The sequence below is a fragment of the Sapajus apella genome, unplaced genomic scaffold (genome assembly GCF_009761245.1).
Source record: "Sapajus apella isolate SASKATOON/1434 unplaced genomic scaffold, GSC_monkey_1.0 scaffold5, whole genome shotgun sequence".
Classification (NCBI taxonomy): Eukaryota; Metazoa; Chordata; class Mammalia; order Primates; family Cebidae; genus Sapajus; species Sapajus apella.
This window is the reverse complement of record NW_022436945.1, coordinates 22,203,302-22,275,390: the sequence shown is the minus strand read 5'-3', so window position 1 is coordinate 22,275,390 and position 72,089 is coordinate 22,203,302. Positions and strand designations below refer to the sequence as shown.

The following is a 72,089-nucleotide window of genomic DNA, read 5'->3' as shown; positions in this document are numbered from 1 at the left end:
CAGAGAATCCAATGTGACTGAAAATTAACAGAGAATTCGAAGAGCAGTGATGTTCAAGTCAAAAGAATTTTAAGATTGACAGACTGGTCAATTTGGTCAAGTGTTTAAGAGAGATTATCTAACATGTAGAATATGAAGTACATGTTAAATGTAGCAATTAAGATGCGATTGGCAATATTTTAGAGTAAACTATAATGATGAGATGAAGCCACATTGCAGAGCTGTAATAAATAAACAGAAGGTAAACGGAAAATAAACCCAGATTGTATAATTACTGCTGTTTTACCATGTGGTTTGGAAGAGAAGAAAAAGCCGCTACACGTTAAGGAAGAATCAAGAGTAGCCTTTTTCAAACAGGTGAAACAAGTGGGAAGCAAGTGTGCTTATAAATGGAAAAGAATGAATCAAGGAATGCAGATTGATTAGTCCATTCAGGAAGCTTTGAAGAATGTGAGAGGAAATGATGCCTAGGACCCAGGTCAGTAACAAAGGCTCCATCCTTGTGACAGGAAGAAGGTGACAACTGGGGTGGAAACACATGCAACACATTTGTGGATAATAACAGGGATCGGGAATAAACAAATGCATATCAGATTTCTTTTAGAAAATAACTGTGGCCGGGCGCGGTGGCTCACGCCTGTAATCCCAGCACTTTGGGAGGCCAAGTTGGGCAGGTCACGAGGTCAAGAGAGCAAGACCATCCTCGTCAATATGTTGAAACCCCGTCTCTACTAAAAAAAAAAAAAATATATATATATATATATAAAACAGCTAGGCGTGGTGGCGCGCACCTGTAGTCCCAGCTACTCGGGAGGCTGAGGCAGGAGAATTGCTTGAACCCGGGAGGCGGAGGTTGCGGGGAGCCGAGACCGCGCAGCTGCACTCCAGCCTAGCGCCTGGTGACGGAGTGAGACTCTGTTTCAAAAGAAAAAAAAAGAAAATAACTGTAACTCTTTGGCACGTTGGAGACAGACTGAAATGAGATAATTTTTTAAAATGTAAATCCAGTAGGAGACTAATAGCTAGACATCATTCTGACACCTCTAAAAGAATGGACACCTCTTTCATTGCTACTCACCTTTGTAAGAAATACGTATTTATCCTTTCTGTAAGAAAATATATTTTACCTAATTTTGAGGGTATGGTAAACTTCATGTATTGTGTAAATACCTGAGACATTAAGTTAGTAAACAATATTAGCCTTTCTTTATATCAATCGCATACAGGGGGCAAGATGAGTAATTTATTGTAGAAGGTTTATCTCATTATCTATTATTTACTCTTCACATAAAGTCTTGTGTTAGATTTTTCTCCAAAGAATGATCGTGTTTTATAAAGATACTTACATGTCATGTCTTATTATCCCCTTCCTTACTGTAAAATATATAGAATTAACATTTCCTGTATCTCAGAGATGTCTGTATTCTTAAAACAACCTTAAAATATATTGATGTATCTTTCAACAATATTAAAGAGAAAGAAATAAAATAATCCCTAAAGGATTTGATATACTCATACAACATTGATTAAATTCCTGCCAAGACATTGTATTGAGAAATTATCTGCTAGGTATTTGAATTTATATTAAATATAAAAATTTTAATAGAAATGTACTGCTTAGAGAAAAAAATACCTCATTTATTTTTTTTCCCAAGTGGATCCTCACTACAGATAATGAAATAAAAAGTTTGATTTCCTGTTTTTCATAGGTGATAGCAAAGACTTAGCTCCAGAATCAGACTTGAACCCCTTATTTCACTTCCAGAGACATTGCTAGAAAGCAAACTTTGCTCATGGTATTCATTAAGCATTATAGCCTCATTGAATAGACAAGGTTTACAATCAGGAAAATTTTTCTAAAAGTATGTTAATATACATGTTTAGTGTAGAAAATAAGATTTAAAAATTATTTAGAAATACAGAAAAGAAGGAAATCACTATGTCTTCGTCTTTGAATCGGTAAAAAAAAAAAAAGGATTCATAAAGTGTCACGAATGGAACTGAGATTGATAAGAGATTGAAACTCAATTACAAAGAAATTAGGATTGGAAACAGAGGAGACAGATAAGGAAAAAGAAAGAGCATAAGAACAAAAGCAGAAATAGTATAAGGCAACCTAACACATGTATGTGTCATCTTTGTGGATTACATCTGAGGGTGATGCTTAGCTATAGGCAGAATATTTGGCAGATAAAAATCTAGGATACTATGCCTTCCTTCCTGCTTCCCATTTGAGAAAAGCATGACATGCCCTTGTTGCTTTCTATAAGACCATCTCTAAATGGTATCCCTCCAGCTAAAGATCAACCGTTTCCAATAAAAGAGGATTCACAGAGTGCTTTCTCATGAAGAACTGGGCAGCTTCAAATTACTTTAAGCCAGTAATTTACTTGTATAAACCATACAAATAAGCAAATATTTAATTAGTACATATTTTTCTAGAAATGACATATGATAATTTGTGCATTTTAATTAAATCATTTAGGATATCTTATTTTTTCCCCCAGTCTGGTACATTCTGCCTTGAATCTGTATGTGACTAAACAGGGTACGCATAAGGAATGTGGAAGAAAATTTTGTCATTAAAACTATCAATTTCAAAAACTTCAGTCATACTGAAGATTAACTTGGGATGTTGAGTTTTGTCATTTAAACCTGGAACAACTCAAGTGTCCCGGGACATATTCTGTTATGTCTTCATAATTATCATTGTCAATGTTAATTAGAGTGCATATGGTATGTAAATGTGCCTTGGTTATCTATCTATCTATCTTTCTATTTTATAGTTCAATCAATCACTTATCCCTTATCTATCAGAGACAAATAACAACAAAAGAGAATGGAGTGAATAACACTAATAGCTAGTTCTTTCCCTAACCCCCTACTCATTTCTCAGTCTGTGGTCTTGAAAATTCCTTAGATTAGATTGTAAATGTATTTCATTATCTTAGGAAGAATTTTCATAGCTTTTATTTGATTCTCAAAAGTGTTTTCTAACAAGGCTAAAAATCTGTTTTAACGTTATTAAAGGCATAAAATTCAGTTTTGTTAGCTAGGAGCACATATGCAATTTTGTTTCAGATGATCCATCTAAAATGATTAGAAAATATGGTATGTATTCTTGTCATATAAAAGAAATAGATTCAGGGATGTTATTTGTATATTTAAAATGTATTATTCCCCTGAGTTAAAATAACTTATCCAAATAAATAGCATTTCTGTTTCTTAACCAACAGTGCAAATAAGAAGAAAAAGAAAAAGAAAAAAGAAACTAAGTAAACTTTGTCTCTGATAGCAAAATAATTTCAAATTCCTTTTAGATGTTACCTTTGGAATTCTTCTTTGTAGCTGAAACATAAAGAACAGCCTTACTCAACTATTTACAGAAATGAAGCTGCCCTGTGTACACTATTCAGAGTCAGTTTAAAAGAGATAATTTCCACCAGGTTTGGTTCTTCTAAAAAGGTCCCTCTCTATTCTCAAATCAGATTGACTCTCTTCTTAAAAACAAAGCTTTTCAACCTTGCAGATCTCATCCCCGGAGCTAAAGATCAACCACTTCCAATAAAAGAGGATTCACAGGAGTACTTCCCTACAGAGATCCAGGCAGCTTCAAGAGTAGTACTTCAAACAAGTAATTTACTTTTATAAACAGTATAAATAAAACAGAAAATAGGAAGGCGTTTACAGACTTACAGCATTTTGCTTTTTTATAGCACTCCGGATATTTTATTTTATTTTATGCAGGAGGTCTGCAAGCTGTTAGAATTGCTTATCTCTGGGAAGTCTCCAAGCTGTTCAGGTGTAATTCAGATAAGTCAAGTGTTACTCCCCTTTGGAGGGTTTATTTATAATATAGCCTCAAGGTGGTACTTTGCTATCCGAAATGTTATAAATTAGTAGCTCTTTATGAGACATCTATGTAAAAAAGATTAGAATACTAATGATATCTTATTAAATATAACTTAATATTAACAAAAATATTTTATCCTTTGTGTATTTGTCTACATCAGCACTTCTGCAGTGCATTTCAACAATTTATTGAATGACTTCAGTGAGTATTTAATATGCTAACATGTATTTTAAATCTGTGTGGAATAGCACACAGTGTTTTCTAAACTCATTGAGAACAAACATTTTTTTATAGAGCATCTCTCAGGACTCACAATGTGATAAACTTTTAGAAACACTGATCTCAGTCACATTATTTGACAATTCATTCACAACTTTCTTTAAGTACTCTCACTCACCTTTCACTCATATATATATATACATACATACATATTTTTTTTTTTTGAGACAGAGTCATGTTCTGTCACTCAGCCTGGAGTGCAGTGGTGTGATCTCCGCTCACTGCAACATTTGACCCCCAAGTTCCAATGATTCTCCTGCCTCCGCCTCCTGAGTAGCTGGTATTACAGGCATGCTCCACCATGCCAGGCTAATATTTTGCACTTTTAATAGAGATGGGGTTTCAACCATGTTTTCCAGGCCGGTCTTGAACTCCTGACCTCAGATGACCCACCTGCCTTGGCCTCCCAAAGTGCCAAAGTGCCGGGATTACAAGCATGTACCATCTCGCCCAGCCTCACTCATGTAATTTTGATGGATCCCTGACTAGAATTAATATTCAAATTGAGCATTCCTCAAATAATACTTTGTCTTTAAGGAATTATTCTAGCTTCCTGTAATGCTCTCTAGAGTGGAAGATGTAACTAAAATATCCAATCATCACTAAATACCCCAAGCAGCAATGAGTATTGATTTTTATGTCATACCTGAAAAAATTCCAGAGCCTCAAGTCACGTAAAACCAAAATACCTAATTATACTATTTTAAAGGCACAACCACAAGATGTTAAACATTTAAATCCAAACTGGAAAATCCCATAAAATACACAGCTATTTCCAAAAACATATTTTTATACTGAGTAATGAAAATTCTGATAAATTGAGCTTTGCACCATTATTCTTAGTAATGAATAAGCTGTGAAATATGAAATTATTTAGGCGAATTATTTTCAAGAGATCACTGCAATTATAAAGACTGCCAATTTATATTGACCAAGATTAAGCAAAAACCATCTTTAAATATCCAAACAGGATATTTGCCATCACATAGGCATCTTTAAAATCGTATTAAATTTCCATTTCCCTAGTTCCTTTATTCAGCACAAATTACTTGAATACCTTCTGCCTGCTATGTGGCAGGTCCTGTTACACTTCATTCCTGTCCTCAGTCAGTTTTTAGAGCGTAGTATCCAATTGACCTGTCTACTATTTTGGAGCTGTCCAACATAAAATCGACATTTAAAAGTGTGATCTATATACGTGTATTAATATAAAATCCATTTTTAAATGAATCTAAACCTATTTAACTTCCAGTAATGTTTTCTCCCTCTATAAAGACTTCTATAGGATGTATCAAGCCAAAACAGGTCTATGTATTGTCACTAGGCAATTCAAAGAGAACATACAATCACGTATAGGCTGGAAATAAGCTTGCGTCACAGGAGAAAAGCAGCTTATAGGTTGGCCTAAATGAATTAATTTGCACATTGCATTAGCATACAAGATGCACATCTATTGGCTGCCAGCATAAAGAGAAAAAATTTCAATGAGCTAAAGAAAAAAATGGTGATAGATACGGCCCCAATGGCAAACCTCAGTTTTGAATACAAGTTCACATTCAAACTGACTTTAACAAACTTCCTTGAGGACAGACTTAGATTAGTTCTTTGTGACGTAACATACGATTAAATCGTTGTCATAATTTGATAAGCCTTTAATTACCTCCGCAGAAACATTAACTGAAAATATCACCACACCTGGGTAGCTATTCTTCCTTAATATCAAGAAAATAGTTCATGGCATTTAAATCTTTCAGCTGACAACATCAAATGTGTATTGACATGCCTATAATTTTATGATGAATCTAGGTACAGAACACAATTTCATCATGCTTAACAAATCATTTATTTTTGCTTGTTTAAAAATAATAGGTAGTTATATTTTATAAAGAAACTAGTGCCAGGTGCTAAAAACAGGTGTGATGCAGTGGTTTAAATCCAACTTAAGAGATATAAATGCAAAATGCCCATTCCAACAAAATGTTTTTCAATCTTTAAATGCCTTCATTTTATTTAAAACATCAATTTGAAAAATAAAGTATTCTTAATATGTGTTTCTAAATAATATGTGTTAATAATTTGCTATATTTTCATATATATTATTCATTATATTACATATTAATACATGTCAGCATAATATCATATTGAATTTTATGTTTAGAATATATTTTATTTTTATAGAGACATATTCAAACTGTGAATAAAATTAAAATTAAAGTCAACCTGAAAAATGACTGGTTTTTGCTTAATCTTGGTCAATATAAATTGGCAGTCTTTATAGTTGTAGTGATCTCCTGAAAATAATTCACCTAAATAACTCATTTCACAACTTAACAACTTAAGGAAAATACAGTTTCTTACAGAGTCTCAATGTTTTCAGGCTTTTTAAAATTGCTTCTGATTTTTAGGAAAATGATTATATCCTATTGTAATTACATTGTGATAAAAACCATGTTAATTTTATATCCTTCAATATCAATCCAATAAACAATGGAAGCGCTAAAAGTTAATACACAGCAAGAATGAAGTGATAGAGTTAATATTTTACTTTAGCTAAAAATACCATTTATCTCATCCTGTAAGGAGAATGTGGTGAAATGAATTAAGCTAAAGTACAAATTTCTTATAAAATTTCTTTTTTTATATCAGCACATATTTTCTTCAGGAATCTATTTTAATCTGAAGCTATTTTATTTTTTGAATTTACAATATGTATTTAATCTTTTGCCCACTATATGTCACGTATAATAACTTCCCTGTGTAAAACTAGCAGCTTCCTTAACAATATTGTTTAATGAGATTTATCTCTGTTGCCCTGAAGCCAGTATCTTTGGATTCTTTATTCATCAATGTCTATTCAGTTTAGCCAGGAGAAGAGTACAGCCTGAAGTGTAAGAGAAACCTTTTGTAAATAAGAATGACATATATAACATATCTTTATGAAATAGAAGCTTAAATTTAAAATACCTTGTTTTTGATGGGAAAATATTAATATTCAGGGAAGAGAATTATTTCCCTCTAAGACGCACACACAGACAAATGTTTAGGCTTACATTTACAGGTTCTTATATGGTCAAACCTTACAGTCTGCAGTCATAGGAAAATATTCACATGGGAAGGTGTAAAATGGGCTGTTTTTTTTAGTATTACTTTTTGAGATAGGGTCTCAACCTGTTACCCAGGCTGCAGTGTAGTGGCATAATCACAGCTCAATCTAGCCCTTACTTCCCAGGCTTAGGTGATTCTCCCTCCTCAACTTCCTAGTAGCTTAGACCACAAGCATTCGCCACCACACCCAGCTAATTTTTTTTTTTTTTTTTAATAGAAATGCAGTTTTGCCATGTTGCCCAGGCTGGTCTTGAATACCTTTGCTCAAGTGCGCCACATAACTTAGCCTCCCAAAAGTGCTGGGATTATAGGCATGAACAACTGCCCTGAGCCTTTGATTTTTCAGATGATGTAAGCAACAACAGAATATTGACAAATTTGAATAATGTTATCAGGAATGGCATTGTAGTAATTAACTTGAAGCTACACTAATGAGCATTTATCCCTTTTTCTCTTAATGGTAGGCAAGCTGCATAGCTTGTTTCATGTAGACTGATGGAATGACTTTTTAAAAAATTATACTTTGCTTTGAGAAAATGGGATCTTTCTGTAAATATTTTTCATAATTTGTAGAAGTAGAAACATAACATATTAGATATATGTATCATTTTATTTTTCATTTTTTTAATTTATTTTTATTTTGGGATACAGGATTTTTTTTTTTTTTTTGTAATATGGTGGAATTATATAGCAGTGAATCCTGAGATTTTAGTGTACCTATCACCCAAGTATAATACAATGTACAGAATGTGTAATTTAAATTTATAGGCTCTCTCCCACCCTCCCATTTCTGAGTCTCTAAAGGTCTATTACATCATTGCATGCCTTCACATACTCATAGCTTGGCTCCCACTTATAAGTAAGAACATACAGTTTTTGATTTTGTGCTCCTGTGTTACTTTACTTAAAATAATGGCCTCTAGCTCCATCCAAGTTGCTGCAAAAGAAACTATTTTGTTCCTCTTAATGGCTGAGTAGTATTCCATAGTGTATGTATATCACATTTTCTTCAACCACTCATTAGTTGATGGGCACTTAGGTTGGTTCCACATCTTTTCAATTGTGGGTTGTGCTGCTATAAACATAAGTGTGCAAATGTCTTTTTCATACAATGACTTCTTTACTTTTGGATAGATACCAAATAGTAGGATTGCTGGAACAATTGGTAGATCTACTTTTAGCTCTTTAAGGAATCTCCACATTGTTTTCCATATAAGTTGTAATAATTTCTATTCTCATGAGCAACGTATAAGTGTTCCCTTTTCCTCACATCCATTCCAATGTCTATTGTTTTTTGACTTTTTAGTAACAACCATTCTTATATTAGCAAGGTTGTATGTCACTGTAGTTTCAATTTGCATTTCCCTGCTGATTCACGATGTTAAGCACATTTTTCATGTTTGTTGGCCAGTTTTCATGTTCGTTGTATATCTTCTTTTGAGAAATGACTATGTCTTTTGTCCACTTTTTAAAGGGATTATTTGCTTTTTCTTGGTTGAGTTTCTTGTAGATTCTGGATACTAGTCTTTAGTCAGTTGCATAGTTTGCAAATATTTTCTCCCATTCTATGGGTTGTCTGTTGACTCTGCTGATTATTTCTTTTGCCATGCAGAAGACTTTTAGTTTAATTAGGTCTCATCTGTTTAGTTTTTGTTGCATGTGCTTTGGGATCTTAGTCAAATTCTTTGCCAAGACTGATATCTAAAGAGTTTTTCTAATGTTGTCTTCTAGATTTTTTAAAGTTTCATGTCTTATATTTAAGCCTTTGATCCATCTTGAGTTAATTTTTATATAAAGTGAAAGATAGGAATCCAGTTTCATTCTTCTACCTGTGGCTTGCCAGTTTTCTCAGTACTATTTATTAAATAGGATGTCCATTTCCCAATTTTTTTATGCCTTGTCAAAAATCAATTGGCTGTATATATTTAGCTTTATTTCTGGGTTCTCTATTCTGTTCCATGGTCTATGTGTCAACTTTTATGCTGATATCATGCCGTTTTAGTAACTATAATCTTGTAGTATAATTTAAAGTCTGGAAACGTGATGTCTTCAGATTTGAACTTCTTGCTTAGGATTTCTTTGGCCATTTGGGCTCTTTTTTGGTTTCATATGAATTTTAGGATTGTTTTTGTTTAATTCAGTGAAGAACAATGTTGGTATTTTGATAGGGATTGCATTAAATCTGTAGATTTATTTGGAAAGTACGGTCATTTTCATAATTTGATTCTTCCAATCCATGAGCATGGGGTGTGTTTCCATTTGTGTCATCTACGATTTCTTTTCAGCAGTGTTTTCTAGTTATCCTTGTAGAGCATCTTTCATTCCTTGGTTAGATATATTCCTAGGTATTTTATTTTTTGCAGCTGTTATAAAGGGATTGAGTTCTTGATTTGATTCTCTGCTTTGCCATTGTTGGTGTATAACAGTGCTACTGGTTTGTGTACATTGCTTTTGTAACCTGAGACTTTACTGAAATCGTTTATCAAATCTTAAAGTCTTTTGGAGGAATCTTTAGGAGTCTCTATGTATTTGGTTTTATTTCTGGGTTCTCTATTCTGTTCTGTGGTCTATGTGTCAGCTTTTATGCTGATAACATGCTGTTTTAGCAACTACAATCTTGTAGTATAATTTGAAGTCTGGCAACATAACGTCACACATCATATAGCCAGACTTCAAATTATACTACAAGATTGCATACTATGTATGCAATCATATCATTTGCAAACAGGGATAGTTTGGCTTTCTATTTTCCAACTTGGATGCCCTTTATTATTTTCTTGTCTAATTGCTCTGATTAGTACTCCCAGGACTATGTTGAATAGGAGTGGTGAAAGTAGGCATCCTTGTCTTTTTCCTGTTCTCAAAGGGAATCCTTTCAGGGGTACTTCCTCTTTTCCAACTTTGATGCCCTTCATTCTTTCTTTTACCTAATTGCTCGGGATAGTACTTCCAGGACTATGTTGAATAGAAATGGTGAAAGTAGGCCTCCTTGTCTTGTTCCTGGTTTTTGGAGAAAATGTTTTGAGGTAGGCAAACTTCTATGCCTAGTTTGTTAGGAGTTTTTATCAGTTAGGAGGAAGGATTTTGTCAAATACTTTTTCTGCATCTATTGAGATAATCATATAGATTTTGTTTTCAATTCTGTTTATGTGATGTATAGTATTTATTGAGTTGCATTTATTGAGGTTAAGCCATCCCTGCCTCCCTGGATAAAGCCCATTTGATCAGGATGAATTGTAGTTTTGATGTATTATTGGATTCAGTTGACTAATATTTTGTTGAGAATTTTTGCATCTTTCTTTTTTTATTTTTATTTTATTATACTTTAAGTTCTGGGGTACATGAGCAGAATGTTAAGATTTGTCACATAGGTATACATGTGCCATGGTGGTTTACTGCACACTATCAACCTCTACACAAATAAACTAGAAAATCTAGAAGAAGTGGATAAATTCCTGGACACATACACCCTCCCAAGACTGAAACAGGAAGAAGTCAAATCCCTGAATAGACCAATAACATACGAAAAAAATCTCATCATCACTGGTCATTAGAGAAATGCAAATCAAAACCACATTGAGATACCATCTCGTGCCAGTTAGAATGGTGTTTATTAAAAAATCAGGAAACAACAGATGCTGGAGTGGATGTGGAGAAATAGGAACACTTTTACACTGTTGGTGGGAATGTAAATTAGTTCAACCATTGTGAAAGACAGTGTGGCAATTCCTCAAGGATCTAGAAATAGAAATATTGTTTGATCCAGCAATCCAATTACTGGGTATATACCCAAATGATTATTAATCGTTCTATTTTAAAGACACATGCATGTTCATTACATGTGTCCTTAAATAGAACACGTATGTTCATTGCAGCACTGTTTACAATAGCAAAGGCTTGGAACCAACCCAAATGTCCATCAATGATAGACTGGATAAAGAAAATGTGGCACATATACACCATGGAATACTACGCAGCTACATGATGAGTTCATGTCCTTTGCAGACAAATGGTTGAAACTGGAAATCATCATTTTCAGCAAAGTAACACAAGAACAGCAAACCAAACACCACATGCTCTGACTCATAAGTGGGAGTTGAACAATCAGAACACATGGACACAGGGAGGGGAACATCACACACTGAGGCCTGTCAAGGGGTGGGAAGCTAGTGGAGGAACAGCATTAAGAGAAATACCTAATGTGCAGGTTTGTTACATACGTATACATGTGCCGTGGTGGTTTGCTTCACCTCATCAACTTGTCATCTACATTAGGAGTTCCAAGCTATTATTAAAACTTGTCACTGCTTTTTGTAATTCTCTCAATTTCCAGAAGTTCTGATTGATTTGTATTTATATATCTCTCTCTAGAAAGTTTTTAATTCATTTTCTGAACAGCTTTTTAAAATTCCTTTATGATGGTTTTCACCTTTCTCTGATATCTCCTTGAGTAGCTTAATTAATAACCCATCTTCTGGATTCCTTATCTGGTATTTCAAAGGTTTTATGTTGGCATGAGTCCATTGCTGGAGAGCTAGTATGAACTTTTGCAGGTGTTACAGAACTCTATTTCTGTTATATTACCAGAGTCATTTTTCTGGTTCCTTCTCACTTGGGTAGACTGTTTCTTCTAATAAATTATGTTTGATTTGACTGTGTTTTTTTGGTTTATTTTTAAATTTCTTTTTTTCCCCTTAAGGTTGAGACTTTAATGCTTGTAGTTAATTATAGCCTAATTCTGTTATTAGTATTTTCAGGGGTGAAGACTCTGTAAGATTTCTTTGATTATAGAGAGTCATTGTATGATGGCTCTCCCATATGCTAGTTTTAGTAACAACATGCTCAGTATGTGAACAACTTCACTAGCTCCTGTGGTGTCTCTTAAACATTATCTCATTTCCCTGTATCATGCACTTATTTATTTATTTATTTATTCATTCATTTTCCTCCAGTATTTTTTTTTATGGGTTCCATGGTTCAGGCTTCAGGCCAGCAGGGGAGGTATTTCTGGGCAGTAATTATTGTGGCTAAAGCAGGCAGGTAAACAAATTTTCAGCCTTGTGGGAAGTGGCTGGAGGAGCTCTCAGTGAGTTGCACTGAGGTCTTATCAGGGGGAAGGATTGGAGCCACCTCAACTCCTAAGGTATGTCAGTAGGAAAGTTATCCACCTATCAGACACACTCTTGACCAAGTCTGCAACTATTCAGGTTAGAATCAGATTTTGATTCTGACTTTTGTGCAAGCCTGAACCTAGAGGGTATTCTTCCTGTGGGGATGCAGTGACACTGATGTTTTCCAGAAAGTTTTGATGTACATGGTTGGAATTACTTTATCAATAAATTATGCTTTAAGGCAATGGCATCTTTATGTAAATAATTTCCATAATTTGTAGAACCAGAAATGTCACATATTAGATAAACATATTAGCTTAGATTGAAAGAAATTTATCTATCATAAAATTGTATAAGCCTGTGATTGTAATGCAACATCTTTTGTACGACACATGCTCACACTTAATATCTTCTTTGGTGAATGCTATGTTCTTTAGCACAAGTTCTGCACTGCACATAATCTCTTAAATGATTAATTAATTTTTAACTTTAATTAAATTTATTGAGCAATCACTATGTACAGAGTATTAGGACTCCAGGAATAGGATATGAATTTCTCAGCTGCTAATGTGCCTGAACTTCCTAATCTGTTCCTGATACACATGATTTTCCTCCATATAAGCCAGCTTTGGTTGACTTTGGCCTAAAGTGAAAGGTTGCCTTCCTCAGTGTTGAAGGATTCACCAGCTGTCACTAATGTTTACTTTAGCATTTACCAAAGTTCTCTGTGCACTTTGGGGTAGCAGAAAGAGAACATGTCAGTCTGCCGACGAAATTCCAGAATTTTTAATAAAACAAAACAAAGGAGGTTTGTTTACTTCAGGTCATTTATCCATAACTCTGACTATGCCATCCTTATATATAGTTTATATAAACTATATATATAACGTATATATAAACTATATATAAGGATATATGGACAGAATAGTTAGAGTTATGGATAAACATATATATTTATAGCTGTAACTATAAATAATTATATTCATTATGTGTATGTGTGTGTGTGCATGTGTGCCTGCATGCTTATACATTTCCAAAAAACCTGTTGCAATACCTCTTGAATTGCTATGAACATAAATGCTTTTTTTTTTTTCTTTCTGTGAAATGTTGTGACGAACACTATGTTAGGAAATGCTGTCTTAGGTAAAGAATTTTGACAAGGCACAATAGACAGAAAAACTTTCCTGCTTGTTAGTTCATGAAATCCTGCACCTAGAAAGTAGTCATGTGATCCGCACTCCAGACTGGGTAACAGAGCAAGACTCTGTATCAAAAATAAAAGAAAACAGTCATGCGGATTTCACCTGATCCCCAGAGGCAACTTAAAATGAAGTGTTACTGCTGTTATAACTAAGATTCCATGAAGGCAATACAAATAGCTGTCAATTCTGGTGTGATAACTGCTGTTATTGTCACTAAAATATTGTGTTCCCATTGCTTAAATTCCATTGTATTGAGAAAATATAACATTTATTCCTGATATCTGGTTAGTATAAATTTAAATGATTGTACTACCAAATACACATATTCTTTTTTCACAGTGGAGCATTCTCCACAATGAAAATACTAGAAAATTCTTAGTATTGAACATTATTATCCTTTTATTTCTGATGTCATAAAATATGTATTTTGTCCCAGAGTTAATGCTTATAAGAATAATATTTTGCTACTTAATACATATGAAAATATTTAACCAGGGATATAATTTTCTCTGCTGTTTTACATAATGGTTTCACATTTGAATATATTTTGCCTGTTCAAGAAAAGTGAAACAAACCACCCAGAAATTATCTGATTTACTCATTCACTCAAAATTGGAACATAACCTATATAACTGCTATAAAGTAAAATTGATAAATTCAATTAAATAATAAGTTGATTTTGATTATCTAGTGACAGACCTGTTTTTGTCTGTCAAATACAGGACTGTCCCCAAGTATTTTCTTCCACAGTTCCCATAAATATACTTTCTTTTGCTTCTCTGATAATTTTGTTTTTATCTCTATTACTATTTATGCAATAAATTATATTTTGCCTATTCTAACTATTATATTCAGGGAAAAATTGATTGTTAAACTGCAATCTTTTATCAGTACCAATTGCAGTCTTAAAATAATGAATTGATATACCAGATATTAACAATTACTTATTTAACTGCTGGAAATTTCTTTCAAATAACATAGTTATCTAATTATTTATGTTTATAGATTCAGTACTTTAAAAGTGTGATTTTATCTATTTTGTATATGTGTATGACTACATATATGCCTATATATAATCTTCAAGATGTATTTTATTTTTATGGTAAGCTTGTTAAATATGAAATTCTAATTTTACAGATTATGTTTTTTGTAACTAGAGATGAAGTTCTAACTTTGCAATTTTTTCATATATTTTTACATTTTTATAGCCATGATTCTGCAATTTTATACTAATTTCAGATTTGATAATCATCTCTTTGCTTACTTTACAATATTGTTTTGAAAACAGTAGTACATGTTTAAAGGGCAATCAACTGAAGCTCTTCTCCTCTGAGCACTCCTCCAATCCTCAATCCTCTATCCTGCTCCACTTTGCAGAGCTGCTTCATTTGCTATCATGATGTTTCACAGTTTTGGAAGCACAAGTACCCATAGCTACCAAGCAAATCTTATAATAGTTTTTCCTTTGGTTAATCATGTAGCATTTCATCTTCTCTTTGCTGCACATTGCCACTTTTCCAATTTAGATATCAGCTTTGCTATGTGGGTTCAGTCAGGGTGGTAGGAAGAGTTGTAAGAGAATTGCCAAAGGAAGTTATAGAGAATAGTCACAAACCTTCTTGGAAGGCCAGAAGGTTTTGTTAAACCTCAGGATAGAGTTATGGCTGAAAGCAGCCTAATGCCCTTTCCTTGTGCAAATAACATAGAGTAGAAACAAAGGAATCTAAGGGAGTTTATCTAAATAACTTGTTTACTCATGTAGTCTTAAAGCTAACCTTTAATCATTCATGAGTTAGATGGCTGTCTCTGGGGAAGGGCAAACAGGTTTTTTTTTTATTTTTTTTTTTTTTTTTTATTTTTATTTATTTTATTTTATTTTATTTTATTTTATTTTATTTTTACCACAAATGGTGTTGGCTTTAGGTCTTGGAACCTGGCCTTTAAATTTTACCCTCCAATGGTGTTGACTCAAAGCCTTTGTCACTTAATGTGTGCTGAATTAAGGCCAGAAAGTCCAGTAAGTTAGGGTCACTGCTCCTAGCACTTTACAGCACTCTCCTGAAGTGTCTGTGACTGACCATGGACGCCCTAGCCTGCTCTTTCACTGGATATTGGCATTTAAGTGCATTTGTTCATCCATCTGTGGGGCGGACCCTGACACTTGGCCATTCAAATATTCCTGTGGCACAGGAGAGTTCTTCATAATTCCATTTTGTTAAAAAAACTGTATTTTATTTCAATGAAACCAACAGTATTGAAGAAAAAAATAAAGGTAAATCAAAAACGTTTATAAAAAGTTGACAGTTTGAATTGAGAATGAGTAAGCAAGTCAAACACTACAAGATTCACTCTGACCCTAAAATCACTGTTTTTTTCTGAATAGGGAAGTCTGAATTATTATTATTATTTTCATCCTAAGAAACTACTTTCTAAGAATCTCCAATTATGACCAGGCCTTCTAGACCATGGCAATTTTTCCAACATATTGATAAAAATGGCAGTCTAATTACAATTAGACTGCCATTTTTATCAATATGTTGGAAAATATATTAATAAAATTAATAAATTTTTGAACTTGGATTATGTATAATTTTGAACTTGGATTATATTACATTTAGTAGTCAGGAATGACTAAGTAACTATATTAACTATACATGCTTATTTTACATGTTGGAATAAATCTACTAATAGTCTTTTCATCTTCTTTCTCTCCTTCTCTCTCTTGTCTAGTTAGCCATCAAGTTTTATTTACATAGTGTCTGCAACAAACTAATCTTTTAAATTCCATGTATATATATTCTATACGTTCGTAAAACTATATTTAGTGTTTCGTAAAAATATTTACAGACTGTGCACTGATATATCGGCCTATTTGAAGCTATATTTGTAATACAGCAAGAAGATAATATCATTACAATGGATAGTTCAAGTAATTTGACCACATAGCTCATTGACAGACTCTAATCATTGGCCTTTAGATTCAACCTAAGAGTGCTTCGGACAAACAAATTAGTCTCATTAAAATTTATGACACTTTAATATTATGCATATATAATGTTAAAACTTATGCTAAACACATGGTCAACATTATTCAATATGTCACTCTAAACAAAATAATATCTTTATAATTAGCAGTTCTGCCACTTAAAAATAATTTGAGAATATATTAACAAACTAGTTAAAAGTCTTCCAAACCTTTCAAGTAATCTTTACAAACATGATTTAAATATTTTGATATTAAAGTATATTTAAATATTTCCTTATGCTGGACTTACTTTTATCTCCTTTTTTGACATGGTAGATTTAAATTTCATGCATATGCTTTGTTTTATTTTTACTTTTTTATTTATGAAATTTGCCTGCTTAAAGAGTTTTATACTACAGTGGCAGTTCATTTTTCCCTTGTGTTTATCTGTGAAAAGAAAACAAATATCTTACTTCTTTTGTGACATATCTTTTCTTTACACTTACTGTCTATACCAGGCTACTCTAACCCGCAGCTCATGGGTCACATGCAGCCCAGGATGGCTTTGAATGCAGCCCAACACAAACTTGTAAACTCTCTAAAAACATTGTGAAATGTTTTGCAATTTTTTTTTTTAGCTTGTCAGCTATTGTTAGTGCTGATATTTTATGTGTGGCCCAAGTCAATTCTGCTTCTTCCACTGTGGCCCAGGGAAGCCAAAAGATTGGTCATCTTTGTTTTATGCAATAGATTTTCTTGTACTTTATCTCACCAGGTATCTGATAATCTTAATAATAACCTTAGAATTTGTAGTATATCTAATGAAAAAAATCACAGGGTAGAAAGCAAAAAATATTCGTTAGTAATTAGTTTTATGAAACCAAATCTGTGACTCAAGATATTTTAAACTTTCAAAAACATGGTCCATGAGTCTATTCATTAGGAAGCTGCTTTTTAAGCTTCTCAGATGTCCTTTGTGAAGTGTCTTCTGGGTTTCTGATTGAGTTTATTTTAGCTCTTACAGAATAAAGACAATGTGTTCTTTGCTTCTGGCCCTCATCCTTCAAGTCTTTTTTAAAGTCTATTTACAATTGAGAATTTGGCATTTCAGAAGCAAACTATAAATACCAACTTCTTTTTTTTTTTTTTATTTCATTTTGAAGACATGAGCAGCTAATAATACTGCCCAACATATACATTCCTCAAAAGTCTATCATCTTAAGAATGGGAAATGTTATGAGTATGACATTTTCTTGTTTATTGTATCAGTGATTATTACATCTTATTGTTTTTTTTTTTTATTTATATGTTATATGTTCCTGCACGTTGAAAATTCTGGCTGTGGTTTTGCTAACATGATGGCTATTTCAACAACGTGATTTTAAGGTCATTTTATGTTTGCTAAAATTTTATAATTGTTTCATAATGTTTACAACTCCAACTATTTTTCTGAGTAGAGAATGAGATATTATTTTGTTTGCTAATATATCATACGATTCAAAATTTTCCATTAAATCTCAAATTTCATATTATATAAATTAAAGGAAGAACGGAGTAAGTTTAATAGGATTGAGACAAAGGAATTAGCATAGTCTTATAAGACTTTTTGCAATATAATTTTCACTACTTCTTTTTTATTTTCACCATTTTAAGAAGCATAATTTTCATGTTTTTTATTTTAACCATTTTGATTACACTGACACAAAACCAAGAAATATAATTTTAGAACATTAACATCAACTGAGTAAAAGCTACTATAGTACAATATATCAACAAAAGTAGATTTATTGTTGAAAATGCTGTATAGTCACACACTTGCTATGTCACGAATTTGTGGGGTAAACATCTAAATGACAATTTTATAACATAAATAAGTATGCCATTAAAGTGGCTTTTTTTTTTACTTTTATAATGTGTTTGAATATCCCAGAATATTACCTTTCACTGTCATCCTAAAATTCACTGAAAATTTTAGCATATAATTTTGACATATAGCATACCATTTTAAGTCTCCATTTGAAACAGGAGAGTTCCCTTTTCCCCATTGCAGGGGGTGACAGGAGTGTAGCTCGCTTCTCAGGTGGCCCACTGCTCAAATCCCTAGGAGGAGCATACAGATGGGCAGGTGCAAAGGTCGTGGGAAACATTTTTGGGCTCTGACCGCACTTGGCAGCATCTAAGGGTGAGTGTTTACAATTCCCAAAGCCCAAGTGGGCGTGTTTAACAATGCACGCTTTCAGCTATGCCATCTGCAGTTGGCTTGTGTTAGCCCAATAGACCCTCTGCCTATTGCAAGGACAGGGGGCCAGTGTGACAGCCTGAGTTCTTGCCCAGCGTACGGGGCAAGAATCAGATCACACGTGGGCTGGAAGGTTAAGTGCAAGGTTTATGAGCCGTGGAGACGGCTCTCAGCGAGATGGATGGGGAGCCAGGAGCGGAGGATGGAGCAGGAAGGTGATCTTCTCCTGGAGTCCCGCTGCTGAGGAGCCGAACTCTTCTCTGGCTGTCCCCGGCTGAACTCCCCTGGGATCTGAGTTGTTCTGCCATTGCTGGTGTCTCTCGTGTTTGCTGACATGCTCCCCTTTTCCTCTTGACGTCCAGCCGCTGTGTCTGTGATCACTTAAGCTCTCAGGTTTCTATGGCCACAGGAGAGGGGCACGGCAGGCCGGAGTGGTCTTGGCTAATGCAACATTTGGGCGTGGAAAGAGGAGTGCCCGTTCTCACTTAGGTTCCAGGGCACAGGCCCGAGGGTGGAGCCCTCACCAGGGACCTTGCCTTCTCTACCCAGCACTTCCCTGCCCCCGTTCCTGTATCACACTCAACAGATGATTTAAAACACTTATTTGTGCAAAGCATCATGTATGGCACAGGAGGTATAATGAAGAATAAGGCAGCTTCCAGCTTCGATAAACTCATCAAGGATTTGAGTAAATCAGTGTAAATCTCTGGTGTACAGCCAAGAAATAAATCTTAAGACTAATATATCAGAGCCATTTTCCTCGAAAAAGAGATTTGATTAATATTCAAACATTTGATTATTCTTGATAATTTTGTCAAAATTATCAGTGGATGTATACAGACTGAAGGACATAAAATATATGATGATTATAGCCTTAAAATATGTGCTATGGAAACTCATTGGGTAAGCATATTTTTGATCAAACCATTTCATTTACATTTTGTATTTATTTAAAAATTTTTTTGAGCCAACCAAGAATCAATATGACTTACAAAATCATAAACATCTAAATATAATTATTTTGGATAAAAAGAGGTAAACAGAAATAATTAATTGAATAATTAATTAATTAATTATAAATTATAAGATTCAAGAGAGATTAAAAAGAAGTGCAAGTTACAATATGTGTATTTTGTGATGAAAAATAGGCTGAATATGAGCTTACTAATCACTTCAGTGAAATGCAAAAAATAAAGTATGTTGACAGTATTAAACAGTTAATACCTAACAGGATTTTAAAAAGAGAATTATTTTTCTAGTACTGAGTTTTTAGAAAACCTTTCTATATGTGTGTATATGTATGTATGTGTGTGTGTGTATGTGTGTGTGTGTGTATGTGTGTGTGTGTGTGTGCCTGTAGATGACAGAAAGCAATATCTTGAATAACAATGTGAAATAAAGGTATTTTTAAATTTTATTTTAGTGGCCTTGTATCAGAAAGAAGATAACAAATACTAAAAAAAAAAAAAAAAAAAGCAAGAGATGTTTAAAATGATTAAGATTTGGAGATGATAAAAATAATAATCCAATTAAAATTAATAGGGCAATCCTGCGGTGGACCACCTCGAATGTTAGACAAGGACAGGAATATGTGCATTACACATCTCTCAGTCAATCCTTTGTGAGCATTACTTATCCATTATAACCTTATATTATGATTTGAGTATTTTGAGGTTCTATTCCCTGGAAACAGCCTGAGTATACTGACACTATTTGACTTCTCATAGCAAAAACCAATAGGGGAAAATTCTTAGATATCAAAAAATCAATTGAGGTAATATATAACATATTTTCTTGAAAATTAAGGAGCCTATTAAGTTCAACTACAAAAGATCATTGCGTAATATTTTGAAGTTTAAAGAATATGTGTGTATGTGCCTATTGTGTGTTCGTAGCAGTAGTATGTTTATGAACTTCAACGGAACCTGGCGGAAATGATATCTTTAGGCTATTTTCTGCTGAACATTATTTAATACATGAAATCATTTGAAAGATTTATATCTTAAAATCACAATAATATACAATGATAATACCAGGCAATTCGAATGTTAGCATAAATCTGGCAATAGACCAAGTGTTTTTAGTCACCCCCAAAATGTTCATCACCTGTGGAGGGCAAATATCTCACCTCCTGTTATATCTTTGATTTTTGATAGAATAAATAAAGAAAAGAAAACATTTTTTTTCTTCTTTAAGATGCTAGTTTTGGTTGTATAAGTAAACTCAAGTTACTACATATAAAAGTTTCTGTAACAAATGTACACAGACACACACACAAGCTCATTCTTTTTTTTTTTTTAAATCCTTTTCTAACAAGCAGAATTGAATTGATGTGTGATCTTGATTGAATGTGTTTCCAAAATTTTTGTATTGAAACCTAATATCAAATGTGATAGTATTAGGAGGTGGAGCTTTTAGCCCTGATTAGGACATGATGGTGGAACACTCATGAATAGGACAAATGCCCTTAGAAAAGAGGCCTCTGAATGATCCTTTGTCCCTTCGCCATGTGAAGACATAGCCAGTGAAAAGACACAATCTTTGAACTCGAAAATGGGCACATGGCAGGCACTGAGTTTGCCAGATTTAATCATGAACTTCCCATCTTCAAGAACTATAAGAAAAAAAAAAAGTCTGTTGTTTATAAGGTACCCTGTCTGTAGTATTTTATTTTAGAAGTTCAAATAGACTAAGGTAATGTGTATTAATGTTCTATTGTTACATTAATTATAAATAAAACATAGTACATAAAAGGGTTTTTTAAAAAAATTTGAAACAAATATTATTTTTATGTTGACAAACTATAGGCATAATATGTTTCCAGGGTATAAAGTGGTATTATGATTTTTATCATAATGTGGAATAGTGAAATTAAATTCATTACACATTCCTCACCTCAAATATTTAACAATTTCGTGAACAGAACATTTGAAATTTTCCCTGAGTAAAATTTATATGTACGATAATCAACTATTAGCTATATTCACAATGCTGGGTATTAATCTTAAAGAAAAGAAAAAATTGAGAAATCAAATGAATTGCATATAAATATGAACTTCACTTATTAGCATACATCAAGATATAACAGATATTCAATATCACATTTATCAATTTGGAATAAAGTAGCAAAAGTGTCCCAGGTTTCTATGTGCGCCCTACTTACAAATATGATATTTATACAACAAATCATTTGGTTTAAGACTACCACAAAGAAACTGATTATCACTGGCAATTTGGAGAATTTTTTAGTAGTAAATAATGGTTCATTAATTATATTGTAAGCATAAGTAATTGTTACCAAATAGTCTAAAAAATATTACATTAATAAATAAGTAAAGAAAGAATAAATAACTTCTTAGAAATTAAATGATCTTAATCAAATGATTAGGATGAATATCATGTAAATTCCATTTGAAGAGAGTAGTAAAGATACATAAAGAAATATGAAGTTTAACAATGTTTTACCTGCATATTATATTTAAGCTTCTTACTTTAACTTTTTATTTTTTAGCATTTCTTCCTTTTTTTATTTCTCGTGTACGCTGCAAATCTCTACGTGGGAATATGTGTTTTTCCAAGTGGAAGTGGCTCTTGTTCTTGTAAGAAATTATGTCAGAGAGTAAGAAAACTTACAGTCTTCAACTTATTCACATGTGAGTACAGGAATTAATCCAAGTTCCCTTGACCTTGGCTTTCTCAGCTTTACAACAAGAGATTTGTATTATGTAATTTATGAAATCATTCTTACTTTTATAATTCTGTGATAATCTATGGATTTATTTTCACTTCTTTAAATAGTATTCTGTCATTGGGAATCTCAAGGAAAACTTTCTATTTTAAATCTCCCATTTTTTTGTTGTTTTTCCCCTAATTCTCTCAAATACTCAAACTTTGAATAGTTAGTTGGTGAAGTTTGATTAGGTTTGAGAAGAAACACGTTTCTCTTCTTTTTTATTTTTCAAATGTTAACTTCCTCCTGGGTCTCTGAGAATCTTAATGACATGTATCTGTTACTACTCAGATCTTATACAAGAGAAATATCTGCCATATTTTGAGTGCTAAATGACTTTCAAGTGCTGTGAAGGCACCTGTAAACCTTACGTTTAATTGTTACAGCTATTCTGAAAGAGTGTTATTTATTTACACTTCAGAAATTAAGAAACCAAGACTGGAAAGAGGTTAAAATTTTGCCCAGAGCCAGACATCTTTAAGTTGTAGGAACCAATTTAAACTTAGGCCTGCATCATTCAAAAGTTATTTTTCTTTCTAGTACATCACATGAATTTAAGAGTCACTATTAAAAACTCTTAATGCATAGTCTTAAGGCATTTGTTTAAGAATTTAAAGGCAAATAATTTATCAAATAGAAGTAGTTTATTTAAATTTTTAGAGTCACAGAATAATTTTAAATGTGTCTTTCTTCCAGGCCAAATCCAGTTATAAGACACTTGATAAAGGAACCAGAGCAATCAGGGTGCTGTCCTTCACTGTCAACACTCAGCCTACCAACTTTCACGTGGAACCTTTCAATACCTAGTTTTATCAGATTGAATTGAAGAATATGCTAACTCCTTTTGTTTCTCAGGCATCTACAAACTAGCTATTCAACTAGTTTTTTAAAAAAAATATTAACTAATCAAGATTTTTGTTACATTATACTGTCAGTGAAAAAAAAGAAAAAAAAAAAAAAACATTAGTTTATGGGATACAAACCCCCGCATTTTTAGTACAATTAATGGGCAAAGCTTTGTGACCCTAGGTAGCAGTTTTCACATGTATTTTATGACATGGTGAACAAAACTATATTACAACTATATTCCCTATCTAAAAGTATGTGCTTTAAAACCGCCTTTGAAATCAGTGACAATCTTGCAATAAATACAACAAAATCAGTAATACCTTCTTGAATGTATTATAATGGGAATAAGAGAAGTGAACAGGATAATTTTTAATGTCTCTGAAAATTCTTACATTGAGTAACACAAGGACATGGACTTTTAATTTAAGAAGTTTATTATGGGCGTGTGACAAGAAAGATGACATATTTAGCAATTATTATCAGGGGCAATGTGAAAATCAAGTTAGCAAAGATAATATAAAAAAAGGTTTTCTTTTAGAAAACAAAAAGAAATCCAAAGATACGTAAATAACATGTTTCTTTCAAAAGAGGATCCCTCAAAAGGTAAATAATATAAAAATGTTCATTTTGTTGAAATCATTTTGAGAAAGTGGTCAATGTAATAAATGAAATAAAATACTTTTGTGAAATATTTATAATTAAAAATGATATAAATAATAATTCAATCTTCATGTATTATTGTTTTCCAAAACATTAAATTAAATGTTGATAATTTTCTATTAGTGACTTTTTTTTTTTTTGGCTATTTGTGACTAAAAATAAACAAAGGATTTTGGAAGGAAATAAGCCATTCTTGAAAACAAAATCAAATAGAAATTGATAATGTATTATTTCACAAATTAATACAAAAGAAAGTTATTTGGTGGGATAAGACAGAAAAAGCCCACTGATGCTTATTCATTTGCTGTCAAGGCTGCAGTGAGGTATGATCCTATCACTTCACTCCAGCCTGGGTGACAGAGTGAGACCCTGTCTCAAAAAAAAAAAAAAAATAAATAAATAAAAATAAAGGATTTGTTATTTGACAACTTTTTAAACAATATCTTGAGATACATTATGTTGAAGATTGATGGTCTCTGTTCTCTTGTCTGTCACGAAAGCTCTAGATAATACTAATTTCCAGATAAAGGATCGTGGGAGTGGAGTCCTGGGGAAAGCTTTGCTTTCTTCACTGCAATTGTAAAGAAGATTACTAAGTGGGACTTGGGATAAAGGAGGAGTTATTTGATACATGGAGGAAGAGAAGAAGTAAAGAATGACGGGAAGTATAATCTCATTTTTGAGCAACATCAAGGACCTTCTTCAAATAAATGATCTTTAGTTTAATGTGAGACCCACATAGTCAGTGTGTCTCTCCAGCCACGTTCAGCAGCATTAGGCAGAGAGTTAACTTTTAAAAGAGATGAGGGTTTAGCCAACTAAGAAGCAAGATATCAGAGGACATATGAAACAAAGTAAACTTAATGACTGGTCATGAATTTTAAGGTGTGTGCAGTGGGAGGAAATGAGGCTGGTACCTATAAAAGGGTTATAAGATCTACAGTTGTAGTTTCCAGTATGTTAAATGACTATTGGAATTGAGGTTCTGGAGAAAAAAAGAAAACTAGAATTATAGAAGGAGGTAGAGAGTTGAACGTTTAAAGCAGATTATGAGTGAGGAAACTGAAATTATTGTACAAAGAAGTATGGGCTATGACTAAATAGTAGGTAGCTGAAGTGAGTGTAAAGACAAACTTATTGGAGAAGAAAAAGGAAAAGAACTAAGAAGTCAGATAACTGAATGAACCTTCTTCATAGATTCTGAAGTCATCAATATTTCAATAAAATTATACCTCACTTTAACTCCAAATGCCAAAAGTCTAATCTCTCATGCCTAATTTTAGTTGTGTCAACTATTATATAAAATAGCCATATAAGTTTTGAATAATACTACATGCATGTTTTCTTTTAGAAAGCTTCAAGATAATTTCTTATAAAAACTCTTGGCCATGTTTTGATATAAGTGGTAAGATTTTCATATATCATATAGGATCAAATTCTGGTACATTAAACTTCTTCATTTCTTCTAACACCTTAACTAATATCTTAGCACTAGAAAACAATGATGTCTAGTAGAAATACGTGACTGCATTAAAATTTTCCCCTAGGTGTCTTTAGAGATGGAAAAAAGTAATAGATAATAATTGATCCAACAATATATTTATTAAGCTCAATATAGCCAAAATACTGTCTTTTCAAAATGTAATCAATTAAACAAATTGTTAATAAAATAATTTACATTTTCCTTTAATACTCTGTGCATATTTTATATTTATAGCACATCTTCATTTGGACTAAAACATTTCAAGGGTCCGATAGCCACGTGTGACTGACTATAAGTTATAGTAATGAACAGGGTAAGTCTAAAGTCATATTTCATATTATTTTATCAACATCATAGGCCTGAAGTCATGTTTGATATTACTTTATCAAATTAATTTGGTATTGTTATAAAATATAAAATACTATGTCACCATAAATGTTTCATTTTTTCTTTGATATTTTTCCTGATTATTAGAACATATTATTATTCAAAGAAAAGAAAAAGGAAGAGAGAGAGAAACATCATATGGTACAAACTGCAGCCTGGTGAATTAAAAGAAAAGGTTTATTCATAGCTTGATTTGGTGAGTTTCTGTAATACCTTAATTATATCAATAGTTCATCCCGCTAGAACTAGTTTTATTTGTTCTAATCTTTTGGGCTCCTACTGATGAATTAATAATAGCTTTGTTTCTTTTCATTTATGGCTTGATTTCTTGGTTCTTGACTCAATATAAATGAGAAAATACTATGAAGAGTATTCAATAGAAAATAACTGTCAGTTAGGTATGTTCCAATTTAGTCATTAAATGTATATTGTCTGTGTAAAAACCATCCCTAAATTTCAAGTTGTTAAATGTTAATTCAGGTGGTTATTTTTAGGGAACATTGGTTCTGTGCTTTTTAATTTGGTTGTGAATTGAATAAATGGGAGTTCAACTTTTAACTCTGTTTGAGTCTTAAAGTGCCACATAAATGGTGTAAACCACCTTCATTCAGCTCAGTCACACTATGTTATTCCAATTGCATACGGTAATTGCATTTTTTCCAGTGTCCCTATTTCTAATGGCCCAGTTCCTTTTCTTGAGGCAAGTTATTCACGGAAGAACCTCTTTAAGGTTAACTGCTATTTTTGCTGTTTAAATATTTTCAAAGTCTTTTCTTCTTAAACCCACAAAATTACTCTTTGTCTTAAACTCCCCTCTTCCAAAGATAGTTATCTATAGAGGCATAATGGATTTTTCCGTTTAGATAGCATCATTTACCACAATCTTTGTAGCACTCTAAAATTTTGGGGGAGTAATCTAAATATGAATTATACAAGCAATTTATGCCATTTAAGAGCCAGCATTTTCCTTTCTTATGCATGGTTTCTGTGTAAGGGTTCTACAGCTACTCACATAACAGCATCCCTCCTCATTAACAGCCACAACATAAACTTACCTCTGTGCAATTGAGAGTGGAGCAGGATGGGTGTATCCTGACTTAAGAAGGCATTTGCCACATGAGTATCAGCCTGCTATTTCTCAGGTAAGTTCTGCTTTCTTTAGATTTGCTTTCTTTTTTCTAAAACATCTAAAAGGTTTATAGCAAGTAAACATTATCTGTTTCTCAAGTATTTAATACACTTGAGAAATAATTAATAATTTAATAAACTGCAGATAGACGGTAGTCACAATCATCTTTCAGAAGGATGAAGATTGAGGGTAAGATCCAGCAGCGAGATTTGAGGTCTGAAGATGCAAATAAAAAACTAAAACATACGCTATCTTCTGTGTACCTTTCTGCTTTCTACATGCTAGATATCTTTAACTCCTTTTCCTTAATATGCTTTCATCAAAGTCAAAAACTTCTGTGTCTAAACACCGTCATTAAATACTGGTTTAAAATATACCATTTCTACAGCTTCTGCTAAGAATGAGCAGCCTTTCATCCCGTTACCGAAGTTCTAGTGCTTTTCAAGTATTATTGTCAACATTTCTAAAAGTTCGACATGGGAGGAAGAAAATAGATAAACTAACAAATGAAAGTAAAAAAAAAAAAAAATTACTCACATATGATCATTCGACTCATTTGTATGAATGAATGTTAACTCCTTTAATAGTACCTTTTTAGGTGTCATATAAAACCTAAAGCCTTGAACGCCGTAGGCAGTCAAGAAATATTTCACATAAGTTGTATGAAATTACCATAAGGCTCAGTAGCACTAGAAATTCTAAGGACAGTGTTTACTGTGGGAAACAAAGCCAAGTTTACATCTCAACCTTTCTGTAGGGAAATCATCAAGTTGTTTAGATTGCTGTTGACTTCTTGCTGTGTTTGGTTCACGTGGGTTCTCTTGAATCTTGACAGTCTTTCTTCTAATACTTGGTTTCCTGGTGCAACCTTAAAGTTCAACACCTGTTCCTCTGAAACAAAAATAAAAATGAATTGTAGACAAACCTCGCGATTCCCTGTTCCTATTAGAAAAATACATCTCCTAGTAGCAATTCCGAACAAAATTAAAGAAATTAAAGCTAAGTTAATGTTTTAAATGTTTTCATGTTTACATTAGTTAAAAGAATTATATTTGTGAGAGTATACTTTCAGAAACAAATTGTTGGGCTTTATATTTGACATATTCAAAACTCTCAAAATTGATATTTTCAGTATCTCATATGTTCATAGCCTTCATGTATCTCTGAAACCCAGTGAAATAATTTTTAAAAGATGAAATTTGTTTGTTTAATATAAGTAAAGAATGTAACAAATTGTTTCTTCAAATACAGCATATATTAGAAACTACATTTATAAATATACTAGATACAAAATGGTTTCCTTTTAAATAAGTCAATTCAATCCTTAATTAAAAGATGAACAGTACCGGGAGCAGTGGCTCACACCTGTAATCTCAGCACTGTAGGAGGCCGAGGCAGGTGCATTGCTAGAGTCCAGGAGTTCGAGACCAGCCTGAGCAACAAGGCAAAACCACGTATTTACTAAAAATACAAAAAACTAGCCAGGCACAGTGGTGCACACCTGTGGTCCCAGCTACTCAGGAGGCTGAGGTGGGAGAATCACCTGAGCTCAGGAGGTCAAGGCTGCAGTGAGCTGAGATTGCACCATTGCAGTCCTGCCTGGGCAACTGGAGAGAGAGCCTTTCTTAAGAAATACAATTTTTCAAATATTAAAAAAAATATAGGAGAAAAATTTTCTACAAACATAGAACATGTATATCTTAGCATTTAATAGCCCTAAAAACAAAATAACCCCAAATCGTTAATATTTTTTCATGCATACAATAAAATGATCTTAAACTATAGGTAAAAATGTAGCCATCTGAGGTTCAAAATCAACTTGCATATTAGGATTTCTTTTTCTTCTAAATTCAAATGTTCTTGGAAGGTTTCTACACTCTACTTAGCTACAGTTCCCTGGACTCCCTATAATTTGTAACAAAGACTTTACACATTTAATCCACCTGGCCTTTGAAAACTGAGAGTGTATTTGGCCTGCCTTAAGGTTAGGAGCAGTCATTTTCTCAGCGAAACTGTTTGGACAGGGTTTGGAGTCAGTCTTATCTCCAGCAGCAACAGGAGAGTTCTCCACCTACAATGAAGCCATTCAGCAATCGATGTACACGTTTAAAATATTTAATACCAAAATCCAGTATGGAATTAGGGCATTGGAGGTAAGCCAATGATTTTATATGCATGTTATCATATTGTAATTTAGGCCCTGATACTCTCCCTCTTAAATGAGATGGGCTTTTGCAGTTATGCATCCAGCAACATATTGTCAAGGATAAATAATTTCAGACACTATTTAAAGCAATAAGGGTGGATTTAACTCAGGAACGCTGTTGCAATAAGGAAGAGTCCGTCATGAACTGAACTTACATCCCAGCAAACAAAGGCAGGAAACCTTTTACACATTTGGGTGTGGTAAGGGAAAGGTATTGACTGATGTGAAGGGGCCAAGTTCATGTGATCAGGCCACCTGGATTTGCTTATTGGGAGGAGAAACAACTGTTTGTCTTTATAGCAAGTTGAAGTTAGGTGACCACCAATGGTAGGCCTTTATACTTTCACCAAAACTGGGAGCTAGATGGAGAGAGTCAGTCCTCTTACTATCACCATTGCAGAGATGGCTCTCAGGTCTTTGAGGAAACAGTTTTGGTTGGTAGGTTTGCATCTCAAAACACAGACGATCATGTTTGGTGGCTCATGGCAGTAATCACAACATTTGGGAAGGAGGTTGGAGGATAGCTTGAGACCAGCCTGGGCCCAAAGCCAGATACTGTCTTTACAGAAAATTAGCTGGGCCTGGTGGCATGCTCCTGTAGTCCCAGCTCCCCAGGAGGCTGAGACAGGAGGATGGCTTGAGGCAAGGAGTTTGAGGTGACAGTGAGCAACGGTTGTGCCCCCACACTTCACTCCAGCCTGGTTGACAAAGCAACACTGTCTTAAAAAAAAAAAAAATACCACAAAAAGGATTGATAATTGCCAGATTTCTAAAGTAACTTCCCTGTTGGGAAAAGCAGCAAAGGAGAAAGGACTTACAGAGTGCCTACATAAATTGGTTATGAGTAACACACAAACAAGCAACAACAAACTGCGGAAGGCCGCAGGAGGGAGGCCTCTGAGGAGGAAGGCCTCTCCATGCCTCATGTTCCAGTGCAGGGTGACCTCGGCTCTGTTACCATGAACATTGTGCTCAAGGGCTAAAACCCCTTGGTAGCACTATGACGTAGCCAGACTTGTAGGCTCCTTGTAAGGCCCAAGTTCCACCAGCTGCACATAGATAATAAGTTAAAGAAAACCTCATGTTCTTGTTTTGTGAGACTCCCAAACCGCCACTGTTATCAAGCCTTAGGATGACACACCAGTTCCGGCTCACTGATTCACTCCACCATCACTCCACCCCTACCCCATAGATCAAACAGTGTGGATGATCAGAGCTGGGGGCCTTCACTGTCTCCTCCAAAGTAGTGAGTAATAGTCCCCTGGTCCCACTATTTCTCTTAATCTGTCTTTTTCTCATTCCTTTGTTGCCGCCGAACACAGGGTACCCACGGGTGACGTAGGGCAGGCTCCCTACATTCTGGTGCCCAGTGTGGGGCTCATGGATCCCTGCACTTCCCTAACAGGGGATTGAGGCAGGTATCTACCGACCACCAGGTTTTAGCTGGAGCGAACAGGACATTTTCCTGGCAACACTGAACTTTCTCAGGCAGATATTTTAAAGGTGGTCATCTGAGGGGCACACAGCTGTCTGCTGCTAGAAGCCATGCTAGAGCATGGCCAAGCATCACAGCGCAGACAGTAGTATGGGTTTGTACTATGTTAAGAGTTCCGTAGTTCTCAGTATTTTGTTATTTGTGTATATCTGCCTTTGTTGGATTATTTTCATTCATTACATTTTATTTGACAGATGTATCTCAATTTTAGTTCATTATCACAACTACAAAAGAAAGTGAGGGTGGGAGTGGATTAAATATAAAGTGATAGTGTATGTATATTTCTCCTGTAACTGTGTATCTGTGTGTTCTTAAGAAGAGAAGTCTCACTACTATATAGGAAATGAGGAGTGAGCAGGGATACTCCTAGAGTCTAACCTGAGTGTCAATGATAACTTACTGTGTGAACTGGGAAAATATTCTTAGCGTTTATGTCTCTTCCCTATGATCCAATAGATGAGGGGAGTTTGATTAAATAATGTCTAAAAACTCTAAAACTCTGTGAAGGTATGTGTCTAATTTAATGACATTATCAATTATGTCTAAATACTATGAAGTATTTAGCTATTTAGCATGCCAGAGGATGCAGTATTTTTCTAAACTTTCAGATGTAAGTCAAGCATGATGGCTTTATGGAGATGGCTTTTGCAGAAAGCAATTGTAAGGGCATTTCTCACTTCAGAATATTTGAGATCAGTCACAAGGATACCCTAAATTCATTCAGTTATTTGGAACATTTCATTCTGCACTTCCTGTACATGATATGATTTATTTTCAAGCCACATGTTCAAATTGGATACATTATTCATTCATTTGTTCAGTGATTCAGTTGTTTACTTAGTTGTTTCTTATTCCATAGCTTCTTAAAAGTTTATAAGTAGTCTCATAATATTTTACTGAATACAGATAGAGAACATAACAGTTCCCACTATATATATTGAAGCTCATGTATAAAAATATTTACAACATAAAATATGGACAATCACTAAATTAACTTCACTTTGCACTAGTCATTTTTAAAATTTACCCAAATAAGGAAATTATTTTAATGCTGTAATTTTGAGGATTTGCTTCATCTAGCAAATTTAAACATAACTATGTATTAGCTAGCTTTTAATAGCACGTATTTTTTTCTGATTAGAAAGTCATATATAGTTATTGCAGAACATTAGGAAAATATGGAAAACATGAAGATATTTCCAATAAAGATATAAATAAAAAATATAGGATAATATTCCACATTAAACTCTTTGTATTATTTTTAATTTCAAAGTAAAGAACACAATCTTCAGAACACTATTATATATTAACAGTCCAAGAACTGTAACTACATAAAGTCTTCCTAGTAAGAAATATTAAAAAGAACAGCTGGTCTCAAAGGCACACACTGGATGTGTCAATCCATTCTATATATATTTCCCACATTTTTACACAGCTGCAACAATTTTGTTTTTATTTATATGAATTTCTCAGTGTATATCACTTCTCTGAAATCTACACATTCACAATTAAGCCCAGCAAGTCATAATTCTCATTACGACTTACTTGTCCACTCATCTTGACCCTTTCTATATAGATTTGATATTGGCTGTCAATCACTATTTAGCTTTTCATGAATCAACATTGCTTTCTTCCTGATAAACTAACTTTTCTTTTGTATGCTTCTCAGAACAGGACCATGGACAAGAGGATTAGTAAATGTGCTCTCTCTCTCTCTCTCTCTCTCTCTCTCTCTATATATATATATATATATATATATATATATATATATATATATGTGTGTGTGTGTGTGTGTGTGTGTGTGTGTGTATGTGTGTGTTTATTTCACTTTAAGTTCTGGGATACATGTGCACAACTTGCAGGTTTGTTACGTAGGTATACATGTGTCATGGTTGTTTGCTGCTCCTTTCAATGCGTTACCTAAGTTTTAAGCCCTGCATGCATTAGCCATTTGTCCTGATGCTCTCCGTCCCCTTGCCCCACCTCCTAAAGGCCCCAGTGTGTGTTGTTCCTCTCCCTCTGTCCACGTGTTTTCATTGTTCAACTCCCACTTGTGAGTGAGAACATGCGGTGTTTGGTTTTCTGTTTCTGTGTTAGTTTGCTGAAAATAATGGTTTCCAGCTCCCTCCATGCCCCTGCAAAGGACATGATCTCATCCCTTTTGTGGCTTCATAGTATTCCATGGTGTATATGTACCACAGTTTCTCTATCCAAACTATCACTGATGGACATATGAGTTGGTTTCATGTCTCAGTTACTGTAAATACTGCTGAAATAAACATATATATGCATGCATCTTTAGAATAAAATAATTTATAATCCTTTGGGTATAGAACCAGTAATGGAATAGATACTTGTGTATGCTTCATGAATTTCTCATGATGCATTTTGAGCTTTATCAAGGTTATTAGCTTATTTACATTGGGTTAGAACATGCTCCTTTATCTCAGCAAAGTCTGTTATCACCCACCTTCTGAATCCTACTTCTTTAAGTTCATCCATTTCATCCTCCTCCCAGTTCTGCTTCCTTGCCGGAGAGGTGTTACAATCATCTGAGGAGAAGAGGCACTCTGGCCTTTTGGGTGTTCAGTGCTTTTTCATTGATTCTTTCTCATCTTCATGAGTTTGTCTAGTTTTGATCTTTGAGGCTGCTGACCCTTGGATGAGGTTTTTGTGAGGACTTTTTTTGTTGATGCTATTGTTGTTGCCTTCTGCTTGTTTTGCTTTCAATACTGAGGCTCCTCTTCTGCAGGGTTGCTGGAGTTTGATGGGGGTTCACTTCAGGCCCTATTCATCTCCCATGCCTGGAGATATCACTCGAGGAGGCTGGAGAACAGTAAAGATGGAGGCCTGCTCCTTCCTCTGGGATCTCTGACCTCTAGGGACACCAATCTGATATCAATAGGAACTCTCCTAAGATGTCTGATAGCCCCTATTGTGGAGGTCTCACCCAGTTCAGTGGCTTGGGAAGCAGGACCCATTTAACAAGGCATTTTTGCTGTCCCTTGGTTGAGGGAGTATGCAGCACTGTGGGGAAACCCACTTGTCTGGCCTGCACAGATTCCTCAGAGCTAGCAGGAGGAAAGACAGTCTGTTGGTCTGCAGAGCCAATAGCCAGCTGCTCCACACCACCAGGGGCTTAGGCCCAGAGAGATCAGAATTCTGTCCCTGAGACCCTGAATTGAGTTGGAGTTCCTGCAGGGAGGCCCTGCAGCTGCAGTGTTGACTGCCATCCTTCCTGCAAGGAGCTCAGATGACTTAGACAGAAGGCAGCCACAGCAGTGGTGATGGCGGCCCATCCCCCCAGGAAACTGGTAGGCTTAGGTCAATTCTATTCCAGTGGCTGTTGAGAATCTGCTCTGCTCTATAGTTGAGACCTAAGGCCCTAGCGGCATGAGCTCCTCAGTGGGATCTTCTGATCCACAGTTTGCACAGCTCCATGGAAAAAGCACAGTTTCCCAGGCTGGGTACCACACTCACTCACTGCCTCCCTTGGGTGGGGGGTGGGGGCTTCCCTCCCCCATGTAGCTCTCAGGTGGGCCACAGCACCACATTGCTCTTCCTTCTTCTCTGTGGGTCAGACCAGCCACCTAGTCAGTCCCAATGACAGAACCTGAATACTTCAGTTGTTGGTGCAGGATTGGCACACTGTTTGGGATCTTTTAGATGGGAGCCTCTAATTGCTGCTGCTTCTAGTTGGCCATCTTGGCCCCGCCCCAAATGCTATATCCTTTATGGGTCTGATGACAAATCTCTAAGTCTGCTATAGAGAAGAATGAAGTCATGAGATAACAACAAAAAACTTTTCACTCACTAAGAAAAGATGCATTTTTACCAGCAACTGAGTTCAAGAAGGTTTAGATAATTGTGAAAAGTGGAAAATACCAGGTCTTCTCTCACATCCTCTTCACAAAAGTTTGGAGATAATGCAGGGCAAAATATATGTCAGTTGCACATTTTTTTAGACTAATTTAAAATAATTAGAACAGAACGCATATCCTATTTTGTGAATACATTTAAATATATATATATATTTTTAAGTCCAGGTGTTTGTTGAGGTACTTGGGTCTCTGGAGGAAATTAATCATGGTATGTTTTATATGAGGAGGTAAAATGCCCAAGAAATACTCAGAAATAAAGAGCCAATGAAAATAATAAAGAAAGTCAAAGTCCAAATTGCATATTTTCATTTAGAACTGTTAGAGGTTCATAGTGATTCAAAACAAAAGACAATATAAACTTTTTTATTGATCATAATTTTTATTTGCTGAGAAGAGTCTCACTCTATCCTCTTATAATATTTGGTGCATATATTTATTATAATATTGGTCATGTGTTTTGGATAAAAATGAATGTAGATACCATATACTCACAATGGTATACAGATCATGGCCATCACAAAGCAGGATGATATTTCACTGTGGGTCTAGCCTCTAAGGTGACTGGTAACTATCTGTGTCACAGAATTATAAAAAGTAAAATTGCATATTTAAAGCTTTTACAAATTTCTTGACATATGGTAAGTAAACATTCAATAAACTATGGCTGTTTTTACAGGGAGAGCTTTTTTAGGTTATAAGTGTCCTGCAAGTTTTTCTCTTTCTCTAAAAAACTAAAAAAACATAAACTATTTTAGAACAGTTTTAAAGATAAAGAATATGTATAGTAAAACCATTTTCTTGAAGATTGATAGCAGCATTAGACATTTGGCAAAGGGAATCAGACCTCAGCTAGTTCAGCGCAGTTAAGATTGATGAAAAAGAAATTAAGAAAGCAATCCCATTTACCATAGCTAAAAAAAAAAAAAAAAAAAAAAGGATAATTTAACCAATAAAGTGAAAGATCTTTACAATGAAAACTATAAAACACTGATAAAGAAATTGAAGAGGAATCACATACAAAATGAAAAGACATTTTATGTTTATGAATTGGAAGAATTAACATTGTTAAAATGACCATACTACCCAATGCAAGCGACAGATTCAATGCAATCCCTACCAAAATGTCAATGACATTCTTCACAGAAATAGAAAAAAAATCCTAAAATTTGTATAATATGAAATCACAAGAGACTCAGTATAGACAAAGCAATCTTGAAACAAAACAACAAAATTGAAGGCATTGCACTATCTGACTTCAAAATGTACTACAAAGCTAATGTAACCAAAACAGCATGGTGCTGACACAAACACAGACACAAAGACCAATGAAACAGAATAAAAATCCCAGAAATAAATCCACATATTTACAAACAATAGATTTTCTACAAAGGCACCAAACATACACTGAGGGAAAGGACAATTTCTTCAATAAATGATCCTGGGAAAACTGGATATCCGTATGCAGAAGAATAAAACTACACCTCTATTAACATCAAAAATCAGCTCAAAATAAATTAAAGCCTTAGATGTAAGTCCTGAAACTACTAGAAAAAAACAGGACAAATGCTTCAGAACATTTGATTTTTATGGATAAGACCGCAAAAACAGAAGCAAAAAGAAAAATAGACAAATGGGGTTATATCAAAATAAAAGGATTCTGCACAGTAAAGAAAGCAAACAACAAAGTGTAGAGACAAGCTACATAATGGGAGAACATATTTGCAAACTAGAGATTAATATCTGGAATATACAAGGATCTCAAACAACTTAACACCAAGAAAAAAATAAGCTGCTTTTAAAAACAGGAAAATGATCTAAACAGACTTTCTTGAAAGAAAACATACAAATGGCTAACAAGTATATTAAAAATGCTCATCATTACTAGTCATCTGGGAAATGCAAATCAAAACCACCTTGCAATATCATCTCACACCAATTAGAATAAATAGTGTCAATGTTATGAAAAATAACACGCTGGTGAAGATGCAGAGAAACAAGAACTCCTATACACCCTTGGTGAGAATGTAAATTAGCACAGACATTGTGAAAAACCTTATGACGTTTCCTCAAAAAATTAAAAATAAAACTACCATACAATCTAGCAATCCCACTACTAAGTACATATCCAAAGAAAAAGAAATTTGTATGTCAATGACATATATGCACTTTCATGTTTATTGTAGTACTAGTCACAATAGTCATGCTACAGAATCAACTTAAGGGTCTATCAACAAATGAATAAATAAAGAAAAGGTGGTGTATATGCATAGGAGAAAATAGCCATAAAAAAGAATAACACACTGTCATTCAAAGCAATATGATGAGTCTGGAGGACATGATATTAGATGGAATAAGCCAGGCACAGATATATAAGCAATGCACGTTTTAACTCAAATCTGAAAGCTAAAACGTTGCCATAGAGTAGGAGAGAGTAAAATAAGGTGTACCAGAGTTTAGGAAGGATAGTGGGAAGGGGAGGATAAGAAAAGTTTGGCTAATAGATACAAAATTATAGCCAAATATGAAAAATAAGTCTAGTGTCCCATATCACTGGAAGGTGACTATAGTTAACCCTGATTTCTCATAGACGTTCAAATAGCTGGAGAAGATTTTGCTTATTTCCAGCACAAAGACATAATAAATATTTGGGGTGAAGGATATGTTAATTATCCTGATTTGATTATTACACATTGTATTCATTTATCGAAATATCACAATGTACCCCAGACAGAAGAATAATTTTGTGTCAATTAAAAATAATCATAAAATAAAACAATTATATACAAACACTTTATGAAGATTATGTACTTAAATTATGATTTTTATTTTATTATAGACCAAAAAGACAAAAATGTCTCTTCCATTATGGTAACTTCCCAAAAAAACAAGACACTCATTCTAAAGTAGGGCTTTGTCATAAAGAGCACTGGGCACTAAATAAACGATTAGAGGGAGATAACACTACACCAGGAGGGCAGACAAAGCCAGTCACATAAGGCCTGGCAGATGCTTCTGACTAATCATTCCCCTACAGATAAGGAAATGCCTATTAAGTATTTCGAGTTAGTATTTGCATGTTTTTTCTCTTTATGTAGGTTTGTTATAGTTTTTGTTTTTATAAAAAGATGGTGTAATTTCAACAACCCTTATATATATATATATATATAAAATTTTGGACGTGTGTGTGTGTGTATATATGTATATATATACACACACACACATCCAAAATTTATACATCTACCTGAAAGACTTTTCCAAAGATTGTACAAGACAACTATGAATCCCTAATGAATGTACAACTAAGCACTCGCAGCCCCTATTCTCATAGTTAGTTTTGGACAGATATCTTTTTTGGTTGGTTTTGCCAGCCATTTCAAAACTCCTCCCTTTCTGTAAAGGCTGACTGTGAACCCTCATTCTCTGTGAATGTTTGTGTTAAAAGAATTGTGGAGAGTGGTGAAAGTTTGAGAAACTACTACAATCTTAAACAAAATTACACAGAAAAGGCACCCTGGGGGTAATACTCTCACCATAAAGAATCTGTAATAATCTCACAGATTCTTTATGAAAGATGCCACAAAAAAGCTGAAGCTGCTTGTCCCAAAAGACGAGATGTGACTCCACTTGCATTTATTTATCTGAGATTTTTGTATCCATACATGAATTTACCATTTTAATCATGGATTTGTTAATTATTTTAAGCAAATTTTATTTTTTCTTTTTAAATGAATGGTTATGTAAATAAGATTCATTTTGTTAATATCGGGTTTTAAGTAATACTCATTTGTGTGTGGTTACCCTATTCACATTTTAAATCATTGGTTTTTTGTTTTGTGTTGTTTTGTTTTGTTTTGAGAGGGAGTCCTGCTCTGTTGCCAGCCAGACTGGAGTGCAGTGACGCATTCTTGGCTCCCTGCAATCTCTGTCTCGGGTTCTAACGAGTCCCCTGCCTTAGCTTCCCAGTAGTTGGGACTACAGGCATGCACCATCGTGTCCTGCTAATTTTTATTTTTAGTAGAAACAAGACTTCACCATGTTGGCCAGAATAGTCTCGATCTCCTCACCTCATGATATCCCCGGCTTGGCCACCCAAAGTTCTGGGATTACAGGTGTAAACCACCACGCCCAGCATTTAAATCATATTTTTAAACTGAGCTTCTTATCTTCTACCTACAACTGTTTATATTCATGTTTAAAATAAAGAATAGAAAGAAAAAATGCAACACTAAGGTTCTGATGTGCGTGTCGAAGCAAAATTTGCTCCAAAGTAAAACAGGTAAGAAAGACTTCCCTCAAGGCTTTGCATGAAGGGGAGAGTCTAAACTCAGCTCAGCTGAAACAAAGGATGGGAGAGTTTCTAAAACTATACAGGAGGAATATGTTCCAGGGCAGCTTATCATGGAAGATCACAGGCCATCTATATTTGTTAATTTACCTCACCCAAAAGAAAAGTCAACTTTGTCTTTTTCATAGGAAGTAATTTTACAGCTTGGAGAAACATGCCCACTAAACTTGATTCCTTTCCTCCCACAGAGACTGGGAGACAGCAGTGCCATCTTCCTTAGTGATTACATAGCAAAGGATGAGTCTCAGGTCGTTGAGAAAGGCAGTCCTAGGTTGTTAAACTGGGCGAGAGGCTTCTGAAAAGACTTGCAACCAAAGATACAGAGAAAAAAATTACAAGTTTTCTAAAGTAAATGTTCTCAGAAAAGCGAGATCAGGGCCTGATCCATGTTTAATCCATGTTGGTCAGATATTTCTCCAGCAGAGAGTGAGTTCCTTGAGGACAGCAATAAACAGAATGTACAAAGTTCAGGATTTGAACTTTAATCCTAAAGATAGGATTCTGACTCACAACCTTTGCAGCAACAAGATCAGAACTTGTTCTAACTGCCAGCTTCCCTAATTTTTGTGCCTAATTTCAATTTAGAACCAACCAGAAAAAGCCAAATATGTTCTCCTGACTGAGCACATAGGTTGCTGTTTCTCTTTAGCCTGCCTCCACTTTACCTATGCCTACAATCTCCAATAAGAAAAGGGACTTGAAACTCCCTCCCACACCAGCCCCTTTTTATTTCACCCATAAAGCTTTCCGGCTCCTCTGTCGGCGTTTGATTCTCTGTCAAACACAACTGCTGGTGGCTGATTCCTGTGCTATGGTAAGCTTTGAATAAGTAGTATTTATTCTGGATGGTCTTCATTTATTTCCAGAGCAGAAAATCAGCATCTAGAGCTGTGAGCAATTGCTAATACCAATGTAATCAATTAAAGAGTTTGTTCCTGCATAGAGACTTCTTGTGCTAGCAGCATGGTTTTCTGGAAGAAGAGTATAAGAAGTCAGTGATGTGGTTTGGCACTCAGACTGAATCACTTATTTTGTGACTTTAGAAAATTTTATGTTTGACTCTCTGCTATGATGGGAATGCTTGTGTCTTCCCCACATTCATGTGTTAAAGCCTAATCACCAGTGTGATGCTATTCAGAGGCCGGCCCATTGGAATGTAATTAGGTCATAAGGGTAGGACCCTCACAATGGGACTAGTGTTCTTACATAGGAGACCCTAGAGAGCTATATTGCCCATTCCACCATGTGAGGACTCAGAGAGAAGGCCTCATCCATGAACTAGGAAAAGGCCTTCTCCAGATATTAAATCTGCCATATTGGATTTCCCAGGCCTCCAGAGCTGTGAGAAATACATTTCTGCTATTTATAAACTCCCTAGTTTATGGTATTTTCTTAGGGTAGCCTAAATGAACAAGACAGTCTCTGTTCTTACCTCTATTTTTGGAATAATAATTCAGTTTATGAGTTGTTTGAATATTAAATTAGGCAGTATTTGTGAACATTGTTTGTCTTTCCCTGTGTAGGATGTTCAGTGTTTTCAGGGAGTCAGTTCTACGGACTTACTGCTAACGAGATACATATTAACCTTAAAATACAGCTTAAAAAAGTTGGTTAATAGGCCAGGCATGATGGCTCATGCCTGTAATCCCAGTACTTTGGGAGGCTGAGGCGGGCAGAGCACCTGGGGTCAGCAGTTCGAGACCAACCTGGCCAACATGGTGAGACCCACGTCTCTACTAAAAATACAAAAATTAGCCAGGCAAGGAGGCAGGTGCCTGTAATTCCAGCTACTCAGGAGGCTAAGGCAGGAGAATCACTGGAACCTGGGAGGCGGATGTTGCAGTGAGCCAAGATCCCACCATTGCACTCCAGCTGGGCAATAAGAGTGAAACTCTGTCTAAAAGAAAAAAAAAAAAATGTTAACAGTCCTTTGTTTCTGTGTATAGTGAACAGTGCCTGAAGAAGTTTAAAATCTTATACACTAGCTGAAAATATGCTTCAGGGAAAAATGGTCAAAAAAGAGGAAAAGACAAAAACACCCTCTGGTCTGCATGTTAGGCAACTGAACCAGCAGAGGTACAAATGATGGTCTTAGGTAAGCACAAAGCCCCGCGGTTGTTCTGCAACTAATGACTTCCACCTTGGAATCATCTATGTAGTTTTGTTTTTCTCTAAATTGTATTTTAAATATATCATACAACCACATGCTTCCAAAAGCAAACAGGTGCAAACTACAGTTTTGCTTCGATACCTGTTCTCAATCCTCCTGGTTCCTTAACTTCTTCCTGGGTATCCTATTGCCAGAGTCAAGCAGTTGTATTACTTTCTTATTTAATCTTCCAGAATATTTTTAAATAACAAAAGCGTATATTCGTGCTTACTCTTTTTTAATGTAATATATAGCATAACATATCATTTGCTTGACTCCTTGTTCCTTTTCCATTTAACAGTATGTCTTTACCTCGCCATACATAAAGAGCTTCCTCACTCTTCATTTGTGTATCTGCAAGTGGATGTAATATTTTTTAAAATTATTTTGTTTGAATGTGCTATAATTTATTTAACAGGTCCCTACTGGCGTGCATTTATTCCCAGGCGTTAGTTATAGTGAAAAATGCTATGATGATTAAATCTGTGCATTAGTCATTACAGTCCTGTGCTTCTCCATCCATTCTTGCATGTGTGATGTGGATCTAGTATTGGTAGAATAAATTCCTGTAGTGCAATTATTGAGTTACAAGGCAGCTCTATCTATCTGTCTACGTATCAATGTATCTGTCTATCCATCCATCCATCCGTCAATCACCTATATTTACAGACACACACAATTTTAAAATACTGTAAATATTTTGAAAGCAATCAAATATCCTTTATCAGCTTCTAATTTATGTTCCTATCAGCTCATTTTCCATACCTTCACAAATGTGAGGTATTAATAAACATTTGGCTTTTACCAAGCTGACAGGTGAAAATAATATCTTCCTAAAGTTTGTTTTATTTAAACTGAGGAATGTTCAGTACTTCTTTCAATACTAAATAGATCTTCCCTTATTTGGAACCTGTCTCTTCACACACTTTGTTTTCTATTTTAAAAATCAATTGTAAAGGATCTTTATTAGGGATATTAGTTCTTTATACATGGAAAGTGTAGTAACATATTCTATTGCTATGTTCATATCTATATGTATCTCTTTAATACAGCTGAAATTTTCAATCTTTTCTTATTGGTTTTGTGATTTTTCCCCACTCCAAAGCATAACTAAGTTCACTCACAATTTCTTACAGTCTCTTATGAGTCATTGTTTTTAATTTAAATATTAAATTAGTTTTAGAGTTCTGCTCTATAAGTTATAGATTTGACTTTAATTTTTCCCCACATGGACAATTAGTCATCCCAAGCCCACTTATTACCCACAAATTGAGAAAATACCTTAAATTAATAAATACATTTAGGTGTATTTACAAACCTTATCTCCCATTCTTCTATTTATTCACTAGTAATACACAGCTTTAACTGATTAATCCTTATTAATTCCAGTACATTGTAAGAAGCTAATTTTTCTTTTCTTGATGCCAACGGTCAGATCTTTTTACATAGGTGATATAATCAGAGACTCATATTTTTATCAGATAGATACAAATTATAAGGTGGTAGGTATAAATGGAGAATAAAAAGGGGTATTTACCAAGCTTGATTTTTGATTTTAAAAAAAAGAAAATATCATTATTTGTGTTGGTTGTTATTACAGTGGTTGATTTTAGAAAACTGTATATATAATTATGATTAAAAATTTCAGGAAGAAGTCATATTTCGAGTGCCAGGAAATATTTAAAATGTAAGGTTATTGATTGTAGTAAGAGTATTGTGTAAGATTTATTTGTGGCAATATTTATTGGCCTGACTAGTTTGTGTTTTCATATTACTTAATGAATTGAACCATTTAGATTCAATAAACTTAAATTAAAAATATATTAATGCTCATGGGACAAAATTAAAATAAAGTATTTTAAAACATTTACTGGTTTTAGATTGCCAGGTACCAAATTGTTCATCTGGAAGATGAATATCTGTAGATTGTAGCAAAAATCTCAATAAGATGGAAATTTAAAACACCTCTGCTATACTATAGGCTTTGTATATTTGATAGTGTTAAAGTTTATTATTCTTATTCTTCCTCTCTGCTCATCATATTAGGTTCATTGGTGATGGAGAAATAATAAATTATAAAATCATTCCAAAAGAACTTGGCATAACTTTCAGATCAGTTGCATCAAAATAAATTAAAATTTAATGATGCATTGCTTATGTCTGCCAAGCATTCTGCAAATATGTTAAGCAGGAAAAAATAAGAGTAGTGATGTGGGGTTTTTCAGAGTCGTAGTAATACCCAAATATGTACCTTGTGCTTACTTTAACTTTTCCCCACATTTCTAAAATGTAATATTAAATATTGAAACAATTTCCACAATCAGAATATGCTCCCTTTAAACTCAAGTTTATTTTGCTTGAATGCTCTGGTGTGTGGGGGGTGGAGGCAGGGATGTGCACATTGGCTTTTAGCATGCTTGTATTAGATAATAGGAACTAAGACAGACTTTTAATGTGAAGCTTTACCTTTAACTGGCTGGGAGCTAAGCCGTGTTAACTGCTGTGGTTGTTGGTTTCAGTGGCTTTAATCTCCTCTAGTGTCCTTTTATTTGACTTTTTGTCTTTTCCATTGTCCTTGGTTTTCCTAGAATGTCCTTAAGTAGAGTCTGAGCCTTGCAGAATGTTCTGCTGTATTCCTGTTATTATTTGGTAGCCCTGTGCTGTGTTGGTGTTGGGGGAGAAAAGCATTCTGTAAACCTACAATGAGGTTCCAGTCATTCAGTGGATCTGTGACTGTCTGCTATGATTTTCTCAGCTTTGCACCCCAGACAGAAGGCTAGAGGTGGCTAGACTTGTGTAATTTTCCTTTTTCACATTGGATAAGGCTCTAGAGAAGTCTTCTCTCTTTCTGTGTAGGTCTTTTTTTAGTGGAGAACATTCTGGATTTCTTTCAAAATGGTTACCTTTCCCTTGGGTACACTGCAAAATGGTTACTTTTTCTCTCCCCTAGTCATACAAAAAGTGATTGTTCTCTGATTCTCAACTGGAGACCTTAGTAGGAGGTCTGTAAATAAAAACCCTGTAAATAAAATAGACCCCTGTAAATAAAAAACCATCAAGATATGTGGTCCTTCCCCAAGCTGGGCACCTAGGAGTTTTCACCTGTCAAGCTTATCCACCCTCAGCTTGCAATAATTCACTGAAGTTTGTTCAGATGATCCAGCGACTTCTGCTTCAGGTAATTGATCTGTATTCCCTGAATTCATGTGTCTCTCCAGTTTTCAGAGCGGCAGCTGGTCCTGTGACCTCAATTCCCTGGTGGGTTTTTAGAAAATGTTTTTTCAGTTTGTTTGGCTTTTTGTTGTTGTTGTTGTTGCAAGGGTAGAAATGATAACGTGTAAAGTACTTTACACATTGGAGGAGAAACAGAAACCTAAAGGTGATTTGTAAAGTAACTTAAAAAGTATTTATTTATGAAAAATCTTGGAATAAAATATGTATTCAAGGAAGGATGGTAAATATGGTCTAGAAATTTTAGTATTTCCTGCCACTTGTCTTATTATCATGAGAGTACCTGCTATCTGGTATCCAGGGTGTTCGGAGTTAAATTAATATGAATTATAATAAATGATGATCTAGAAACATTATATGTGTATCAACAGCTTACTTGGGTTTACTTTTGAGCAAGAGGCTGCTTTCTGGTTGAATCCAGAGACATCTGCCTTTGGATCTTTCAGTTTTATATGTGACCTTTGAGTCATATATTTACTTACAGAAAAGAGGAAAAAATAAGGTATTAACAATCTTATAATTCATAATGAAAAATACAAAAGGATCCCCAGAACAGCCATAAGAAAAACTCTAGGTGTAATGTTTTCTAAAAATATATAATTATAATAAATATGAATAATGTGCTATGCTTGGGACCATTGTTTTCCAAAACAGAGAAACATCTAAGCAATTCCAGAGGAAGATAAAATTTTTCATGAATACCAGAAATACAAATGCTTAATGGATCAAAAGTAAACAGAAACAAAATCAAGTATCGTCTACTGTAAAAAACATCAATTATAGCTTACAGATACCTTTTCCTAAAATTCAAATCCATAAATTTGCTTTAAGAGTTCAGAATTAATGATGACTTTCAAGTGATAATTATTTTCATATGTGATTTTCTGTGGAAAATAATGAATATTTCTAACACCTACTAAGAGCGTCTATCAAGTAAATTATTTCAGTTAAATGTTATCTTTCGTAGGCTAAGTTATAAACCAAAGGAACATGGGTGTATTGCTGAAAAATATACAAAGCAACTACTCTTAAGCTAATATTCTGATTTATTAATAAACTGATTTTTTTTTTTTTTTTTTGAGACGGAGTCTCGCTCTGTCACCTAGGCCTGAGTACAGAGGTGCGATCTCAGCTCACTGCAACCTCTGCCTCCTGGGTTTAAGTGATTCTCCTGCCTCAGCCTCCTGAGTAGCTGGGACCACAGGCATGCGCCATCATGCCCAGCTAACTTTTGTATTTTTAGTAGAGACAGGGTTTTACCATGTTGGCTAGACTGGCCTTGAACTCCTGACCTCAAGTGATTCACCTGCCTCAGCCTCTGAAAGTGCTGGGATTACAGGCATGACCACAATAAACTATAAAATTTTATATTAAAACTATCATTTTAATCTCCACCTACAATATTAAAAAATTCTACTTTATTTTCTATAAATATATTCTATTAGGAAATTTTCATTTACTTGGCAAACATAATATTTCTAATATAATTCTTAACAGTTAAAGGTTCAATTTTCTTGTAAGAAAAACAAAAGTAAAAAATGGTTATTTTCTAATGCAAAAAAGCAATACCTATAAAAATGTTTTAAAACTACTGTGCTCCCACAACAAAGATGCCCAAAAATAAAATCAGTATTCCATTTTTAATTCTAAAGTGTCCTATTTGTATTATAAAATATGTTAAGGTTTATCCTCAAAGGTAAATTATTTTGAAAAAGAGGGCTTTTTTTGTATTACATAGCAAAATTAACATTAATTTGTAAACAAATTGTGGTTATACAATGTGTCTTAAATGTATATTCTAAATCTAGTCAAAGCAGGGTAAAGAGCAAACAAATAGTATATCTTTTTTTCATTTTTTTCCTTTTTCTTTTCTTCTTTTTCCCATGATTTGTAGGAATTGGATCAGGAAGTCTGTGAGTAATTTAGAACTTTAATGATCTCTTTGTATATGTTTATCAAAAAGCCTTATTCCAAATTTCTCTTTGGAATTGTCTCTGGGGTGTATTTGATTTTAGGTCAAAGGATATCTCCACTCTCTTGAATTTTCACCAACTAGTAAGTAACAGAGTAATAAAATCCCTTAGGAATATCTTTCATCAAGGATCAAAGTTACAGATAAGTTGGGATAGAGAAAACAAAACTCTGAAACCCAGCATAAATGGACAAGATACATGGTGCATAAAGAAGTTCATTTCCCTGATCATTAGTGATGTTGAGCATTTTTTCATATGTTTGTTAGCCATTTGTGTATCTTCTTTTGAGTATTGTCTATTCATGTTCTTTGACCACTTTTTGATAAGATTGTTTGTTGTTTTCTTACTGATTTGTTTGAGTTTGTTGTAGATTCTGTTGTCCTAGTTCGTTTGTCAGATGTATAGATTGTGAAGATTTTCTCCAACTGCAAATCAAAACCACAATGCAATACCAACTGACTCCTGCAGGAATGGCCATGATCAAAACATCAAAAAACAGTAGATGTTGGCATGGACTCAGTGATCATTCCTACACTGCTGGTGGGGATGAAAACTTGTATAGCTGCTGTGGAAAACAGTGTGGTGATTCCTTAATAAACTAAAAATGGAACTATCATTTGATTCAGCAATTCCACTACTGGGTATCTATCCAGAGGAAAAGAAGCTATTGTTCAAAAAAGATACTTGCACATGCACGTTTATGGCAGCACAATTCACAATTGCAAAATGGTGGAAGCAACTCAAATGCCCATCAATCAACAAGTGGATAAAACAACTGTGGTATATATAGATATGATGGAATACTACTCAGCCAGAAAAAGGAATGAATTAACAGCATTTGCAAAGACCTGGATGAGATTGGAGACTATCATGCTAAGTACTGTATAGTAACTCGGGAATGAAAAACTAAACATTGTATGTTCTCACTGATATGTGGGAGCTAAGCTATGAGAACACAAAGGAATAAGAATGATACAATGGACTTTGGGGACTTGGGGGAAAGGGTGGGACGGGGCAAAGGATTAAAGACAACATATATGATGCAGTGTATACTGCTGCAGTGATAGGTGCACCAGGATTTCACAAATCACCACTAAAGATTTTACTTATGTAACCAAATATTACCTGTACCCCAATAAGTTATGGAAAAATACAATAAAATAATAATAAGTTCAAACTGAGAAAAGTAGCAAGTAATGCAAACAGGAAAACTAAAGTTTGCCTAAATAATTACATACCTCTCACTATGAATATTAGCAGACTCCTTGCTAATTTCTCTTTGCTTTAAAACAATTAGTTGTGCAATAATTTAACATGGATAATTCTGATACGTAATCCCAGAGAAAGCAGTATTTTTGTATACAATTAAGAGTATATTTCTTGAAAGACAAAGGGAAGTATAGAACCTCCTTCTAATATTGTCTTGATGACATTCAAATCAAAATATGAATATGGAGATCTTAGGAATTTAAGATAATTAGTTATTAGTAAATAGGTAAAGGAATTAGCTTTGATCTTTGGTAATAATAAGATCTCAGTGATATTAATTGTCCCATATTGCAGTGTGTAAAATAATTAGAAACAGGCCAGGAAGAATGGCTCATGCCTGTAATCCCAGCACTTTGGGAGGCCAAGACAGGCAGATCATGAGGTCAAGAGATCAAGACCATTCTGGCCAACATGGCGAAACCCTGTCTCTACTAAAAGTACAAAAATTAGCTGGGCATGGTGGCACTTGCTTGTAGTCCCAGCTACTCGAGAAGCTGAAGCAGTTTGAACCTTGGGTACGGAGGTTGCAGTGAGCCGACATCAAGCCACTGCACTCCAGCCTGGGTGGCTGAGCGAGACTCTAACTCAAAAAAAAAAAAAAAAAAATTAGAAACAAATCCAGAAATATAATTCACAGATAGTTTTTTAAACATTCAGAATTTAAACATATGCAGTAAAAGAAAAACATTGGAGAATCAATTTCACTGTTTCTATATCCAAGCCATGAACAGCAAACTTATCTTCATTTTGGATGCTTACGTCAAAAGGAATAGATATCACACTACAAATTAACATTCCAGATTATCTGAGTTATCCTGAGAATATCAATTCCAGGAACTGCTTAGGATACAATAAGAGTTCTCCATTTTTCTTTTGAAAGAAAATTCTTTTGCATTTTTTTCAATATGCATCTGTAAGTGATAAATATGATAGTTAATTATTATGTGTAGTTACAGCTAGGCCTTGGCACCTAACTTTTGATCAAACCAAGTCTAGATATTGCTGTGAAGATATTTTCTAGATATGACTAACATTTAAGAATTTGCGCAAAGCATATTACCCTCTATAATAAGGCAGGCCTTGTTCAATCAGTTGAATGCCCTAAGAAAAAAAGACCGAGGCTCCTTGGGGGAGAAGCAATTCTGCTACAAGACTGCCTCTGGACTCGTGCTGCAACATCAGCTCTTCCCTGGGTCCCAGGCCTGCCAGCCTGCCCTGAACATTTTGAACTTGCTAGCCCTCACAACCACATGAGCCAATTCCAGTCACAACACCCCAGAACAGAAACTCAGGAACTGAAACCTCCTCAGGATCCAGCCATGGCACGGTGGAACCGAAACGTTAAGTGATGAATTAATTGCTGAAAGCTCAGTGTGGTCAACTCTGAAAGCTAAAAAACCAAGGTGCATCCAGTCATACAGGACACCACACACTTTTGTGAGCCTTAGCTCTGGGATCTCAACCTAGTTATCGCAGTGAATACTGGAGAAAAATCCCCTCATGTTTTCAGCAGAAGAAAAAGGAATCATTTAAAATGTGCTAGAGCTTATGGAAGAGCAGTTTCTGTTCTTCTTTGCTGGTCTACCCTCATGAGAATCTATTTAAGCAGAACCTAACCTGCTAGAGTCCCATCGAGCTTTCCATCTGTGAGAAAGGAAATACTCATCACCAGCCAACTCTCACCATCCTGCTGCATGTAAGGAGTCGGGAAGGGATTGAGAAGCATGTGTGAATGTCAGCGTCCTGAGGAACTGTAACAGTGAAACAGCAGAAGAACAAACTTAACTAACTCCAATTTTGTTTAAGGGGCCTTTACGCATACCTGCATATAGGATACGATAATTTTAGAGCACTGAGAATATGCAAAAGGAGCGATCATGCTGTTTTTTAAACAAACTCTGGAACTAAAGGAGAATAATGTCAACAACTATGTTTTATTCAAATATATAAGAGCATAATTGTGATCTGACCAAGGACAAAGTAGTTCCCTACCTCTCAGTCTCTCTCTGGCTCCCTGATATCTGTGGTCATTGGTTATCTCTTGATGCCAACCCCCTTTTCATCCCATTTCCCTTAACGTAAAGGATGTCTGAAATTTGTGCAACCTGAGAGAAGAGTTTAGGATTTTAATCCACAATCTTCATGGTTTCCTGACTCTCTGAATAATTCTGCCTTTTCTCCCACTAACTCTCATCTGCTGTGTTCAGCATTGGAGCAGCAAGCAGCCAAGCCTAGATTTGGTTACAAATTCGTTTACAATTGTGTGCCTAGGGTGGTCCAGCCTGCCTGGTTTTAAAGGAAGGAGCAATTGGCCACTGGCAGCATGCCAGGACTTCACTCTACTGAGGATAACAAAAGCCACTCCTGAGTACAAGCTGCTGGTGGCTGACTGACCCTTCAGCCAGGATTTCAGGGGTATCCCAGCAACTGCTACGAATGTATCTGTCTCGGGGATTCTCCTTTCCCCCTTCTCAGCATCAGCTGCCTGCAAGGCTCAGTTGGTGTGAAGAAAAACAGTATCTGAGAGTCAACGGACTTCAGCACTTGGGTAAGTCAAACCAGTAGCACACTGTGAATTTTCTGTCTGTTTTATTTGAGTTTCTGTGCCATTTGGACTTTGGGTCATTTGTGGTAATGCTTGGTCTGATGTAAGATTCTTAATGTCTTCTCTTCAGTCTCCCCTTTACTTTAGGAGTGCTGTGTTTGTTTCAGTAAATTTTAAATTGTTTAAAAACATGGAAAAGTTCAAAGACATGCCAGATTTTCTCGGACTCCATTAGATTAAATATTATGGCCTATTTGTACACATTTTAAAACTAATGAGCAAATTACAGTAAATAAAATTCAGAGCTCAAATGGTTAATCTGCAACTGTAGACTTTAGTAGGGTCTTCTAAAAGTCTATTTCTCACTTCTTTCTGCCTACTTAGAATCTGCATTTATTAAGCTACTGGTGTTGAAATAAAAATCACTTATTCAAAGTTACTTGGAGATTTTGGTTTTCTTAGATAGTTCAGCCAGTTCTAGCTAAAATGTAAGACATTGGAAATTTATTTAAAAGTTAAAAGAGAAAGGTAAAAAGACATTTTTAAAATCAAAAGTGCCATGAAAACTGTTTTACCCAAAATTTTCATCCACAACCTTTGTTGGATTACCTATCAGGAAAACAAAGTTTAGCCATGTGGACAGGTCCTGATTTTTTTCAGAAATAATTTGAATCTAGCCATCTTTTGTAGGCTGGTGAGTCTGTGATGCTGTATATGTGCATGTACTATGGTAGGGCTTGTGTTTAGAACACTACCAAATTGGTTTCTAAGTAAATGAATACTTGTAAATTAAGTCCAAAAGCCTATCAAGTTCATGTGAATTTAGTAATCATTAGTAAGTAAGAATTACTTTTAAATTATTGGTAAAATAAAAATGTCTTCAGAATTGTAAGCATATGTGTTTATCTGGGTTTGCTGATTGATTGTTTTATATTTGCCTCTGCTAAATATTTTTAAATGTTCGTTTGGCACAAAGGTTGTAAGATTATAAATCTAGCCAAAAATAGAAAACCTTTGTGTGTGTGTTTTCTTTTATTCCTCTCTTTGCTGATAAATAAAGCTAATTTAAGATTGTTTTTCAATGAAAACAGCTGAATCTTCTGAGCTATCAGCAAAATGCTCAGGTATTTAACTTTAAGGTTCACATTCAGGTGAACTTTTGATGCTCACAGGCTTTATAAATGGTTAACAGGAAAATAAGTTTAAATGATGACTAGCTTTGTCTAGTATCTCAGTTTTGAAAAATAATCTAGATAAGCTATGAAAAATAAGAACAATTGAGTACATGTAAATGGGATAAATTCTTTTAAGTGAAGTTTCTGTGTAATTTAAAATCTGAAAATTATTTTGAATTGAATAATAGATGCTCATTGGATGTCTGCAGCATTTCCAATTTAGAGAGGGTTATGATATGGGGAAGTGTGTTTCTAAAAATTATGTCTTGGTTTTATTTAAACAATGGTAGCATCTGACAGTTCAGCATTTCTTGCTTCCTAGTTTTCACTAACATTTAATTCAGTAGGAATAAGAATTCTAGTTAATATGTAATTCTGTAAGTTGTGTTCTAATTAAGAAAAAAAAAATTTAAGTAGAAGTTTACTTAAAAGGTACTTATAAAAGAAGGTAGAAAGGAACCATTAGTTACAAGACACTGATGTGAAGAACTCCTATACCCACGGGACTTCAAAAGACTTAGAGCCAATTTCAGTGTTCTAGTGTAGATAAGAATGGAGTTGGCCAGGCACACATTACTGTTTAGAACCCTTTTAAGTAAAGTAAGAGCAAAACCAGAAGCCAAAAAAATAAAGGTGACAAAATGACTTGTTTATAAATTCCATGTGTTGGATGTTTAGACATCTGTGGGTCTGTCTATGATTTGGAGGTGTGAATTAATTTTCACTCTCAAAACCAGTTCTTGCAGTCTTATATGCCCAATCCCTTCCATAATGGTTCCTGGGATCAAAGGAAGGTCCCCTGGTTCCTTTCTTCACATCGCTGTCCTGTACTCACTGGTTCCTTTCTACTTTCTTTGATAAACAATCTTTAAATAACCTTCTATCTTTTTCACCAAAAGGAAAATATATTTTGGTAAAAAAACTTATAAAGAAAAGATAATAATTTTGCATGAGGAAAAAAATTTATCTGGTGAATTTCTGTCCTAAAGTAAAATGACTGGTTATTTAGAAAAGAAGAAAGTCTAGGACAAAACAGTAAGTTCAATCATGTCATAGATGGTCCCTGTAATTCATGACAAGATTCACCAAAAAAAAAAAAAAAAAAAAAAAAAAAAACTAATGAAAGGAGTTTTGCATATGATTAAGTTGGTTGTAATTAAAAGGAAATTATTTACATAGTTTTTCTAAGAATAGTCCCCTAAGTTAAAACAATATTTTCTTAATGTATTGCTTTGCTCTTAATGGAATCCCAAGGGATTTTGATTCTTAATTCTATAACCTGTTTCTTTTGAAAAACTTCTCAGATTCATATCTCACAAGTTCAACTTTTGTTGTGTTTCACTGCTTTCGGCTTTTTCTCCCCTTGAGGCCTGAGATGATAACTGTGTTCTTCAGCTTTTTTGTCAGCTCCTGAAACATTTTTCTTCCAGTTTTCATTGCTGTTGTGGCCTGATGCTGAAATTTGTATCTTGAAGATCTAGAAAAGCAATGGTTTCCCCCACTGTAACTTGATTATGTACTTTGGCATCTCTGGATATTTCTAAATTTTTCTTTGTAATCAGGAAATTTTCCATGCAGTTACTAAGAGTCATGTATTCACCTGCTATGCTCATAAACTTGAATGTATTCTACCTGTGTCTATTTTCAAGTACTTTTTTCATCAGATTTCACTTCCAGATTATCTAAGTCTTTTCCATGAGGAAAAGCAGTCACACTGCAGAAGGTTTTTATTTGCCTTTTTGGCAACAAGCTTAAGAAACAAGATTTCTGACTTATCCAGGTAATTCCTCTTGTGTCTTTATTAGATTTTTGATTGTTTAGGAAAAGTGAAATTTAAAAGAATTAAGATGTTTACATCCATAAAGGTTTTTACATCCATATAATTTTCTGCATTGCATTTGAGGTCTTCTAATTATTATTCTTGCTTAAGTGAATAACTGCTATTTTATAACCACCTGTAATTCCATTTTGAGCAAATGTCTTGAGCTTTTTAACATCTTTGACAAATATCCTCAAATCAAATAAACATTGCTAATGCTTTACCTTTGGTTTTCTAGAATCAATAAACTTTGTTATTTTAAACTATAACTTACAAAAACAACAGAGATTACCTTTCTCTCTCTACCTAAAAGCTCCAGAATTTGAGAACTCTTCAATTCCACTGAGCTAATCTGTTTTGCATTGTCAATGTACTGTGGCTAAAGCTATACAATATAAGTTATAAAATAAAGCTGTATATAACAACAGTTATATATATAGACATTTAACAATATATAGATTATGTATATAGCACCTCCTTCTGAGCCCATGGATCATCATGGAAGGGGGTTAGGTGGATGAGACTGTAAGACCTGGTTTTGAAAGGTAAAATTATTTCAGACCCTCCAAATAATCAAAGACATGCCCATAGATGTCTAAACATCTGATAGCTCAACACATAGAATTTATAAACACATCAATTTTGTCAACTTTCTGTTTTGGCTTTTATTTTACTTTAAAGGCTTCTAAATATTAATGTGTGGCTGCCCAACTTCATTCTCCTCTAGACTAGAACACAGAAATCAGCTCTAAGCCTTTTGATTCGAAATCCCTTGGCTGTAGGAGTTCCACTGAGGGATGTGATGGATCCAGGGAAGGTAGGCACACCACCCTGGCATCTATATGGCACAAAATAGAAGCTTGGCCATCAATACTGCCTTTGGCATATCTTTACCCAAAAAAATGGCAAATGTATATTAAAAAATAAATTCTAAGCCTCCAACAGACTGAAAAGACCCCCTGCTTTAGCCAAGAGAACCCCAGGAGAAAAAGAACTTAAACACTTATTTCCCAGCTGTAATAGTGAAATAGGAAAGTCTCCCTTGTCCCCGTTGCAGGGCACACAACAGGAGGAGTGGCTCACTTCTTCAGTGCCCAGATGCTCAAACCTCTCAGGGGTATACAGATGGGCAGGCTGTGTCTCCGACCCCACAGCATTGTCTAGGGGTGGATGCTTACAGCTCCTCAAGCCCCAGTGTGTGTTTGCTACTGTGTGCTCTTTTAGTTTTGCCGTCTATGGGGTGCTTGTGTTAACCTGCTCAATTAGACTCTCTACCTGCTAACATGGATGAAGGGTTTTTTGTATCCTGGGTTCTTGCCTGGCCGTAGCAGAAGAATTGGATCACACCTGACCTTGGAGAATGAGTGCAAGGTTTTATTGAGTGGAGATAGTTCCCAATAGATGGGGGAAGCCAAAAGGGGATGGAGTGGGAAGGGTTTACCATGGAGTCGGGCCACTCAGCAGCCTGAGCTTTCCTCTGACTGCCACTGCCAAACTCTGCCTCATTCTGCTCCACAATGGCCTGCGAGTGTGCTGGCATCTGTTCTTTGCTCTTCCACCAGCATGCTCCCCTCGACACCCTCTTGACATCCAGCCACTTGTGTCTTCTTTGGCTGATGTGTTCCTCTTGACATCCAGCCGCACGAGTGTGTGCCTCATAGGGTCTCAGGGTTTTTATAGGCACAGGATGGCGGTGTAGGAGGCCAGAGTGGTCTTGGGAAGTGCAACTTTTGGGCAGGAAAACAAAAATGTCTGTCCTCTCCTAGGACTGCGGGCACAGGCCCAGAAGTAGAGCTGTAGCCAGGGACTATGCCCTCTGCTACTCAACACTTCCCTTCTCCACCTTCCATATAATTTAGGGGGACCATGCCCTTCCCTTCCCAAGACTTCCTTCTATATCAGTAGGACAGAAAGCCTGAAACATCTTGCTATAGCATCTCCCTTTTATGGTATAGTCACAACAACCAAAGACCAGCATTAATGTTAAAATGGAGACTGTAAGATTGACAGAACAGACTTTTTGTGTCAATAAGATACCAAATTATAAATAGGACATAAGGCCATTGGAGGCAAAGGTTAAGTCACACACTCTTACACTTAAAAAGTAAACTATATGCTAACTACCATGAGGTTTCTCCTTTATGTGTAACAGCTAAACAAGCCTTGAGATAAGCAATATCAAAACAATTTCTAACTCTGCCATGTGCTGACTAACTGACTCTCGGTCACTGTCCCGCCAGCCATAACTACAACTTTGGTTGGACAAGGGATGGATTTCAGTAACTTTCTCCAGATAAGAATACCACTGACCATGGAACAGTTCTGGCCAGTTTACAGAGATTATGTGCTAGTGTGCTTTTGTGTCCTGAGAAAAGCTTTCTGACTTATAGGGTCTAATTGCAGCACATATTAATGTTGTCTCCACCCCAAAGTAAAATGTGTTTTATGTTACATGCTTGTCTGTTCAATATGCATGTGTCAGACCACTTCATAAATATTCATAGCCCCTTCACTTGTTGAATATGTATGTTTAGCCAACTTGTATTCATATCCCACTGGAACCCTGGATACTACTGACAGTGGGAAACACATTTATTAACTTTCTTATGGATATGAGGACTGTATATTTTGTAGTTAACACCAGTCTATTTCCTGATTCAAGTAAGAATATGATGGTTAGAGAAAGGCCAGGAGAAACTTTGACTCACCTCTTTCTATAGCCTTTAGATGGCCATCTTGGAGACCATAATTGCTAGGAAAAACTAAAACTGATGAACCATAGTCTAAAAAGCAGCATTGCAAAAACAACAAGGAACTAATTTAACTTGGAATAATATGTTGTCATCTGCTCTGTTGTAAATTAGAATGGCTCCCTGAAGTGGGCACAAATTGAGTTCTTTTAACTTATTATATGATATACCATTCCAGGTTTCTGCCCCAGTGGAAAAAAATCAGCGAATACTTTAAGACATGTAGCAAATATGTTAAGACTCTAGGCACTGTATTAACTTCTGTCCATGAGGCTGTTTCTATCAGACCACTCAGCCCACAGATGTGGCACTATATCCTTTTTGACTGGGAGATTGGGTCTTCCTCAAGAGTAAAAAGGTAAAAAAGAAACAAGAATCTAAACAGACTTTCATTCCACAGACACTCCACATTAACCCCATTCAGCATGCAAGTAGCCAGATGAGAGAAGATGCCTGATATACCTGATGACATAAAACTATGGAATGAGTCTTTGACAGGGGGAAATTATAACAGTGAAACAGCAAAATAACTAATACAACTAACTCAATTTTTGTTTATGGGGCCTTTACTTATTTCTGCATATAGGCTAGGATAGTTTTAGAGCACTGGGAAAATATGCAAAAAAAAGCAATCATGCAGTTTTTAAAACAAATTCTGGGATTAAGGGGGAAGTATGTAAACAAGGATGTTTTATTAAACATTTATAGCAGCATTGTGACCTGACCAAGGACAAAGGAGCTCCCCACCTCCTTGGACCCTCACTGGTGCCAGATGTCGTTAGTCCTAGATGGGTTAACTAGAGAATTCTACAAAACATTTGAGGAAGAGATTATGCCAATTGTATATATTTCCTTTCTGAAGGTAGGAGCAGAGATAGTATTTCCTAAATCATTCTATGAGGCCGGCATTACTCTAATACAGGGAGAGATAAATAAACTGTGGTATATCCAGACAATGGAATATTATTAAGCATACAAAAAGAGTTAACAAGCTGTGAAAACGTGAAGGAACTTAAATGCATATTATGAAGAGAAAGAAACCAATCTGCATAGTACATACTATATGATTCCAACTATATGACATTCTGGAAAAGTCCATGCCATGGAGACAAGAAAAAAAAAAAAAAAAAAAGACCAGTGATTGCCAGGGGTTGGGAGGAGAGACTTCAGAAGAGTAGACAGAGCACATAGGATTGTTAGTGCCGTAAAACTATTCTGTATGTTAAATAATGGATACATGTCATTATACATTTTTCCAAGCCTATACAATGCACAACACCAAGGTGGAACTCTAATGCAAATCTTGAACTGTAGGTGATAATGATATGTCAATGTAGTTTCATCAGTTGTAACAAATGTACCAGTCTGGCGGGGGATGTTGATAATGGGAGAAACTGTGCATGTGTGGAGGCAGTAGGTGTGAGGGGAATATTGAGAACCATCCACTCACTTTTGCTGTGAGCCTAAAACTCCCCTAACAAAAGAAAAGCTTATTTTCAAAAAATGATATTATACTCTTTCTACTTTGAAAAATATGACACTGTTTTAATGAAAGTTTCATTGTTATTTATGTATGGTAAGGCCAAGAATTCAGGAGATAACTATCATTGAAAAGACAGTTTGCTATGCTCACAGACCCTAAGAGGCAGGGGTTACCCCACATGATAGGAAGGCGGGTCTTACAAGGATTCACTTTCAACGAGGAACATTCAGGGGAAGAAGGACAGGGACAGTGTGCAAAGAGCCTTTATTTGTGATTTCTGTGGGAAGGAATGAGTAAGGCAAGATAAGCAGTCATAGGATTGGCTAGTTTGAATAATTTTAGCAAGCCCTGGAGTTATGGAGCTCTCCATAGTTTTATGGAACCTGCCCCTTTGTGATCAGGTCAGGTAGACAGTGGCCCAGAATGTCAGAGCCTAATAAATAAGATACTAGGTTGGGAATATAGAAACTAGGTTGTTGGATATATAGCTGAAAAATGCACTTATGGGAGAGTTGTTCACTGTCTTTAAGATGGGCTAACCCTTAGGTGTGGTCCTTCCAGGGTCAGCAAGATGTCTAAGCATCATCACCATCATCATCATAAAGGAACCTGGTTAATATAGATACATTATAGGATGTACCTGCATTTTCTTTCCAAATGAAGCAATTTATGTTGTTGAGAAAATATTATAATTTATGTCTTGCCTCATTTTAAGCAATCAGTCAGGTTTAGTGAGTCCTGCCACTGATAATAGTTGTTTTTTCCTATGTTGATAACAAATGCAGCAACAAACATTTCCAAGTGTTTTTATTAAGTCAAATATCTTTCTTAGGTTAATGAATAGAGTGTAACTGTATATTCTGAATGCAGTAAAAATCAATAAACTGCTATACTGCTGCCTCAAGCCACAATAAAATTCCAGGGGTTCATTGTTGAAAATAATACATCTAAAATGATATTAAGCATGATTTGACTATAGTGGAAAAAAAAACAGTTGGATATGATTTGACTAAAGGAAAAAACTCATTATTTGGATAAAAATAAATTTATTTTCTCTACCTACATTCTACCTTCTACATTCTAACCCCTTACCATAAAATCCTACTATTCCTACATTCTATCCCATCACAGTGAAATCCAAAACTCTGGACTATTTATCCTGAAAGTCCCAAGGGAACAAAAACATAGATTATAGAGTTCTATAAACTATATATGAAGTGTGTAGTTTTCTGCCCAAATCATTTCTGTAGCGTGTCAGTCTAGCACATTTCACCATTACCAGTTTTATAGGCACTTCTTTTTCTTTTCTTTTTTTTTTTTTTTTTTTTTTTTTGAGATGGATTCTCACTCTGTCATGCAGGCTGGAGTATAGTGGTGTGATCTTGGCTAACTGCAACCTCTGCCGCCCAGGTTCAAGTGATTCTCCTGCCTCAGCCTCCCAGGTAGCTGGGATTACAGGTGCCTGCCACTGCGCCTGGTTAATTTTTGTAGTTTATGGTAGAGACAGGGTTTCACCATGTTGGCCAGGCTGGTCTTGAACTCCTGACTTTGTGACCCAACCACCTCGACTACCCAAAGTGCTGAGATTACAGACACGAGCCACGCATCCGACCATAGGCGTCCTTTCCTAGGACCCTCTTCCTATAGGATCTGTAGGAAGACCTATAGTTTTCTGGTTCTCATCATGTTCCCGAAGTAAATAGGATTATTTCATAGGTCCTTGGTTTTATTTTATAATTATACAATTATTAATGTTTTATCATAATATTAAATAATTTTATGAAAGTTATGAAATAACTTGGTCCTTACAGGCAAACTCATCAGATATTCAGAGCCTTCTTTGATCTCCAAAATTAATTGCAGATACATATTTTATATTTTATTCAGTCTTCCTAGAGTTCATTAAATGGTCTAGATACTCATTCTCATTTCTTTCACACAAAAAACATAGTTCAAGCACTAATTATATTAACAGCTAATTAATCTTTCCATAGCATATGTTTGCCTATCTTGCTGTTGTTAATTGATAGAAATCAGTGGCAGTTACCTTTTAATGAAGATTATTGCTGCACAGAATCTAAGCTCTAAAGGAAGTCAGAGCCCTGACTTTCTTTTCTCTTCTGCAGCTGCTTGGAGTAGTTTAGAATGCTCTGTACTTTTCCTTTCTTGCTGATGTGTTTAGAATGTTTGACCACATCAATCTCCTTAATTAATTACTATAAAATAAATGTATTAATATCAGCCATATTTTTTAGAAACTCTTTTTTCTCTTTATTGGCATTCACCCACTGATATGATTTGGCTGTGTCCTCACCCAAATCTCAGCTTGAACTGTAACTCCCACAACTCCCATGTGTTGGAGGGATCAGGTGAGAGATAATTGAATCACAGGAGTGGTTTCACCCATACTGTTCTCCTGGTAGTGAATAAGTCCTGTGATATCTGATGGTTTTATAAGTGGTTTCCCCTTTTGCTTGGCTCTTATTCTCTATTTTCTGCCTGCCGCCACGTAAGACGTGCCTTTTGTCTTCCATCATGACTGTGAGGCCTCCCCAGCCACATGGAACTGTGAGTCCATTAACCTCTTTTTCTTTATAAATTACCCAGTCCAAGGTATGTTTTTATCAGCAGTGTGAAAACAGAGTAATACACCCACCCACAACTTGTTATTCATATATGCATGTTTTTCAGTAGAGGGCATGTTATTTCTGTATATTATTGTGATTGGCATAATAATTTGGTTTTTCATTGATGAGTGCTGAGATATTGACAGTCTTCTCATATGTAAAGTGACATAATTCATGCTATAGTTACTTGCCCTTACTATATTTGCCATTTAAATTATTTTCCTTTAAAGAGAAAATAATATTTAAAATTTAATTGATTTAATCAGGTCTTTTGGTGATTAATGCTTTGCTGTCTTTTGCTTCCTGGCTCAAACATCACCTCCTCAGAGATGGCTTCCCTAGCTATCATATGCAAATAAGTTTCAATAACTTCTCAGGCTCTGTTTATAACTTTATTTTTATTTGTTTATTACATGTACTACTAGATGGCAGCGTTTGGTTTATTTTATTTTATTCCATTAAACAGCTCTCTCCCATGATAGTATCCTCCATTAAAAGGAGTCTTTGTTTGTCCCATTATCCGGAAACTATTGGTTGAGGAAGTTGAAAAAAGAAGGAGTGGTGTTATCTTCATTTAAAAATGAGAATTCCGGGATGTTGATAAATTCCTCAATGTTACATGCTGAGTTCTCCAAAAAATGGCTAATGTGAGTTTGGAGGCTGAGATTCCCAAGATCTGCAGTTGCCAACCTGGAAACTGAGGAGAGCCAATAATATAATTCTAGTCTAAAGCCTGGAGAACCAAGATTGTCAATGGCGTTAAGTTTCAGTGCAAGTCTGAGTCCAAAGACAGAAGACCCATGTCTTAGCTTGAAGATAGTCTGGCAGGGAACAAATTCCCTGTTATTCAGCCCTTTTGTTCTATTTATCCCTTCAATAGATTGTAGTATGCATACCCACACGGTGGAGAACCATCTACTTTACTGTCTCTATTGATTCAAGTGTAAATCTTCTCGAAAAATACTCTCATAGACACACCTATAATAATTAACCACCTATCTGGATAGTCTCTGGCCAAGTTAAGTTGACACATAAAATTAACCATCATCACACTTGTTGACAGGTGAAAGCTGACACGTTATGATTTTTCACCAAATAATGATATTCACCAAATCATATTGCGTTTCTTTTGGGGCAGATGTCACATGATGCATTACTTTTTAAACTCCCTTTAAATCTATAAGCCAGGTGCGTTTTAGCTCATTAAGCATTTGTGAATTGATCATTTCAATATTAAGCTCTTAAAGGTTGATGACAGTAGTACAGAGTGGCTTCAGTATTATTTGAAGTGCTCAGAATCTTTGTATGTGTGAAGCTATATTCTGTATGAAAACTAGAAATTTCTGTGAATTTTGGTACAATCTATCAGTGTCAATAATAAGTGAATCTCTGAGGGAGAAAGAAATCTACAGTTTAAACATGTAGCCAAAGAGGCAGCTGCTTAACTTTAAATTAAGACAGTTGAAACCTCTAAATATTTTCTACCTCTCAAATGGACAAAAATGAATTTTTTTCATCTACTTTCAGTGTAGTTCATTGTCATTCGTTTGAGTTCACAAGGAAATTTCTTTGTTGTCTTTACACATTCTTACACCCCTTTTTGGAAAACTATATAAAGTATATAGCAACAACAACTAAAACAAATGTTTCTATATTTATTCACATTTTCTCAGGTAAAACATTCTTCTGAGATTTTATCCAATATTGACATTAAGAGTCAACTTAGAAGGAAAAAAAAAGTCAACATACTTCACAAAATAAACAGAACAAAACAAACAGTTTCACAAATGCCTTTGCATTTCAGCGCATTCTAACTTCCACATGGCACACATTCTAATTTAATTTCGCAATCATATGCATTGCAATTTCTAATATATAACCTAGTATGATGTTTTCTGTCATTATTTAATTTTTATATTGTATTTATGTATCACAATTGGCAATTTGTCTTGAATTATAAGGACTTGATTGCCCATTATGACAGAAATAAAGAAAGCTGCATCACCTGTACTTATAATCCCACTCTTAATTATATACACTCAGCACTGATCCTTGGCTTTCTCATGTATTATTTGTCATTTATTTTGAAGCCTTTTATTCTACCCCAAAACACTGTCTTTGCACAGTAAGAAAACAAAAGCCCCAAATATTTGTCATATTTTCTATTCACCGGGTTCTGTGTCTGCAGGTTTGCATTTGTTTGTTTGTTTAGAGAAAGAGTCTTGCTCGGTCTCCCAGGCTGGAGTGCAGTGGCTCAATCAATCTCAGCTCACCGCAACCTCTACCTCCGTGGCTCAAGCAATTCCCCTGCCTCAACCTCCCAAATAGCTGGAATTACAGGGACATGCCACTATGCCTGGCTAATTTTTTTTCTATTTTTAGTAGAGATGGAGTTTCACCGTGTTGGCCAGACTGGTCTTGAACTTCTGATTTCAGGCAATTCGACTGCCTCAGCTTCCTAAAGTGCTGGGATTACCAGTGTGAGCCACCATACCTGGTCCAGATTTGCATTTGTACCCCTCAGCCTCTGCTATTTCTAAGCAGGCTATAGTATTTGAAAACAATGCCTAAATTTGTTATTTTTATAGCAGGTATGCTATAGTGTAGAGAAAAGTAGACTGGTGTTTCTCAAACGTTCTATTATGTATGCCTGTGAATTACTTGAAAACACATTTAAAGACAGATTTTGATTCAGGTCTGGGGCTTAAAATTTTGCATTTCCAGCAAGGTATACACTACTGATCTAAGGACCACACTTTGAGAAACAAGGCTGTAGAATTTTCTTGGCTCAGATTTCCACACTATCTTGTAAAGTCACCTAAATTTTTATGAATTTATTTCCTTAACTGTAAAATGGTTATAACAAAGTCAAGCCTATTTTATAATGTTCTTCTGAGTCAAAATAATTCCCAAATATATGTTATAAATCATAACCTGCTGTATAAATTAGAGAGAGTAGTAGTGATTTTTTTCTTTGTCCCTATAGTTTTTAAATCTCTGTAACTTAGTTGAAGCTCTCTCTGGTTAATTATCATTCACTTGCAAATTGCTAAAGATCTGTTCTTGGATGTTGAGCAGACTAATTGGCCTAAGAGTAGGCCATGTGGTTTCTGAGTCCTATGTTATACCCATATGGATACCTCAATATTACCAGTCAAAAGTATTATTGGAGAGTGGTATCGTACAATGCTGTTTTACCTATCATTATGTATGCATGTCTTGGAACAATTACTTTGTTCAGTACATTCTCAATAAATTTGCTGAATAAAATTAATTACTCTATCGGCTATGGTCTGAATTTTGATGTCCCCCATTAAGATGATGGCATTAGGAGGTGGGACCTATGGGAGGTGGTTATTTCATAAAAGGGAAGCCTTCAAAAATGAAACTACTGACCTTATTAAAAAATAAGTAAATACAGGGTCCCAGAGAATGGCCTGGCCCCTTTTACCATGTGAGGATACAACTGGAAATTTCCACTTATGAAGATACCTGAAAATAGGCCCTCACCAGACCAACTAGTACGTTGGTCCTGGACTTTGAGCCTCCAGACGTGTGAGGAATAAATTTCTGTTGTTTATAAGCTAACCAGTTTATAGTATTTTGTTATAGCAGCCTAAATTAATTGACAATATTAACGGAGTGAATTATTGCTTCATTTATTAATTCAACAATATTTTAAAACCATCTACTGGACTAAATATCGGTGATATAAAGAGTAAAATACAGTCATTATTCTTAAGGGCTCATAATGAAATGACAAATTATTCATAGGTGTCATTACCTATGAATAAATAAAATAAAAATACGTATAAGGTGATGTTGGTGCATGAAAAAGAAAATCCTGACAGTCTCATCAAGAGATTGTTCAATAAGAATAAGGCAGACAATAAATTGCCATTTGAAACAATAACCACAAAATTTTTCAGTAGTGATATTGGGCAGTAATTTATGTAATGAATAAAACCTAAGTTAATATCTTTCAGGTTTCACTCCAGTTTTACAGTTTTATACATTTTTAAAATTTATTTATTATCAAGACATATGACAAACTCAGGATAATAATTTATCATGTAAGAAACTTTTGTGTAGGGTCAAATAAAGAATTTGATTAATCGAGAAAACACTGGTTATAATGGAAATTATTATTGTAGAAATAATTATTCGATTAGACAATAATCTTGGAAAAGGAAATGAAAACGAGAAAGTGATTAACATAACTAGTCCTTTTAAGACTGAGAGAAGGTATAACTCCCTTGTGCAAATACTATCACCTTAAAACCATCACCACCCAACTCACTGACCTCTTGATCTCAAGGGCTTCATAGAGCAGAATGATATTAAACCTTACATCCTACAGGACAAAATGTAAATATGAGCAGAGCTGGTTTTCTTTTTCTTTCTTTTTTTTTTTGAGATGGAATCTTACTCCGTTGCCCAGGCTGCAGTACAGTGGCTCCATCTCAGCTCACTGCAACCTCCTCCTCCGGTGTTCAAGTGATCCTCCTGCTTCAGCCCCCAGAGTAAGCTGGAACTACAGGTGCCCACCAGCATGCCCAGCTCATGTTTGTATTTTTAGTAGAGATGGGGTTTCACCTTGTTGGTCAGGCTGGTGTGGAACTCTGGACCTCAGGAGATCCACCTGCCTCAGCCTCGCAAAGAGCTGGGATTATAGACATGAGCCACCATGCCTTTACCTAGAAGCTGATTTTCAAAAGAACAGAGTAGTGTTTTCTCTCACCTCACCCAGGGGATTATGAATAAGTCCAAAAGAGTTCTTTTATATCCCTATAGAAAATATTTGCTTAGAAAAGGCTGCTTGCCTTGTTTATTGTTTTCTTTTTAATTCAGTGGTTTCATCAGATGAGATAGTTATTTGTGTTTTGTGCTACTGGGTTTGAAATGAAACGTATCTCCTGGGTACTTGAACTCTTCTATGAGAAGTCAAATGCCTTTGTCTAGCCGCAATTTCTCTCTTCAATGTGAATAATTGAGTTCCCAAAAATAGGTTTGAAATATGAGATATACCTGATTTTGGTGTAAATTGAAGCATTTATTTCTCTTTCCCTGTCACTATATTCTTTTAGTATGAAACATAAATAATCCCTCTGCCTCTACGTCAATAATAGAGATATATTTGTCATACTAAATTTCTACAACTTTTTTAAAAAAGCAATCACATTAATGTTTTAGATCAAAACATTATAAAAGGGTATGTACTGATAAACTAATTTTCTCTTAGGGGAATTAGCTTTTATAGTTGACCTAGCAACAAGATACCAAATTAATTGTTTTTTTATAAGGGCTATTAATCATAATGATGACAATTCCACACAATGAACCCACGAGTAATTGAATATTGCTGCTCATTTTAAGTATATTTAAATCACTCAGCATGTTTTAATGCTGCAGATGGAAGAGTTTCTAAGTGGCTGGAGACAATCCATAAGCTAATTGCTAAGCAGTAGCGGCATTTTCATTTATTATAGACCATTCAACCATTAATTGTGTATGGCGACACAGTTCACTGAAGTTTCTCATTGAACAAGTTGCAAAGGTTAACTGGAGCCAAGTCAAAAAGAAGTCAAAAGTAAGGAAAAAAACATGAATCCCGTCTATCACCATGCATATAACCAATACTAGATTTTTTTAAACTAAGAAGCCAAGCAACATTTTTAGAATAAAAATACTTAGTTACTTTTTTGTGGAGTGATGCAATATACGTAAATTCTTTGGGATGTATATTTATAAGCCTGTGACTGTTATTCTTATCTATCTTTACTTTTGAGAGAGTTGAGACATTCTAATAAAGTTAATGCTTTTGAGTAAAATGAGCTGAAAGATTGTAGTAAAGTTAATGCGAATACTTGGAAATTTCAGAGCCAAATATATTAAATATTTAATTCTTCAATCAGCAGTAGCTCTGTATCATTCTGAAGTATGTTGACTTTCTTTCTGTTATTTTGACTGTTCTAAGACACATAATACATTCCCTTATCTTTGGAAAATATCTCACAGATGAGCCTAACTCCAAAGGTCTTGTTCCATTTCCTCCATTTTGACTAATCAGATTGCTTGGAGGGTAAAAATATTACTACTGTTTCTTAGTATCTTGCATGTAATACATCATTAGAATTTCCCTATTTATAAGACAGAAATTACATGATCTTTGCTTAGGAGTAATTTTACTTCTCAAGAAATCTAAGTCACAATTATTTCTCATCGGAAAAGAAGGTACACACACAGAAATGTAGAAAAAAAGTACCTCAAGATTATTATTCTTATTATTCAATCTTCATATGCTTGTTTTTGTCTACTTTATATGTCCACTACTGAGAGTGTTATGTTACCCTTTGTAACTACAGCTTGATGAATCAGTAGTTGCCTGACATATTTTGAGGATGTTTTATTATACTAGGTGTATATATTTTCATAGTAATTTATCTTCTTGACTTATTTTTTCCTATCAATGGTAGTCTATCTCTCTGACTATTATGAGAATTTTTTAATGTTCCGGATTTTCTGATTTAAAAATTCTACCACAGCATTATTTTGTATTATATTTAACTGATACATCATGTTTGTATTTTTGGTTTAAACACTTGTAGATAGTGTTTAGCTGTATCTTTTAACTTTGCTTTTAATTGTATCTCTTCTCGAGATCAGAGGACCAGGTTTTGTTTGATATAACCCGAGCTCTGCATCTCTCCTTTTTAACAATGAGTTTAAAACATTTACCTTTATTTTACGGAATATTTTTGTCAGTTATGTCAGCCATCTGACATCATGCTTTCTATCATTATTATTTAAAGTATTGTTATAATTTATTTTTGTGTCTTAGTTTTTCCTTTACTTGTTTCAAATCTATATATTCAAATTTTATTCTTGAGGTTGTGATACTTAAATTGACATCAAATATCTGATTTTATATGTATACATATATTTAATTCTAATTTTCCAAATTTTTTAAGTCTTAAATTCATGTTTGTTCCATAAGCACATCCTGTTATCACATTTTTACCTCTCTGTTCTTCCCCCACCCTACCATATTCTAAATGTCTGTGTCCTCCCAAAATTTATCCCTTGAAACCCTAATCCCAAGTGTAACAGTACTTAGGGATGGGGCCTTTAGGAAGTAAGTAAGTAGATTTGGATGCAGTCATGAGGGTGCAGCCACCATGGATGGGATTTCTCTCTCTTCATCTAAGAAGAGAGAGAAAGGCCATAGCCCTCTCTCTGCCATGCAAAGATATGGCAAGAAGGTGATCACCTGCAAACCAGAGAGAGGGCCTTCACCAGATACTGAATCAGCTGGCACTTTGACCGTGGCCTTCCCAGCCTCCAGAACTGAGAGCAATGAAGTGTTTACTGTTTAAGCCACCCAGTCTGTAATGTATTCTTATAGCAGCCCACTACTGACAGATACAAGCCCCAACCATTATGTTTTTATCACATAGAACCTATCTTTAGTATTTTTATGCTTTTGTGTGTGTGTGTGCCTCCTTTTTCATACAATAGCAACTTTGTTTAACTTAATTCTTAATTACCCTCATGAGTATCTTATAATATCCTGAATTATCCTTCCTTGTTAGGATATTTTTAAGTGCATTTTCAAAAACAGTTTTGGTTGAATTTCAAATGTTAATATGACTCTTAACACACTCATTTTGTCTTCATATTTAAATTACAATTTTACCAGATATGAAATTTCAGGCTTAAAGTTATTTTCCTTTGACATTTTGGAAATATGACCCCATTGTCTTTTTAATATTCAATGTTTATACCAAGAATATTTTCTAATTCATTTTATTTTATAATTCTTACTCTTGGGAAGATTTTACAATTTCATCCTTGTCTTTGATTTTTTACATTTGACTATATTGTTTCCAGCTCTAAATTCTTTCTAATGCACACCACTTAGCATTACATTAATTTTTAAAATATGAAGTCTCATAGTTTTCTTTTTTGTGACAATTCTTTGTCACTATTTTTTCACATATATATGTTTTATTTCTCTTTTTTCCTGCAAGTTGTTTTACATGTAAAGAAATATCTTTATTTCTATCCTTTGTATCTCCTTACCTCATGTTTATATTTCATCTTAGTCCATTCATGACACTATAACAAAAAACCCACACTGGGGAATTTATAGGCAATAAAATCTATTTCTCACAGTTCTGGAGCCTGGAAATCCAAGATCAAGGTGTTGGCAGGTTGTGTCTGGTAGAGACTGCTCTCTGCTTCCAAAACGGTGCCTTTTACTGCATCCTCACAGGGCAAAATATGAAGACTCTGTTCTCACACGCTGAAGGCTGAAGAGAAAAAGGCGTCAGTGAACTTCCTTCAACCTCTTTTAAAAGATCACTAATCCACCATGAGGGCAGATGCCTAATGACTTAGATGCTTCCCAAAGAGCTCCACCTCTTAATACCATTACCTGGGACTTAACTTCTGAGACATGAATTTTGGAGGGAAACATGAATTTAAGCTATAACAATTTTCCCTTTATCCATTTCTGATTTCTGATTTAGCTGTATCCATTTTGCTCTTTGACCCGTCCATTGAGTTTGTTATTGGAAATACTGTAACTTTATATACAGTTGCCTTTTTCACTCTCAAAATTATTATTAATTCAACTGATCCATTAACTTCCATCTCCTTTCAATAAAATCTCTTGGGTTGAATGGGCAACAGGGAGAAACATTAGGACATACTTCCTCAGAGTACTAGAGTATAATTAAGAGAATGGAATCAGATTTTGACTTAGGATCTGATTGTAACTACGTATTTTGCTAAATGTGTGTACTTGGACAAATTTCTCTTTATTTTAGTTGTATTACAGATTAAATGGGACTGTTATTAGTATCCACCTTATTGGGTTCTTGGAAATAACTAAGTTAATATAAAACAGCACATAAAATAGTATGTAGACAAAAGTTAGCATTTGGACAGTGTCAGCTACTACTAATATTGTCAGAATGAAGAAGTTATTCTTGGAAAATTTAAAAACAGACATTTATAGCGTTTGATTATATAGTGTTTGCTTTTATCTGGAGTACAAAATTATCAAATCCTATCTCACTAAGTACATAATTTGTCAACTTTGTCAAAGCATGTGTAAGATTCAATTTGATTAATTTTAAATTAATTGTGGTAATTTTTTTATCTGGTTACAAAAATGGAGCTATCTTCTCTGCTTCATTAATAGATATGGCTAGAAATCTATCACCTTAGACTTTTCATATAGCATGATAATTATATCTATAGCCATTTGTATAGTTAAGTGTTCTTACCCCCCACCAAAATAATAAATCTTCTCTTATCTTGAGGAGGACAATTGTTTAGCCCCCAAGTGCCAAGAAGACTGGAGTGGCTAACCTTCTTGGTACTTTCATTTCATTCCCTTGAAATGAAACCAAGAAAGTTAGAGGTATCTATATGCATTAGAAGAAGAACAAAAGGGTTATCTTGCTCCTGAAGAGATTTTATTTACCAAAGAGCCAGAGTAAGGAGTAGACTCTTTCAGGAGAAAAAAGGGACAACTGCATTCATTTTCATAAGCACAGTAAAATCATTTTCTTCTCATCCTTCACATATGAGGTATTGAACTGTTCAAATAAGACAGATGACCTGACTTTCATTCTATGGCTCTAAGGGTAAGAAGTTGGATAGAGTGAGGGCAGGGAGTGATGAGGAGTCACAATATTTACTGTGATGTATTTAGTGAAAACTGCAGAACATTTTGCATACAGAGCACCATGTATCATTCAAAGTAAGATTAATAAAGATGAATATTAAAAATCCACACATTGGTGTATGTTGAAACACTCAAACCCGAAACTCATGGATTATGGGTTTCCCTCCTATACAAGTCAACACGCTATGTTATGCTTCAGTAGGAGACAATTTCACAATTTCAGTGGTTTAACAATATAAATGTTTATTTTTCTTTCATATGAAATCTGATTATGTTCTCAAATATTTTTAAAAGGAAGTGCCTTTCATGCAGAGATGCAATGATCTGGCTGACAGGGGTTCCACCCCTACAGCTGCACCATCTGGAACGCTCATCCTCCCACACTGACGAAGCAGGATCAGCGACAATTGGAAGGTTGTGGGCCTGTGATCTTATACTCTGTCCTGGAAGTTACATGTTGCTTCTGTCCATAGCCCATTAGCCAAAATGTGTTACATAATACTGCCCAAATTACTGAAAGGAGGCTGAAAAGTGGAAATTTCCAGTATAATTAGTTCTTCATTAAAATTACCACACTATTTAAAAATTATAAAATATAAGCCACAGGGTTTATGGAAAAAGTGGGGTTAGGAAAACATGCACTCAAAAATTTTATCAGTGACAACTGATAAATAATAAAAAGTGTAGGTACTATTAAAAATAATAATATAATTTATGGTTAAGAAACATATGAATACTATTAAAACAATGGCATTTTACCTTGAAATGGATCTAAGATTGACTTGCAGAGGCGTGGGTCACAATAATAACATCTTGTGGGGGGTGGAAAGAGGGTTATCTAAAATAGGACTGTCATAGAGTCCTTTTGGGCTGCTATATATAACAAAATGCCACAAACTGGGTGGCTTATAAACAACAGAAATGTATTTATCACAGTTCTGGAGCCTAGGAAGTCCAAGATTAAGGTTTCAGCTGATTCAGTATGCAGTGAGAGCTCACTTTCTGTTTCACAAATAGCACCTTCTTGCAGTGTTCTCCCATGGTGGGAGGGGTGAGGGTTTTTCAGGGGCCTTCTTTTATAAAGCCAGTCATTCCAGCCTGAAGGCCCTTGCCCTCATGAATTAATCACCTCCCAAGAGCCCTAAATTCTAATTCGATTGCCTTGGGGGTTAGGATGTCAATATATGAGGTTTGGATGGGTACTAACATTCAGACCATTGCAAGTTCTAACATGGACCATGAATGGAAGTAACTAGCAGACTTTCGAAGTGTATGCAGTTTGCTTAATTCCTGCTTGGACTCATTCACCTGGGTACAGTTTTATGTGCGCACCTAATGTTTTCCAGGAAGAGTTTGCACATAAGCAAATGCAAAAACTTGATTTTGCTCAAACAGATCCCACTACATCAATCAAGTTGGAACAAATTTACATTTTCAAAACAAGCATTTAGCACAACCAATTACAGCTGGGAATGACGACCTGGCCATGATTACTGTCAGTAAAGCCTACAGCACCATTCTGTAAGTATTGTATGATTTAAATATCAATAATCTTAATGAAGTATTTATATTTTACTATTATTTTTATCTAATTATCATACAATATTTAATATCCCATTAGTAAAAACCAATTAGCATAAACATTAATTAAATCTGTGGTATGCAGTCCTTGTGTATGACACTACACCTTCATTTATTAAAACCATCGCTGGTTCTCTTTGGAGCCTTGATAGTAAATTTAATAAGATGAATATTATAGTTTCTGAAGTTCTATATAACTGAGCATTCTCAAATAGTTATAACTACTGATTTATTAGAATTATGAGAAAAAGAATCAATTGATTTAGATAATAATTTTTCTTCCTTCAGGATAAGACCATTGAAAAAAAAAACACAAAAAACCTCTGATGCTTATATAAACCCTGATGCTTATATAATTTTTCTTTGTTTATTAAAACATTTTGGCCTTTATAATGCATTTGACATTTTTATTGGTTTATGTTCTGGCCTCTCAAATGTTTATGCTACATACGATTTACATACCATGTCATATTACTTTTGTGACTCTGTGTGTGTGTGTGTGTGTGTGTGTGTGTGTGTGTGTGTGTGTATTTATGAGATTAAACCCCCATGTATCCAAAGGGATTGTGCTCAAGGGATAGCTGGGAAAACAGATAAAATAACAACTGCTCAGAGCTGCTGAAATTAATTACTTTCCTAAATGTTATCCCTCATCAATAAGACTCTCATCCTGGAATAAAACTGCAAATCACCTTATCTGACTCAATGTCACTCCTCTGTACAATCAAGAATCTTTGTGAAGCTGGGCGCAGTGGCTCACACCTGTAATCCTGGCACTTTGGGAAGCCAAGGAGGGTGGATCATGAGGCCAAGAGTTTGAGATCATCCTGGCCAACATGGTGAAACTCCATCTCTACTAAAAATACAAAAA

The 72,089-nt window shown here is 34.8% G+C and overlaps 1 long non-coding RNA gene across 1 annotated transcript; it reads left to right on the top strand.

Annotated features, from left to right (window-relative positions):
* The first annotated feature begins 30,463 nt into the window (after nucleotides 1-30,463).
* On the top strand, nucleotides 30,464-47,814 carry LOC116545926. Its single transcript, XR_004266513.1, has 3 exons — nucleotides 30,464-30,560; nucleotides 34,549-34,560; nucleotides 47,804-47,814. It is a non-coding gene; the product is annotated as an uncharacterized LOC116545926 (long non-coding RNA).
* The last annotated feature ends 24,275 nt before the right edge of the window (nucleotides 47,815-72,089 follow it).